Below are 69743 nucleotides of genomic sequence, written 5' to 3'. Positions count from 1 at the left end.
AACTTGAGAATGGGAGTCTTGCATACCTAACCCAATAGCTCCTCTCAAATAATGATGATGGTGATTTTGAGCTGATCCTTATGGAAGGCTAGGAACAGATTCATCTTTGATAATGTATCAACTAGTGTGGAAGAGATAATAGCATCGACTTTGAAGCTACAGTAAGAATTTCAACAAATTTTCACTTCCTAATTGATGAGTACTTTACCTTTTATTTCTCTTATTAAATTATTATATGATGTTATCTCTATAGTAAAGTGTTGGGAGTCTTTCATTTTTTTATTTGTCTCATATATGGATACATGTATGTTTCTTTCATTTCATGAATGAAATTACCTGACTTTGGAAAAAAATTGATATTTTAGCACTTTTACTTTTCATTTATGGGCTCAAATGAGTAAAATTCATAAAATTAAAGTTTTTAGAGACTAATTTAAAAATTGCCAAATTGAAGGAACTGGTTTGAAATATTTTTATAATTTACGCGAAATCGAATGTGCAATTTCATGAGTTAATTTTTTAAAATTTTGATAAAATTACTTTAAAAGACAATTAAAAATATTTAATTATTAAAAAAAATTAATAACAAATTATTAAAAAAAATTAATTTATATAACTAAAAAAATCAAATTTTATTTGTAAAGAAATAAATATATTCTTAAATTATTTTTTAAATTTTTAAATATATTTTTTAATCATCAATTAGATTCAAATTTAATTTCATTTATTTATCTATTTTTATTATATAAAAGTTGATACTAACTTCTTATACAATAAATCTAAGTTATGTGTTTCTCTTCTAATAATGCCAGATCAGTAATTTTAATAATTTGGCAAAACTTAAAAATCAACTAATCATCTTTTAGTAAAAATTTTTAGAAAAATTAAGAGAAAAAATTCTTATTTATTATTATTCATAAAAATATAAAGTACTAATTAAATACAATAAATATATATTAAAAATATCATAATAATAATAAGGGATAAGTATTGTTTTGGTTCCTAACGTTGAGGGTCAGAATCGAAACTGTCCCTCATGTAATTTTTGATTTAAAATCGTCCTTAATGTTACATTTTATTTTAAAATCGTCCTTTTTAATAAAATTTTTTTCTAAATGATAAAAATACCCTTTTTTTCAACATTTCATTCTTCTTGTTCTTCTTCTTCTGTGAAGAAGAACAAATTCTTCTTCCATTAACAAATTAAAAATACAGATTCAACAAAAAAAAAAAGAACAAACAACTCAAAATCAGAAATTCAAGAAATCCAAAAACAAATTCTTCTTCTTCCAGAAGAACACACAACTCAAAATCAAAAATTCAAGAAATCCAAAAACAAATCAACAATGAATCCAAAAACAAAAAAAAGTAACAGCAATTCAGAAATCAAAACAAGAACAAAACCAACAATAAAAATTAGGGATTATGATGAACAAATCCATTATTCCAATCCAGATTCAACAAATCAACATACAACAATGATAAAATCAGTAAATAACAAATTAAAATTAAATTAGAAGTAGAAGCATAAACACTCAAGCAGAAGCAGAAACAGAAAGTAGAAGACGAAACAGAAGATGCAGAAGCAGACGATGCAGAAGCAGAAAGTAGAAGATGAAACAGAAGATGCAGAAGATGCAGAAGTAGAAGAAGCAGAAACAGAGATCGAAGCAAGAAGCAGAAGCGGCGAGGATCAGCGGCAAGGCGGCGAGGAGTAGCGGCTGGGTAGATCGGCGGTGGCAGGAGTATGCATGAACTAACGGTGGCGACTCACTACACGGCTTGGTAGATCGGCAGCTCGAGCTCCCCTTCCCGGCGACGCACTCCACGGCGGCGGCAGATGCAGAGGCCGAAGTAGATCCACCGGTGGGCTGGGTAGATCGGCGGTGGCCTCCTCCCCTCCCTTCTTCCCGTTTCCTTTCCCCCCACCCCCAGACCCCCTCCCCAACAAACAAAAACGCGTTTCCTCTCCCCCTTCCCCCAAATTGCGTTCTTTTTTATTTTTTTTTTAATTTTATATTTTTATTAAAAGAATGGTAGTTTAGTAATAAAATAAATAATTTTATTAAAAATGACAATTTTAATACGAAAAAAATGTTAAAGATGATTTTAAATCCAAAATTACAATGGGGACGGTTTCGATTCTGACCCTCAACATTAAGGACCAAAACAATACTTATCCCTAATAATAACTATAAAAATTTCAGTTACAAATATTAAAATTCTACAACTTATACATGTTAATAGTATATCTATCTTACTCTTTTAAGTAATAAGTTTAAATTTGACACATTTTCTTACTAAATACATTTAAATAAATTTAAATTTAACACATTTTTTTACTAAATACATTTAAATATATCATGATTATAAAATTAATTCATAATTTTATATTATATTTTTTTTATTTTTTATTCTCATTTATTTTTTTAAACCAAAATAATTTTAAATTTGACACATTTTTTATTAAGTATTTTCAAATATATCATGATTATAAAATTAATATATTATATTTTTGGTGTTTCTCATTCTTATTAATTTTTTAATTTGTTTATTTTTTACAAGGCAAAAAATACCGTATAAGAAGACAAATAGAAGTAATAAATGAAGATATAATTTTTGTATAATTCTAATATAAAAGGTCTATATCTTTTTTAAAAATAAATAAATTCAAATTTTTAAACTAATAAATTATATTTTAATTTATATTAAATAAAAATAACAAATAAAAATGTAGTTTTATATAATTCTAATATAAAAAGTTGGTGTCCTTTTTAAAAATAAATAAATTCAAATTTTTAAACTAATAAATTATATTTATATTTATGTTACTTCTAGTTGAATAATTATGCAGAATTATATATAAATTATTAAATAAATATTCTGTAAAATAATTTTAAATAATTTAAATTTAACATTAATTTATATATTATCTAATCAATTTTTAAATAATATAACATTTATTAAAATATATTATATAATATAATTAATTTACCTTTTTGTGCGGATCTCACTCTAACTAGGTATAATTACTTTATCACTTACATTTTTTAAACTTCTCGCTGCTATTAGGATGATTTTCACCACCGCTTAGATCTAGCTTTTGGCGGATTATTGTAAAAGTAGAAATGAAATTTGTAGTTTTTTTCTTCTATTTTTATTTATTTATGGTTTTTTCTTTGGTTGATGATAGATTGATATTGCTGCATTTAAATGCTTTTGCTAGCTTTTAAATTCCTAATATAATATTACGAAGCTACTTGATTTTTCTTAGTTAATGAATTTATATTAGTAAAAAAATTTACATACTGAAAATTAAGTTGTGATAACGTGAACATGTAGTATGTTCGTTTGCATACTTGTACTTTATTCGGTAAGTCGGTTTACCAGACGGTTTAGATGTGAGGATGGCTCCTGCTTTGGTCTGAGTCCTAGAAACGGTTTGCGCTATCTGCCAAGTTCTTGAAGAGTTGAGGGGGGTGTCACCTGCAAGAATACTCCAACGCCCAAGTCAATGTAGAATGCATGTGGAAAGAGAGGAAAGTTATAATGGCGTATCTTTGGGGAGGGGTAGGACCCTCCCCATATATACCGTGTCAGAGGTGGGCCCCATGGTCAGAGACCCACCTTTCGTGAAGTTTCCCTCTGCTAGCTGCCGCCAGGTGAGCTGGCTTCTGCGGAACGCTCGGGTCAAGGTCCGGGTGCGGGGCGCCCCGCAGAGCGGTTGCCCGGATCCGAAGGTGCGGTGATACCGGCCAGCTTGGCTGGGCCGCAACAGTGCCCCCAACGCGCCAGTTGGGGCCGCGAGTGCTGCAAGTGGCGCATTCTGTTCCTCTTCACATGAGGTGTCGGTTGGTTGACTGATCGTGACAGGAGCGTGTTTTCTGGGCACGTGGGTTTGTTCGTGGCAGGGGTGCGCCGCTTCTCGCTTCGTTTCTCGCGCTAAGCATTAAATGCTCATAATGGGAAATTCAAAACCCCGCGCGCAATGACTGTTTTACCCCTGTCTTTCGCGCTTCTTCATGCGTGAGTTATCCCCTCAGTTTCCTTCATTCATCATTTGGTTTTCATTTTGCTACCATCGCATCCCCTCATCACTCTCCTTGTTGGTTCCAATTTGACGCTGCAGTCTCCCTTCCTCTCTCCAGCCTCTCTAATCCCTTCGACTCCTTCGTTCCAACGCAATTATCCAGGTATGTATCATTTTCCCTTCTTCAATTTGTTTAGTTTTGCTTTGTAATTGTGCCATTTCTGTGCGTGTGTGCTGTTCTTCTGGGCTGGATTGTGTAGTAGACACTGTTAGCGTTAGGTAGATGCATTAGGGGGGTTACCATTCCAGGGTGTTGGTCTTTTAGGCTTTGTCTTGCATAGGCTCAGGTTTAGCTAAACTGTTAGTTTTTGATAGGTAGATTGTAGCTTTCTGGTTATGGTGCCGATCTCCCGATCTCTTAGTCTAACCGGGTGGTGCCCCCACTGTAGGTATGGCCCAGCATCATGTTGCACGGGCACCCGCTGCGAGAGCAGCTTACGACCGGTACGCCTGGGTGACTTCGGATGTGAAGGATTCTCCCAACCAAATGGACCTAGAGGAGCTCAATGAGTTCCGGCAAGCCGAGTACCTGTGTGGTGGGACTGACGATGAGTCCCATTACGAGGTCTTTGTCCCCGCGCCACATGAGTGGATTTATCAAATAAACCTGCACACCCCCGAGTTGCCGACTGGATCTGGTTCTATAAGGGAATGTTTACTCAAGTGGGAGTTCGCATCCCCTTCTCTCCCTTTCAAATGGTGCTACTCAACCGGTGTGACGTGGCGTCGTCCCAGTTGCATCCGAACAGTTGGGCTTCGATCCGCTGCTTCGAGATGGTTTGTGAATACTTGGAGTTGCTGGTCTCTGTTGAGGTTTTCTTGTTTCTTTTTACTTTGACGAATCCCTCTAAGGAGGGGAAGGCGAAGAAAGGCTTTATGTCTTTTCGGTCTGCCTAGGGTCGGAGGATTTTTGGATTGTTTGAGGACTCCTACCATGGATTCAAAGATAGGTATTTCAAAGTTCGCCCTTTAGAGGGTCATCACCCATTTTGGTTGACGCTGGAGGGGGTGCGTCGCATCCCGACCTATTGGAGTTTCAGGGCGGGGGCGAACGCTTTTACTAAAGTCACATATAAAGGGCTATCTTCCGAGAATAAACGGGTTGACGACGTGTTGTTGGCAGTGTTTGGGAAGAATAACGTTAACCCCCATCTTCTCATGGGTGACCAAAATGTAGCTAGGAATTATATACGTGAGTTCCCCTTCTCTCCCTTTTTTTTTAATAGCTAACGAGCTTCCGTGCTCTTTACCAGTGTCGATGGCTGGCGAGCAAGTTGGCCTTGAAGCTTTATTTAACACCTTTCTCAATAATGACATCGAGGAGGAGACGGCTTCTGATCACCAAGCTGCAGATAATCAAGAGAATCTTCCTCAGGATACCGTAAGCGCCGAGGCTCAGTCCCAACCTTCTCATGGTGAGGTAACCGGGACAAGCGGTGGCCCGGAACCTCGGCCAGAGATCGAGGTCGAGAACCCGGATGTGTTAATAGTGGATAATCCCAGGAAAAGGAAACCGTCTTCCAGCCCGGAGGAAGCTCTTACCGTGATGGAGAAGAATTTTGATGCCGAAAACTTTATCGATTCCCAATTGCTCCCAGGCACAGAGGACTTCTTCCATGGTGGGGATCTTTCGGGGCAGGCGAGATGGATGTATCGCACGTTGCTCCGGGGAGCCGCTATAGCGAGGAAGGCGGAGTTTGCCCTGGCGAGAACGTATTCTTTGCAGAACAGACTTGAATCTTCTGTTGAAGCAAATAACAAGTACAAGGCCGAGGTGGAATTACTTCGGGAGCAATTGGCAACTGCTCAGGAGCAGCTGGCTACTGCTACGGAGAAGGTTAAGACTTCTGATGCCGCCGTTGCCTGGCTTACCGAGAGGGAGATGACGTTGGAGAGTCAGCTCAACTCCGCTCATGGCAAGGTAAAAGCGGTCGAAAAAGAGCATGATGAAGCCCTGGCCTCGGTGACTGCGGCTAAGGTTGAGGCGACCGAACTGATGAGGAAGTACAAAGAAACCGTCAAGCGAGGGAAGAGCGCCATCTTGATGACTGAGGAGGCCCTCAAGGCTCAGGTGAAGCTGTTGGTTCCCGACTTCGACACCTCAGCTGTTAGCGTCTTCAAAACCATCAAGGATGGAAAAATTGTCGACATCCCAAAGAAGTGATTTAGTCTTGCCTTTGTACTACCATTTTTGTAATATGTAGATTTTATATGCTTTTGGCTAGTTTGACTGCCGTTATGTGTAACAAGATAGTTGTGGTGAACTTGGTTGCCGTTTTTGGCACATATGTAATTAATGGCTTGTCTACCGTCATTTTCTCTTACCGTTTTATCGGTCGCTAAGCACGTCGTTTGGTAGTCGTAGGAGTCGCCTGATTGTTTTTTGATGCTTTGGGTTACCGGGGTGATCAATCCCAGTTTCCCGTTTTGATAAATTTCGAAAAAAAAATCAACGGCATATGATAAAGCCGAATAACGTAAATGCGAGGCAAAGATAGTATAGGCAATAATTAAAGGTAGCATAAACAAGCTTATAACCAAAGGTAGCATAAACAATTATCGCAAGTCTAATGATCCCGTATGCAGCAATGCAAATCTTATTGGTGTGGTTAAGCTGGTAGGACTCTTACTCACATAGCGTGCCTCGACTGCTAGGGGTAGAATCTCCTTAGGTTAGCCGCGTTCCATGTCCTGTGTATCTCTTTGCCATCCAGCCGTTCTAATTTATACGCGCCGCTACCGAGCACTTCTTTTACCCTATAAGGGCCTTCCCAGTTTGCCGCCAGTTTTTCTTGTCCTGTCGTCGGTGGCCCGACATCGTTGCGTCTTAAGACCAGGTCGTCCCATTCAAACTCTCTTTTGATCACCTTGGCGTTGTAGCGCAGGGTCATTCTTTGCTTTAGCGCCATTTCTGATAGATGGGCCATCTCCCTTGCTTCATCCACCAAGTCCTTTTCCACAACCTCTTCGACTCCCCCTAAGAGTAGTCGTGGGCTCGGCTCCCCGACTTCCACAGGTATTATTGCCTCTACCCCATACGTGAGTCGGAAAGGCGTTTCCCCAGTGGCCGATTGTTGGGTTGTGCGGTAAGACCAGAGGACCGAGGCCAGTTCATCCGCACATGCTCTCTTCTTCTGGTCGAGTCGCCTCTTGAGGCCCTGCAGGATGATCTTGTTTGCAGCCTCCACTTGTCCATTGGTCTGGGGGTGCTCTACTGACGAAAACTTTTGCTTTATCCCGTTGTCCGAGATGACAGCTTCTGGGATGCCGAATCTTGCTATTATCTGTCTCCATACAAACTTTCGACAATTCGCTGAGGATATGCTGGCCAACGGCTCTGCCTCTATCCATTTTGTATAGTAGTCAATCGCCACTATCAGATACTTGACTTGTCCTGGCCCGACCGGGAAGGGTCCTAATAGGTCAATTTCCCATTGTGAGAAAGGTCGGGAAGTCGTGAGAAAGCTAAGTTTGGTTGCTGGCGCTTTGTGGAAGTTGGAGTTTTCCTGGCATCTCTTGCACCTTCTCACGAACTCCTTAGAGTCCGCCATCAGGGAGGGCCAATAGTATCGGGCTCTGATGAGCTTCCTAGCTAGGGCCTTCCCTCCGATGTGGTGACCGCAGCATCCTTCATGGACTTCCCAGAGGACGTACTCCGTTTGGTCGGGGCGCATGCATTTCAGCAGTGGTTGGCTAAGTCCTTTTTTAAACAACTGGCCCTGTATGATTGCATACTTGGCCGCCTCTCGTCTTATTGTTTTGGCTGCCTGCTCGTCGCTGGGGAGCCTGGCCTTTTTCAGGAATTCGATGATTGGGTCCATTCAACAAGGTTCAGACTGGGTTAGTTGCAGCACCACTGCTGGTTCTTTCATCAAACCTTGAATGAGGGACCGGTTGCCAGTCCCTGGCTTTGTGCTTGCTAGCTTGGACAGGAGGTCTGCCCGTGTGTTCCTTTCTCTCGGAACGTGTTGGATCGTGACCTCCTCAAACTGCTTGCACAATTCTTTGACTTTCTCCAGGTACTTCTGTAACAGTGAGTCTCTGGCTTGGTAGGTCCCATTGATCTTAGAAGTAACGACCTGCGAGTCACTACACACTTCCAGTCTTGTGGCTCCGACTTCCCTTGCTAGAGTTAGGCCGCCCAGCAGGGCCTCATATTCCACTTGGTTGTTTGACACCGGAAAGTTGAATTTGACTGACTGCTCGTATATAACTCCAGTTGGGTTCTCTAGGATGATTCTTGCTCCTCCGAACGTTTGGTTAGATGCTCCGTCAACATAGAGCTTCCACCGTGTGCTCGGCGCCCCGTCTGGGTCCCCTGTTACTTCTACCAGGAAATCAACCATGGCTTGAGCCTTGATCGCGTGCTTGGGTTCATACTGTAAGTCATACTGGGAGAGTTCGACAGCCCAAGTCATCATTCTTCCTGCCAAGTCGGGTTTCTGGAGTACTTGTCGGATTGCCTGATCCGTCCTGACGATTACTTGGTGTCCTTGAAAGTACTGTCGCAGCCTGCGCGACGATGTCAGGAGCGCATATGCCACTTTCTCCAGCTTGCTATACCTTAGCTCTGCTCCTTGTAGTGCTTTACTCACAAAATATATTGGTTGTTGAGTCTTCCCCTCTTCTCGTACCAAGACCGCTGCCAAGGCCTCGTCGGTTACTGCCAAGTACAAGTATAGTGTTTCTCCCTTCTTAGGTCTTGCAAGGACGGGTGGTGCCAAGACTATTTCTTTGAATTGCTTGAAAGCTTCTTCACATGCCGGGGTCCACTCGAACGTGATCCCCTTCTTCATCAGGTTAAATAAAGGTAGAGCTTTGGCCGCCGACGCGCCGAGGAAATAGGATAGTGCTGTGAGTCTGCCCGCCAACCTTTGGACATCTTTCACGCTTCCCGGGCTCTTCATCTGAAGGATTGCATCGCATTTTTCCGGGTTGGCCTCCACTCCTTGTTTGGTTATCATAAACCCCAAGAACTTACCGGCTTCGACGGCGAAGGCACACTTCAGCGGATTGAGCCTCATTCCGTGCTGACGAAGAGACGCGAAGACGCTTTCCAGGTCACTTAAAAGGGTCTCGGGCTTGGCGGTCTTGACCAAGATATCGTCTACGTATACCTCTACCGTCTTGCCGATGAGGTCCCTGAAGACCTTGTTCATCAGCCTTTGGTATGTGGGCCCCGCGTTCTTCAGTCCAAACGGCATGACTTTGTAGCAATATGTCCCTCCCGGCGTTATGAATGTTGTTTTCTCTTCATCTGGCGGGTGCATCGGTATCTGATTATACCCAGAATATGCATCCATGAAGCTCAGATATCGGTAACCCGCCGCCGCATCGACAAGAGCATCGATGTTCGATAGGGGGAAGGAATCTTTGGGACATGCTTTGTTAAGGTCGGAGTAATCCACGCACATTCTCCATTTTCCGCTAGGATTTTTAACCAATACCACGTTTGCAAGACAAGTTGAGTAATCAAGTTCCCGAATGAAGCCCGCTTCCAGTAGGCTGGCCATCTGTTTGGCCACCTCTTCTGCCCTTTCTTGGGACATTTTTCTCCTCCTTTGGGCCGCTGGCTTTGCCTCCGGTCTCACGGCCAGCTGGTGTGACATGAATTGGGGGTCTATACCCGGCATGTCGGCCGGGGTCCAGGAAAACAAGTCGTCGTTGGCTCTGATCATCTCTATGAGGGGTTCTTTCAGGTCATGGGGCAAATTCCTGTTTACAAAGGTAAAATTCTCATCCGAATCGCCGACCTTGAACTTTTCAAGGTCTCCCTCTGGTTTCGGCCTGGGTTTGTCATCAACCCTGGCGTCTAGGTCGGCAAGAAAGACACCGGATGCTTCTTTAGATTTCTTTCTCAGGGAGAGGCTGGCGTTGTCGCATGCGACTGCCATTTCTAGGTCTCCCCTGATGGTCCCAATTGATCCATCATCAGCAACAAACTTCATTAGCAATAGCTTGGTGGAGATCACTGCCCCAAATTCGTTGATGGTCTTCCTCCCCAGGATGAGGTTGTAGGCCGTCGAGTCTTTTAAGACCACGAACTCCGCCATTAGTGACCTCTTTCCCCTGCCTTCGCCTATGGAGACCGAGAGGGAAATTACGCCGTTTGGCTTGATGAAGTTATCGCCTAGGCCTACCACGCCGTGCTGGTGACCTCTGAGGTTGGCGTCTCGTAGGCCCAGGGTGTCAAATACATTGCGAAACATGATATTGGAATCAGCTCCTGTGTCCACCAAGATCCGCTTTCTAGGCCGGTGCCCACCCTGGCCGTGATCACCATCGGCGGACTCTCCGCAACCTCATCGAACCATTGATCCTCGGGGCCGAAAGAGATCGAGGGTAACCTCCGAGAGGTCGGTAAGGGGCCGGAGGACATAGCTAGAACCTTGGCGTCCTTCTTACTAGCAGACTTCGACCTGGGAGGGACATCCCTTCCAATCACCACATTTACCACAGTGAGGGCATGCTCCGCGTTCTCGTCGGGTTCCTGTCTCTGCTTTACGGCGCGATTTTTGTCCTCGGATGGCCTGCTCTAGGGCGTCCTTCAGGTCGAATCAGTCTTGGTTCTTGTGGCCATATCCCTTGTGATAATCACAATAGAGGTTCTTGTTTCCTCCCGTCCTGTCCCTGAGTTGTCGGGGCTTCGACAAGATGCCCTTGTCGGCGATCTGCCGATAAACCTCGACGATTGGAGCCGCTAGGGGGGTATAGTTGGTGAACTTCCCAACATGGGGAAAGGGTTTGAAAGTCTTGGCCGTTACTCCGTCTCTGGAGTGTTCCTTAGACCTCTCTCCACCACCGGGTGGGCGGGCATTAGGGTATGCGGGCTGCCGTTTATTGGCTGCCACGACCTGACTTACCTCTTCATCATTAATGTATTCTCTGGCTACGTTCTGAATTTCCTGCATTGTCCAGATGGGCTTGGTGGTGAGGTGTTTTCTGAAATCCTCATTTAGCAAACCGTTGGTCAAGCACAAGCTGGCCACTGAATCTGTTAAGCCATCTATCTCGAGGCACTCATCATTGAATCTGTCCAGGTATTTTCTGGTCGGCTCGCCGTTTCGCTGCGTCACCCCTAGCAGGTTAATCGGGTGTTTTGCTTTGGCGATGCGCGTGGTGAACTGGGCCAAGAAAGAGCGACTGATGTCGGCAAACGTGGTTATGGAGCCCTGGGGGAGGGCGTTAAACCAACGAATCACTGGCCCAGCTAAAGTTACCGGGAAAGCCCGGCATCTTACTTCGTCGCCTACCCCTTCCAGGTTCATCCTGGCCTCGAAGGCCGTTAGATGTTCCTGGGGATCCTGGGTACTGTCGTACCTCATATCTGTCGGCTTGTCAAAGTGCTTTGGTAGTCGTACTCCGAGGATCGAGTGGTGGAAAGGGGTTGCCCCCATGACCACCGGTTGCCTTTCCCCGCCGTGTTCTCTGTTAGGCCGGCCTCTTCTCGTCCTTTCTCGGCGGTGCACTTGATGTGGTCGGCTTCTTCTTCTTCGTCCTATGTCGCTTTTCCAGTCTTCTTCTTCGGTGTCTCTCGTTTGCGATCGGTTGTAGACCAGCGGGTCTCGCCTTCTCCTTGGCACCTCTCTGCTCTCCTGGCTTTCTGATTCTGTCCGGGGGCTCGAGGTGCGCCTGGAGCGACTCCTCCGGAGACTCCTTTCTTCCCTTTGAGTGGATCGGGGAGGCTCCTGGCTAGGAGTGGGCTGACGACTTTCACAGTTGGCTACTTCTCGCTCTAAGTTCTGCACCCTGTGGCGCAGCTCTTGTATTATCCTGGCGCTGTTGCTACCTGTCCCTCCAAATGGTCGTCCCTCTGTGTTTCGCGGGGGAGATCTGATGCCTTCGCGAACGGGGACTCCGGCGGCTACCCCACTGCCTCAGGGATCTATCCCCTCCTCGCGGGTCCCGGCCCTGCCGTCGGCCACGCCAGAAACCAAAACAAAATCCATGTTGGGGGAATTTCCCACAGACGGCGCAAATATTCGGTAAGTCGGGTTACCTGACGGTTTAGATGTGAGGATGGGTCCTGCCTTGGTCTGAGTCCTGGGAACGATTTGCGCTATCTGCCGACCTCCCGAGCTCTTGATGAGTTGAGGGGGGTGCCACCTGCAAGGATACTCCGACGCCTAAGTCAGTGTGGAATGCAGGTGGAAAAGAGAGGAAAGTTATGATGACGTATCTTTGGGGAGGAGTAGAACCCTCCCCATATATACCGTGTCAGAGGTGGGCCTTCCATGGTCAGAGACCCACCTTCCGCGAAGTTTTTCTCTGCTAGTTGTCGCCAGGTGAGCTGACTTATGCAAAACGCTTGGATCAAGGTCCGGGTGCGGGACGCCCCGCAGAACGGTTGCCTGGATCCGAAGGTGCGGTGATACCGGCCAGCTGGACTGGACCGCAACATACTTAATCCGATACATGATTAAGACTCAAGTTTTTGGATAATGAGTTATAGTGTACTCTAAATTAACCAATCATCGTTTATTTCAGCATGTGCATGGCCAATTAATTTGTGACGGTAAGTTTTCTTTAAATGAAAAAAAGGGATGTCGATATAATGATTGTTTTTTGGTGTTATGCTCATTAAAAGTAGATTTTTCTCTTAGAAAGAGAGTCACTAATTTTAAACGTTATCAATTTCATTTTTTAAAAGAAGGTCAGTAATTTGTATTATATAAGAATTTGTTTATTTGGTATTTATTACGAATTCTTTAAGAAATTAAATTTTAATTAGTTAATATTAAAATTTAATATTTTTTAGAGTTTAATATTTAAAATTTAGACTATAATCTAAAATTTAGAATTTAAAATAAAAAAATAATTAATATTAACTTAAAAAATTAGAATTTAGTTATTTTGTGTAAAAAAAAATATGTTAAGATTATAAAATTTTTTATTAAAATACAAAAAAATAAGTTTTTAATATATTTGTTTTACATTTATTAAAAAATATTAAAAACTTCTACTAATAATTATAGATGTTAGCTAAATCCAAAAAATTAACTACCTAATTAGACTCTAAAACATAATGAGTGTTGTTTGGTTAACGTTTTGCTTTAAATGTCCAAGGCCAATGGATGAATGTTTTTTTCACCAGGAAATGCTATAATAAAGAGTAAAAATTTTTTTTTCTAATGAAAAAAATATCATGTAGAATATACACATTTTCATAAATATAATAAAAGTTTTCATTCTTCCTCCAACTCTATTTTTTTATCAAAAAAAAAAATTCATTTCTTCGTGACTAAAGTGTTTCTTTTTATTTCTTTGGACTTTGAAATCTAAAAGAAAATGCATAGTAATATTCCAAATTAATTTTCTAAAAATTTGTAGTTAGATAATTTAATTCTTAAAATTCTTAATCACCAAATTGTTTTGTAATTATTTATTTTATTAGATATGTCAATTCTTGTGTCAAATTTTGGTAAAAAATTAAACAAATTAGTTGTTATCGTTATTTAATAAAGATATAAAAGTATCTAAATTTCTTTAAAATTTTTATCTATTTATATAAATGAACAATCATGTGAAAATTGATTTTATGTAATGTTCAAACTTTTTTATGAAAATTCAAATTAGTACCAGAATATAGGATTAAATTTTATGTTTTAGTTATTTTAGGGCAAGTTACTTAAATAAATAGAATAGAGAAAATATTTACCCAAATGTGCAAAACTGGTTCTTGTTACCTGCATGTGCAAAAAGCCATTTTTATGTAATCCGTGGCAACCCACCACGGTTTCAAAACGTGCATAAACCGTGGCAGGTCCCAGCGGATTATGGCCAAAAGATATAGAGTACACCACGGTTTACTAAGGAGAGATGGCGTGCATAAACCGTGGAGAGTCACCACGGTTTATGAAGAAACTTGTTTGCACATAAAACCTTGTGGGTCACCATGGTTTATGTGTGGTAAATAATGGCCAGAAAACCTTGTTAATTTTATGTCCAAGAGACACAACTTATTTTTATTTTTTTTATTATTCTTGTTAATTTTTTATAATTATATTTTTTATTATTATATTTTTCATATCAAATTTTTTTAATGAAAAAATGAGAATAAATTAGATTTTCATAATTTGTTCTAGTTTATCACCAAACAGAATTACAAGAACACAAAATTTTGTGTCTCTGTCCATCAGTGTCTTGTCCTATCCTATTTTCAGTGTCTTATCCTATTTTGTTGTTGAAAACAAAGGCAGCCTAATAAATACACACTATATAGTACATTTTATAAAGAAAAAAAAATCATCTATTTCTATTGAATATTTATAATAAAATTTTTTCGTTCTCTTTATGTATTATTGACTAATATATACTATAAAATTTTTACATGTATTATCAATTATTTTTTCATTATGTTTATCCCTATTTTTCATTTTACACTATATTTAAATATTTATTATACTATAAAAAATATTAATAAACATAATAAATTAATTACTTATTAATAATTTTTAGAGTACTCATTAATATTCTTATAATATAATAAATATTTTTTATTTTAAATTTAACAAATACTAATGTATCAATATACACTTATATGTGAATTTATTAAATCTATATAAAAGATTTAATCAATAAGCATGTTAATGAATATTAATATACCAATATTAACAAGTAATTATTTTATTGTACTCATTAATATGTTATAGTGTAATGAATCTTTATTTTATAAATGAAAAAATAAAGATGAATATAATGAGAGAGGTCACCTTAAGTTTAAACGAACTTTTGAGTAGTTTTTATAAGTTTCCTAAGATTTTGAAAACTTCATAAAAATTCAAAATAAAAAATAAAAACACAGATTCCAAACATTAATGTTAGTGTAATTTATTTTTAAAAATATTTTTTTATTTTATAATAGAAAAAAAATCCAAAAATTTCATGGTGTTTATTATTGGAGTCTAATTTTTTTCTAATTTATTTTACATAAAAAATTTTAAATATTTTAAATTTATTAAATTTCATCATTTTAAATTAAATATTAATTTTTTATTTTTTAGTAAATAGACATCAATTTTTTAAGCACTATAAAAATCATTTTCTTAGTATTATCTGTTTTTTTTTTCTATTATACTCTTTCTATTATAAAAAGCTGTTGTTGATAAGACATAATTTAAGATTCTGCTCATAAATTTATTGTGCTAATAAATTCATTTTCTATTGGACATAAAATTAACAAGGTTTTTTGGCCATTATTTACCACACATAAACCGTGGTGACCCACAAGATTTTATGTGCAAACAAGTTTCTTCATAAACCGTGGTGACTCTCCACGGTTTATGCACGCCATCTCTCCTTAGTAAACCGTGGTGACCTACCACGGTTTACACTCTATATCTTTTGGCCATAATCCGCTGGGACCTGCCACGGTTTATGCACATTTTGAAACCGTGGTGGGTTGCCACGGATTACATAGAAATAGCTTTTTACACATACAGGTAACAAGAACCAGTTTTGCACATTTAAGTAAATATTTTCTCTATTCTATTTATTTAAGTAAATTGCCCGTTATTTTAAGTCAATATTCTTAGTCAACTGATATCAAAAGTTTTAGTAAATAAATCTATATAATAAAAAATAATATTACATGATTAATAAAAATTATGATTTTTAATCAATATTTAATTAATACAAATACTTTTATATTAAATTTTAAAATTTAAATTATAATAACATAAAAATAAATATTATTATAAAATATTATCTATTATTAATAGAAAAAAAGGTTGATTTAACATTTTTAGTTAAAGGAATAACATTTGTAGGACTAAATCTTATATGTATGGTCATTATTGATACGGTGATTATTATCCAGACATTATTTCCAACGACTTACATGCAGAGTGGGTGACATATTAAAGAAGACAAATTAAAATCAATTTGGGTTGGTCAAGTGGTCAGTTCACTTCCGCTTAAGCAAGTGTTGGAGGTTCGAATCCCACTTTATACATGTAGCAACCCATTGGCCAGCAATAGATTCTTAAATAGAACTCCGATCCACAGCGGATTAATCCTTGACATGTCAAGTTGGGGGATACCGTGGGAAAAGGAGAAAAGAAGACAAATTAAATTTTGCCACATAAAAGAAAGAAAGAAAGAAAGAAAGAAAGGAGGGAATCAAACTGTGTGTTGTTCTGTATGACTATGAACATGGAGGAGCCCCTATTGGCACCTAGAGAGAAAGAACTAGAGAGAAAAAGAAGAAGAGGAGTAACATGGAAAACCTTAATCCAAGAACTGAAGAGTATTTGCATCATAGCAGGTCCTATGGTAGCTGTTACAGCCTTCCAGTATCTTCTACAGATTGTATCTATCATGATGGTTGGTCACCTTGGCGAGCTTTATCTCTCTGCCACCGCCTTAGCTTTCTCCCTTTCCACCGTCACTGGTTTCAGCCTTCTTGTAAGTTCTAACCTCCTCCACCACCACCATGCATTCTTCTTCCTTTTTCACTAATTCCAATTATAGAGTTTTCATTTTGAAAAGAAGATAGAGTTGTCATTATGAATCTGAAACTTGTTCAATCTTCATTCTTCAATGCACATAAACTATAGGGTCATATCAATAAAGCATTAGTCTTTGTGAGGTCCATTTTGTACATGTCACTCTATACATTTTTCTAACAAATAATTAGTTAACACAGTAATCAAAACTGTTATAACTCCTCAACTGAGTTCATTCCTCCTTCAATGAATGAGGTATACTTTAGACCAGCAAAAACAAAGAGGAAAACTCTCATGAATACCAAATATGTATTGTTATATAATAACTTATCTAGGGAGCATGATTTGTAGTATGGTACTAGAGGAAAATATGTATCAGTAAAGCATTGAATCTCTGCAATTAGTTGATTGATCTGTTTAACAACTATGAACTATCCCTTCCATATGAACAGCTGGGGATGGCTAGTGGTCTGGAAACTACTTGTGGACAGGCTTATGGAGCTCAGCAATACCAAAGAATTGGAAAGCAAACATACACTGCCATCTTCTGTCTAATATTGGTGTCTGTTCCTCTGTCTTTCATTTGGATCAACATTGAACAGATACTAGTGTTCCTTGGTCAGGACCCTATGATTGCTCATGAAGCTGCAAAGTTCATGCTTTGGCTTGTTCCAGCACTTTTGGCATACTCAATTCTGCAGCCATTAGTTCGATACTTCCAAATGCAAAGCTTGCTTCTTCCTATGCTAATAACCTCTTGTGTAGTCTTTTGTGTCCACATACTTCTTTGTTGGGCATTGGTGTTCAAGACTCAACTCAAGAATGTTGGTGGTGCTTTATCATTTAGCATCTCAATCTGGTTGAATGTCATCATTCTTGGATTATACATGAGATACTCTTCAGCATGTGCCAAAACACGAGCTCCACTCTCCATGGACATATTCCAAGGAACTCGCGAGTTCTTTCGATTTGCAGTCCCTTCTGCAGTAATGATTTGGTGATATATATATATACACATCTCTCTTCAACTATAAACAGTTTCTTTTTTCCAAAAGATTTCTGTATTAATTCAGTGTGTTCATGTAGTCTTGAATGGTGGTCATTTGAGCTGATAATCTTGCTATCTGGGCTGTTACCAAATCCACAACTTGAAACTTCAGTACTATCAGTTTGGTATGTTAGTTACTTTTCTTTGATCTTTTTGTTGTGATTGCACTAATATTCTGTGACTTTCTTTCTGTGCAGTCTTAATACCATTTCAACTGTGTATTGTATCCCTTTTGGAATTGGTGCTGCAGCAAGGTTCAAATCATAATTCACAAAAGCATTCATTCTACAAAATTCAAATGCATGTGTCAATGGAATCATGATTATTAATTCCGTGTGTATGGTGATGATGACAGCACAAGGATTTCAAATGAATTAGGAGCTGGGAATCCAGAGGCTGCCCGGATTGTGGTGATGGCAGCAATGTGTCTTGCAATGATGGAGACAAGTGTAGTAAGTGCAACTCTTTTCAGCTGCCGCCACATCTTTGGATATGTTTTCAGCAGTGAGAAGGAAGTTGTTGATTATGTAACTGTCATGGCTCCTTTGGTCTGTCTCTCAGTCATATTTGACAGCATGCAAGGTTTTCTTTCAGGTGATTTAAATTTAATTAATAAATTATATTGTGCTGACTCTTAAAAGAATGAATATATGTATGAGACATGGTTCCTCATGATTTGTGTTTGGTCAATAGGGGTTGCTAGAGGTTGTGGATGGCAGCACTTAGGTGTTTATGTGAATCTTGGAGCATTCTACCTCTGTGGGATTCCGGCTGCTGCCACATTGGCATTTTGGGTGAAACTGAGAGGAATAGGACTTTGGGTTGGTATACAAACTGGATCTTTTCTTCAAGTTTCTCTACTTGCTATCATAACAAGTTGCATCAATTGGGAACAACAAGTATGTCCTCTACCCTCTTCAATTTATTTGTCTTCATAATGCATCAGTTGCATCATTTGATTCCCTTTAGGTAGCGTTTGTTTTGAGATATTGAGATAGAGATTGAGACTCAGTATCATGTTGTTGGTGGTTCATAGACTGGTACTAAAATTTCTGTCTCTGTCTCTAAAATTTCAGTATTTCAGTACCTTCAAAAAGTGAAGACACATGGGACTAAAATTTTTAGAAATGGAGACTGAAATTTTAATATTTTATACCTAAAATACCTTTATTTCAATTAATTAATTCAAATTTTATCCTTTGTACAAATTAAATTAGAGTTTCATTTTTATTTCAATTTCTACCTCTCATTTTGTACCAAACAGAATATTAAAATTTATTTCAATATCTATTTCTTAGTCTCTGTCTCTTAGTCTCAATCTTTCCGTCTCTATTTCTCTAAAGAACACTACCTTATAAAATTGTGTGGTCTTGATAATGCAGGCAATCAAAGCAAGAACGAGAATATTTGAGGGTCAATTTTCAGCAGACAGTAGTACATTGGTATGAGAAGCTAGCTAGTCATTTGTTGAATTTTGATGATGATTGATGAGTGTTAAGCCTTAAGAACATTTGACCAAGGAACATGTGTTCATTTGAGTGGGTTAATTTAGCATGCAACGTGGCACAATGACACATCATATTTATGGACGCCACGTGTCATCAAACAATCCCAAGGCCTTGTAACCGTTAACCCTCCAGAACTTGAAATCATATACAATAATATGCAGCTCTTCTTCAAATATATAGTTGTTTAAAATCACAAATTAGAAAACTATCCATAAACCTTGTCTCTATCAAACATATATAATCACGACTAAATAATAAAATTTTATAAATCTTGGTTTCAAACCATAATTTATAAATAAAATGAAAAAAATTGTCCCAAATATGATTTAAGTGTTTTTGTAAATTTGAATGAATCCAACTCCGAAAGGAAACATAAAGACAGACCAGTCACGATTCAAATATATATTAAAAATAAATTTTTGTAAAAGAAATTAACAACAGAGAAGTAAGGAGAAAACAACTGGCAGCCGTTAGCTGAAATAAAATAAATATCTATGAATACGGCTAATATATAAGGGAGAGAGTTGGAGTAGCATTTATTGTGGAAAAGATGGTTGAATTGCGTTTTAGGTGGTTTGGACATGTGAGAAGAAGACCGATAGAACATCCAGTCACAAGGGTAGATGAGATGGAAGATGGACAAGAGGTGAAAGGCAGAGGAAGACCTAAGAAGACCATCTATGAGGTAGTCAAATGAGATCTACAAGTAAACGGTCTCTCTGTAGACATAATACATGACAGAACTCAATAACATTGTTTGATTCGACCCCATTTAATGGGACAAGGCTTTATTGTTGTTGTTCGTAGAGTTATTAAAAGTAGGGTAAGAATCTGCAGAGGGAGTTGCAAGTAATTAATTACACATTAGTATATATATAATATAACGATGATAATAATATTTTATCTTGCAGCAGAGTCACGGTAGCTCAAAGTCATAGATTACTCTATAATTAAATCTACATCGTCTTTCCGTAATTCAAGTTTCATTTTTAAGTTTGAAAAAAAAAATCTGCATATCATATATATATATATATATATAAAGTAGTATGATGTATGAAGTTGATAGAAAGGCAGAAGAAAGAAGTGGAAAATTAAAGTGAGAGACAGTAACATCATATATGATATGATAATGGAAGAGAATCTTCTAGCGGCAAAAGAAAGATCATCATCATGGACATGGAAGAAAGGTTACAAAGAAGAAATGAAGAGGATATGTGAGATAGCAGGGCCCATGGTGGTAGTGATAGCTTCTCAGTATCTGTTGCAGGTGGTTTCAACCATGATGGTTGGTCACCTTGGCGAGCTTGCTCTCTCAAGCTCTTCTTTGGCCATATCCCTCTCTGGTGTCACCGGTTTCAGCCTCCTTGTAAGCCAAACCTACCTCCTCCTTCTTCTACTTTTCTTTTCTTTAATGAATCAATATCTTGGTATAATAGTTTAATCTAAGATCTCATGTACTACATTCATTTGTTCTGATTTAACATCTAATGTCTTCTTCATATGAGTAGTCCTTTTAAGAGAAAAGGGAAAAATTCTGCAAATTTATTTATTTTATTACACTATTGTTTTGTTTTGATGAGTGGTCACAGCATTATTATTAGGCGGGGCCTTTAGTGTTTGAACTCTTCTAACTGTTTTTGGTTGATTCTCATTCATTGTGGCATTAATCCACGCAATTCCCATATTGGTAATATGCAATTTTTGGACGTAAGAGACATGAATATATGATAGTTCTTCAGAATATCTTTTTAAATTCTATATAAGAAAAGTAAAATTCACTTGGCAGATATATCTTAGTAGTAAGAATAAATTACCAAAATTTGAGTGCTGACAATTCTAACTGTTACATATATGGACAGAGTTAGTTTACATGTTTCATGTTAGAATTGTCAGCACTCAAATCTTTCGTGCTTAGGTAAGTTATTCGCAGTAGTATTATGGATTATGGAATTGAATTCGAGAATGGGAACAGATGGGGATGGCGAGTGGACTGGAAACTATATGTGGACAGGCTTATGGAGCAGAACAATACCAAAGAATTGGAATGCAAACATACACTGCCATCTTTTCTCTCATATTGGTCTGTGTTCCCCTCTCTATTCTTTGGATCAACATTGAACAGATACTAGTCTTCCTAGGCCAGGACCCTCTCATTGCTCATGAAGTAGCCAAGTTCATCATATGGCTTATTCCAGCCCTTTTTGCATATGCAATTCTGCAGCCGTTAGTTCGATATTTCCAAATCCAAAGCTTGCTTCTTCCCATGCTTGTAAGTTCTTGTGTCACTCTATTCCTCCATATACCTCTTTGTTGGCTCTTGGTGTTCAAGGCTGGACTCAATAGTGCTGGTGGAGCAATAGCAGTTAGCATTTCAATTTGGTGCAATGTCATTTTTCTTGGATTATTCATGAGATACTCTCCATCGTGTGCAAAAACACGCGCTCCGATTTCTCTGGAGATGTTCCGAGGAGTTGGGGAGTTTTTTCGCTTTGCTGTCCCTTCTGCAGTAATGATTTGGTAATCTATATGATATCTTCTTGTTCAACTTATTATCAATTATTCAACTCAAACTGGTTTCAAATGTTCTGGTTTTTGTTTATGTCTGTGAATATAGCCTTGAATGGTGGTCATATGAGTTGCTTATCTTGCTGTCTGGGCTGTTACCAAACCCACAACTTGAGACTTCAGTTTTATCTGTTTGGTATGTTAGTTAAACCTTTTTGCTTTGTTCTTTTATCTTTGCCACAAATAGTTTATATTCATGAGTATTTACTAGTTTCACAACTTAAAATTGTGATTTTGATTCATTATTTTTTTCATTTTTCTGCAGTCTTAATACAATTTCAACTCTCTATACCATCCCTTTTGGAATTGGTGCTGCAGCAAGGTCTACATCTTAAACACATTCACTCTGCATCTTTCAAATGGCAATGACATACTAATTGATCATACTTGTTTCTTCTCAAATGAATTGTAGCACAAGAGTTTCAAATGAATTAGGAGCAGGGAAACCACTAGCTGCTCGTGTAGCCGTGCTGGCTGGAATGTCTCTTGCAGTAATTGAGACGAGTATAGTAAGCGCAACCCTCTTTTCGTGTCGCCACATTTATGGTTATGTTTTCAGCAACGAGGAGGAAGTTGTTGATTATGTCACTGTCATGGCTCCTCTGGTTTGTGTATCTGTTATACTAGATAGCCTACAAGGTGTTCTGGCAGGTAAATTTTTTACCTTCATGTCTATCCTTAAGTAAAGCTTTTACTTTTTGCACAAGACATTGATTTTATCCGAATTACTTTCGAATAGGGATTGCTAGAGGTTGTGGATGGCAGCACTTAGGAGTTTTTGTAAACCTAGGAGCTTTCTACCTCTGTGGGATTCCGGCTGCGGCTGCGTTGGCATTTTGGGTGAATCTGAAAGGAAAAGGACTTTGGATTGGTATACAAGTTGGTGCATTTGTTCAAACTGTTCTACTTGCTACCATAACAAGCTGCATAAATTGGGAACAACAGGTATGCTATGTAGCTTTGGAATCTATGCTTGATTTTGAGACATAAGTACATTGATTTATCTTTGTGGTTGTTACTATTTAGATTTTGGTTAATACAGCTTAATGCCTTTGTTAAAAGGTGATACTTCCGTGAAGACATTGTCTGAACGGTTTACAATACCATCTTTACATGAAGACGTTTTCATAGAAGTAGCCACCTCTAATTCTACTTTATGCAATTTGATTCAATTGTATGGTCTGAAACTCTTAAATATGATGCAGGCAATCAAGGCAAGGAAGAGAATATTTGATGGTCAATTTTCAGCAGATAATATACTGATATGAGAAGCTAGTTATTGATGAAATGAAGATCAATTATAAATCTTCATTAGTGAGTGACTTGGAACTGGAATTTCAAAAATATGTTTTCATGATAAAGAGTTGTATATGTATACACTATATTAGTTCATCACACCTCATGCATTTTTATGTAACCATGCTGAAGTGATCCCCAAATTATGGAAATGAATGGAGTCATACAAGACAAGGGCATGTGAGTGTGTGGTTTAGCTCAGATCCTATGTACTTAAATTGTTTTATTCGGAAAACAGTAAAACTTAGACGCCACAGAATCTCTCATAAAAAGGAGAAGATATCAAGATAAACAATATTAATGTTGTATTAGATAAAATAAAATAAATAAGCCAAGTTGATTGAAAATCACAAGTCCACAACTCATCAAATGATACTAAAGTATATATTTTATAATAATAAATCATAAGATGTATTTGTAATTTTTTTTTACTAAGAAATTTGTATATTACATGTGCCTAGTTCTCAATATCCGAGATACATATCTTAGATAGGTAGTGGAGTTAGCCGATTTGAATTCTTCTTATCTGTCTCATAGCAGCTACCAATCACAGAAACATTGTTATGTTTATTAATTTTTTTCATTTTCATGGACACCTGTGATCTAGCATGTGACAAAAAAAAAAAGTGTTATTTAAATAAAACAATGATCAAGTGAAACACTAACACCTTGATACATGCTATAGTGGTCAAAGCGACACGAATTAGTGGAACACTAAAGCTAGCTGTTCTTTAAAATCGTCACTGGACTTGCCTCACACGATTTCTATTATTTCTTTTGAAAAATCAACTACAAAAATTTTTAACAATTTTTCACTCTCTCTTTTTGAAATCTTTAACTCTTTGATAGCTGAGATGAGAGATTGGGCGATTGGTGGTTTTCGAAAGTCTATAACTAAGTATTCTTTTATTTTATAATTAATTAAAATTAAATATAATTTTTGTTACAAACCGATTTATTTATACATTACTCCAATCAGATTTATTTAACTCTAATTAAACTAGAATAGTATAATTATACTTGACGAATCTTTGACTTCGGATCCATCAAGAAGGACACATATCCACAAAATCTTTAATGCCAAAATACATCTAGTGGTCCAACCTTAAATTTTAGTAAAAGTCATTTTTCATTACTTCTCTGGAGTATCCTCCAAGTTTAGTCTATAAATGTATATATTCAAAAATTTCCTATAAAAGCAGCCAAAGCCTGTGTCTTTTAGGTATATCAGATATCAGTTTCAAGAACCTTCTTTCAAGACATGGAAGAGGGTCTCTTGTTGAAGCCAAAAGGAGAAGAAAAGGGTTCTTTAGGAACCATAACATGGAGTGTGTTGGCAAAAGAGATTAAGGGTGTTGGTTATTTAGCATTGCCTATGATAACTGTCAACTTATCAACCTATTTTCTTCAGATAATTTCAATTATGATGGTTGGTCATTTGGGAAAGCTTGCTCTCTCTAGCACAGCTATTGCTACCTCTCTTTGTGCTGTCTCTGGCTTCAGTGTTATTGTAACTATTCTTTCTCTTATCTCATATCATAGCCTTTAAGTTTTTGTTTCAGAATTAACTGTGTTTTTTGTTTTATCAAACAGTTTGGAATGTCATGTGCATTGGAAACTCTAGGTGGTCAAGCCTATGGAGCAAAGCAATATAGAAGATTTGGTGTTCAAATCTACACTTCTATTGTAGCTTTGAGTCTAGCTTGTATTCCTCTCTCTCTTTTATGGATCTGCTTGGGAAAAATAATGGTTTTGTGTGGCCAAGACCCTTTGATTTCACAAGAAGCTGGAAAATTTGCTGTGTGCCTTATTCCTGCTCTATTTGCTTATGCTTCACTTCACACCTTCATTCGCTACTTTTTGCTGCAGAGTTTGATCTTTCCTCTTATTATGAGTTCTTGTGTCACTTTTTGCTTTCACATAGCTTTTTGTTGGATACTTGTTTTTCAGTTCCAACTAGGTAACTTAGGAGCAGCATTTTCTCTTGGCATTTCATATTGGTTGAATGTGATTTTGCTTGGACTATATATGAAATTCTCTGCTAAGTGTGAAAAGACTCGTGCTCCAATCTCCATGGACCTATTCCATGGGCTTGGAGAATTCTTGTGCTATGCCGTTCCATCTGCTGGAATGATTTGGTTAGTTTCTTCCTCTAGAATCTGATCTTACTATATACACACATGCGTCTGTGTGCACGCTTATCAACCTTGATATGTTTTTATTGTGTTTGATGATTAATGCAGCCTTGAATGGTGGTCATTTGAGCTTCTCACTTTGCTTTCTGGGCTTTTACCAAATCCACAGCTTGAAGCTTCAGTTCTATCCATATGGTAAGTAGGACTTGGTCATTGAGACATAAGAGATATTTTTATGTTCTACAATCTCAAATTGAAATTGTTACTTATAGTTCAATATTCATATTCATATCCATTTCATTTCCATACTAGTTGTGCTAACGTGGTTTAAATGTTTAAATTTTTGTGGCTAGTTATTCAATCACCACAACAATCTACACAATGCCAGAAGCAATTGGCTCCGCAGCAAGGTTTTGCTTTTATCATCATATACATATTATTTTATACTAGTTACACATTTTTTTTCTTTTATTCATTGATTTTTTTCTGGTAATTCTTTCAGCACTAGAGTTTCAAATGCATTGGGAGCTGGAAATCCAGGAGAGGCACGAGTGGCAGTCGTAGCTGCCATGACTCTTGCAGGCTCACAGGCTCTTCTGGTGAGCTCAATCATTTTTGGGTGCCGAAATATTATAGGCTATGTTTTTAGCTATGAGCAAGATGTGTTGGATTATGTCACAGATATGGCTCCCTTAGTATGTGTCTCTATTATATTAGACACTTTACATGGTACTCTTTCAGGTTGGCACTTTTCTTTTTCTTCTTGGTATTATTATTCAATGCACAATAAATATCTTTTTATGAAATGTAATACTTGGTCATATTATAGGTATTGCTAGAGGATGTGGTTGGCAACAATTAGGAACATATGTGAACCTTGGAGCCTATTATGTTTTGGGAATTCCACTTGCTGCTATATTAGGTTTTTGGGTGCAGTTGAGAGGGAAAGGCTTGTGGATTGGAATAATGAGCGGTGCTTTTTGCCAAACAATTCTACTTTCTCTCATTACTAGTTGTACAAATTGGAAAAAACAGGTTTGTCCTCCATCTCCTAATCTTTAGGATGCTTTAGTTGATTGTCTTCTTTTCTATTATTTAGAATATTTGGTTGAGTAGTTTCATGGTATGATACCAGAATTTTATATACGAAAGGTCTATAATTCGATTATTGGTGATTCCCAAAGTGAAAAAATAGTATAAGATAAAAAAAAATAAAGGTTTAATTATTCTGTTGGTCCTTATAGTTCGCAAAATTTTCAATTAGGTTCCTATACTTTTTTTCTTTTTAATTAGGTCCTTACACCATTTTTTTTTCAATTAGGTCCCGCTTGATAGTAATTGGCTTAATTATACAGGGACCCGACTAAAAAAAAATTGGAGCAGACACTCAAATAAAAGGAAAAAAAGAGTGTAGGGACTCAATTGAAAAAAAATTTGGTGCAGGGATTCAATTAAAAAGAAAAAAAGTATAGGGACCTAATTAAAAATTTTGCGAAACTATAAGGACCATCAAAGTAATTAAACCAAAAATAAAAGAAGAAAAAAAAGTCTATGCAAAAACCAATCAAATCTAAAAGAGGCTCTTATTTAAAGAGGGGGAGGGGTAGATTAGATATAACTATTTATGTTATCTTCTCTTATTAGCTTTTGAGATGAGTGATTTTATAACAGAAACAAATGAGAGCAATTTTTAAAATAAAATAGTAGAGATCGCTCGTATTATTAACAAGTCATTCAAAGACTGATGTTTGATTTCATTAATTGTTGATAAAAATATTTTTAAGTTGTTACTTTATACTATAATTTTTTTTTTTGCATTGATATAGTTCAATACATCATTTTAATTTCTTTCATTAAGTAATGTTTCTTAATTTCAAAAAATGATGTCAAGCAAATAAATCTGATTATATTTATAAAGTTGCATCTAAAGTTATAAAATCTTTTATTGTCTTATATTGTAGGCAATAAAGGCAAGAGAAAGGGTATTTGAAGGAAGATTTTCGGTGGAACATATATTAGTGTGAGGGATTGGATTGAAACAAATAGAATAAAATTCTTGAAGCTACATCATTGTTCATTTGACACTTAATCAGTATTAAACATCAATATTAAATATTTGAGCTAATATTTAGTATGAAAATGTATTAGCATAATTATCATGTGTTTGTATTTAAAGTAGTTATTATTATTATTAGTTAAACTTTTAGTTTAATTATTGAGACATTCTATTCTTAAATAATTATAATAGATGTATATTAAAATTAATTATTAATCTAAAATATATATTAAAATATAAAATTTATATTAAAAATGTGTTAAATTATACATTAAAATATAAAATATATGTTAAAAATAAATTAAATTATATATATATATTTATACATAAATATATCATAGCTGATTTTGATATTTTTAATTATCAAAATTAAAATGATTTAAACGATTTTTAAAAAACGATTAAGAAAATATATCAAAACAACTCAATTTTTTAACAAATTAATTTTGATAAATTGAAACCAATTAGACTTATTAGTTTAGATGATCATTTAGTTTAGGTTGAGTCTAATATAGGATTAGATATCCGGCCTATTAAAAATATAAAAATTAGTTCTATTAAAATTTACGATTATACTATATGTATATTAAATTTAGTTATCAATATAAAATATAAATATATATTAAAAATAAATTAAATTATATTTATAATTAATATTTATATATAAATATATTGATGACTGATTTTGATGTACTAATAGTATTTTTTAAAACTTATTACTCTAATTTCAAATTTTGAGACAATAATTATGAGACTAAAAAAACTCAATATTTTAATAATTTCTTACACACATTGATTATTTACAAAACGGGCAAGCATTTGCATTCCCAAGTTCACAACGGCGCCGTCATTTCCGGTCCGGTGCAGTGAAGCCAGTGGCTGCGGCCTCAGAAGAAGAAGAGCGTAGATTAAAGATGCCGGTGAGAGCGGAGAAGGAGCATCTGAACGTAGTGCTTGGTTCACACCTCGCCAATATCCATGAAACCCTACAGGTGCCGTTCTCTCTCTCCTCCCCTCCCCTTTTCTCTTCGCTTCCGCATGAATGCATGATCCTCACCCTTCTCTCATGCGGTTGATAGGTTTTGGATCAAACGGCTTCGTCTGCTTTAGACAAAGTCAGCTGGGATGACGTCATCAAAATGGGTGATGAAGTTCAAAAACAAGCTACCACAGGTTCACTCTTGACTCTTCTATTGGCCTTTCCCAATTTTATGCCTTTTGAGTTGATTATTCCGAAAGTTCATTCCTTTTTTTGGGTTTCCCTGTTTTAGTTTCGTGATCTTCTACAAAGATTTTAGGCAATAAATAAAATGCATGATTTTCAATAAAATCGTTATCTTTTTTTCTTTAAATTATTTCTAGGTTAGGCTAGATGCCAATGCAGATAAATTTGATTACCTTTCAAAATAACCTGGGGTGGTTATCTGTTTCATTCTTTGCAAGTGAGATTGCAATAGTAAATCATTGGTAAGCTTTTCAGAGTTTATGTAACACCATATGTTTATCTTTTCTGCTGCAGTTGGGATGCTGTGGACTGGAGAGAAACCAGGGGCAAAAGCAATTGAGGAGAATATGACAACATACTTCAACACGCTTCAAGGTTTTCTGTTGCTCTCCCATGCCAGTACTGTTGGTGCAGGGCCTACACTGTCTTCCAGTGTTCATGCATCTGTAAAGCATGTTGTTGATTCCAGCTTCAGGTTGATGAAGGACACTGTCTCTTCATATGGTAAGCCTTCTCACCTTCTCCCTTATACACACCCAACATAATTCATAGAAAAGCATGACAAATAGATAATTTGTGATGTTACAACAAACCCCATATCCAAGACATAAAATTATCTTCAATTACTTTGAGAAATTTGGCGAATAATTGTCTATGTAACATAACGATATCATCTGAGATGTTGACATTACTGTAACAGATTCTGGGGAGCTCAACATACCTCTTGATGTATCATAATACTTGTGTTTTGCTGCTGTCTGGTCTCTTGACTACACAGCATAAACACTGCTATCCAAAATAATATTCCAATTTGGTATACTAAAAGTGAATTAAGATTGGTTTTGGCATTGGATAAGTAATATAGTTAAGGATACTCTCTCATGAAACGCTACTTTAGTACCTGACAGCTGTTAAGGTGACCAACAATATCATTGTCAACAAGGGCAAAGTATGTGGTGGAATGAACTCTCTATTTAGCTTTATGCTATTGTGTCTTTAACTATTATGCATTAAGCTCTACTGCAAATAATTTTATATTGACATTATCATCATCATCATCATCAATGACATGTGTATTAATTTAATTTTTTTATATATATGTCAGATTATCTTGTTTCAACTCACTCCCACTTACCACCTTGAATTATTTCTCAAATCTTTTGGTGCAAAGCTGAAAACCTTACTTTATCTTGTAATGAACACTTAACAGGATCTCATTCTAAAGACCAGAAACTATCAGTTCCTCAATTGGTCGGTGCCGTGTGGGAAGCATGTGATGCCCTTAAAAAGACTCCGGCAACAAATATTACAGCAATTGGGCGAGCAATGACGCAGGTAGCAGTTTCAGTGAAGGACGTTCTTCGCGAGATGAAAGAACTAAAGCCAGACTCATCTGCTGTTCCAGACAATACAGCAGTAGGTGAGAGTTGTGCAGAAGCAACAGAGGATGAACCGCATGATGATAATTTGAGTGAAGGTGATCTGGGGAATGATTTGTCACCCGAAGAGATGAAAGTGGCTGAGAAAGCAATTGCGGTTGTATCTGATACGCTTTCAGTCATAAAAGAACTTATTCGCTCAATCACAGGGTTGCTTAAACTGGAGAAACCAAATGACAGTGGCAGTTTTGTGGATTCATTGGAGAAATTGTTGAAGCAGTGTCAAGAACTTGGTCGGCAGATTGATGACATTGGAGCTTGCCTCTATCCGCCACAAGAGATATCTGCTATAAAGGCAGCCATGAATGAAATCAGCTGCATCATTGAGGTTTTGCAAGCAGAGTTAGGAGGGCTTAAAGGTTCATCAGATGCATTTGTGGAGGTATGCAATGCTTTGAAGAGTTCATTGACACAGCTTGCCTCCGAAATAAGTAGTTCTAGTACTGCTGATATAGAAGCCAAAATCGAAAATATTACATTAAGCAATTAGTAGAGCTGATGTGTGTGCCGCTGCTTTTTCTTTTTTAGAGGTCTTTTTGGGAGGGTGAGGAACATATATATGTGCCACAATTTGATTATAAATGACACTTTTGTGAGGTATATATATACTTCTGTTTCTTGTCAACACCAGGTTTGAGCTTTTGATGATTATGGAATGCTATCATTGATAATATTTCTTCTGAATTATTAGGAAAAGAATTAGAGCTGGAGTTCAAAATTCAGATTTTTTATTTAATCTCAAAGCAATAGGAATTATTCAGTTGTGTTTTTATCTTCAAATTGATACTATCAGAAGGTTGAAATTAAATATCTAACAGTAGCGGCGATGAAAATGTTGCTGTATTATGTTAAACGGAGGCTTCATTAATTGAGGCATGTCAATGACACAATTGATCTTGAAAATAGTCGATATTTTGAACCATTTTAAAGATGTGAGATTGAGAATTTGAGACTAAAAAACAAGCCAACAGAACCATTAACATTCAAAGGCGTAGGATAATATAAAAATGGATGATTGATTAACACGTTAGGATTATATTTTAGGAAAAGATGGGTTTATAGAATTATGACACGTACAATTCTATAGATATAAATCCCTTTATTATAAATGTTAAATTAAAACTAGACACAAAGATTCAAAGTTCACTAGTCTTTAATAATTACATAGTGCTATATCACCTAGTGTATCAAAATTATCTATCTTTAAATTGTTACTAATGTGATCGATATTTTCCAAATTAAACTGTTAATCATGTGCCGTAATACATATATAATGTTGGGTAAAAGTCAATTCATATATAAATCGTCAAAACTTGATGTAATTTTGGGACAAATAGTTACATATCCATATCGGACAAAAATTTAAATAAAACATAAATATAGGAAGGGTAATGCTATGGTACAAATTAAAAATATACACTAGATTGCTTCGTGAATGTACACTAACATTTGTTCAGGCAGACAAAAAATATTCTTGCACATACTAATTACTAAGATATGTGGGACAAAGATCACCGTCCTGTAAGCTTGACAGCCCATGCACCACCTAGGTAAAGACCCAACAAAGGTGCAGCTAGAAGAACTTGAGTGAGTGGATCAGTGGAGGGTGTAACAACAGCAGCTGCCACCACTGCTCCAACCACAACATATCTCCAAACTGATAGCATCTGGTCTCCGGACACCAACCCAAGTTGTCCCAATAGGAATTGTATAACAGGTACCTGCAATATGGCTTCAGTTAGTTTCCACTAAAGTTTGGGAGGGGGAGAAAGGAGATTGCATTTAAACAACTCTATTCAGATATAATTACACAGTGAGCAATACTAGAGAACGATCAGAATTTATTGTTTTTGCCCATCAATTAACCATCAATGTTTAGAAGTATGGGCTAGAATATGTTTGTTGAATTACTACACTAAAGGAATTGAGTTGATAGCTAAAAATGGTCAAAAACAAAAAATTCTAATGGCCCTCTAGCATTTCTCTTACACAATACTTCTTGACTCCTTGTTTCCTGAACTATAATCTATGAAAAAATTATCGAAATGAATGATAAGATAAAGACTACAAATTTGGTGTAGACAAGCCCTATCTTATTATTAGCATACATCAACCATGTTTTGCATAACCCCAAAATGACCTGAAGCAGACATATTTATATGTATGATTTCTCTTTCCTATTATGATGTACATTTGCTTTTTGTTGGAGGGACACACAATATAGCACTCGACCCAATTCCCTAATATGGGTGTCACTCAGCAAGGAGGTGCTATTCCAATCACCATAAATGCATAAAGAAATTATGTAGAAAATATAGGGGCCTAGGGGAAGAAATACCTGGAAAGATAAGCCTGTGCTGAACATAAGGACAAGGACAAACTCAAAGTATTGATCAATAGACCATAACGACTCAACAGCACCTTCAGCGTAATTAACAAAGAAGTTTAAGGCTGCAGGTGTTAGAACTAAATAGGAGAAGGTTATTCCGGCATAGAAAAGAACTGACGAGCCCAATACAATTGGCCGTAGAAACTTTCTTTCAGCTTTTGTGAGACCTGGAAGTATGAAGGCTATAATCTCATACAGTATTACGGGACTTCCCAAGAGGAGGCCACAGTATCCAGACACCTGTAAGACAAAATTGCCAAAAATCAACTCAAGGAAGGTTGTTTCTTATATATTTTTTTTACATGACAGATTTTGATGTCAAATAGATGGGCGTGAAGATTGGGGAAGTTCATGCACAACAAAACATGAAATGCACATATTTCTCACCGCATTGTAGTTAAGTGGGTAGGAAACAGATTTAGGCCAGATAAAGACAGTCAGTTATCCAAAAATCATGTTTCTTGTTCTTATAAACCACTATTTATTTGGGTATTCAGTATCGTCTCATATGAATTCGAGTTCAAGCTGAGTCTTAGTGACAAAAACAATTAGTCAAAGAACAAGCATAAATTATAATATGGCATAAGCTTTATTTGATAACTAGTTATAATGGCCATATGAAAAAATATTGAGATTGCCTTGCACATTTGTGGTAATGAGCTCGCAGTACAGCAATAGTTTGATTTTGCATGAAATGATATCAGACGAAGATATTATCCCCAAAGACTAAGGAATCTTACCTTTAAAGTTGTAAAGAAAAATTCTCCAGGACCTAGCTGAAGAAATCTTACACCCTGTGTCTTCACAGGAGATTCTAGAAGCACTATCAGATCTTTCGAAAATGCAAAGCATCCGAGAATGCTTCCTCCAACAGCTAGAACTGATACAAAGATTCTCTGTCGCAGCTCTTCAAGATGATCAAATATGCTCATTTCTTTATCATCGGGAAGAAGCTCTTTACTAGGATAAAGGAAATCATAGATAGCACTTCCTTCGCCATCTTGCTTAAAATTATCTGGAGCATCTCCATTTGTACCAGGAAGCAGATCCGTATTTTCTAGCATACAAAAGTGACAAAATCTTAACCATATATTCAACAGTTGAAGAAACTTATGAGCATTATCATTGCTCAACATTTCAAAGAAATAAAGGACAATAAGTAAGCAAAATTTTACCATGTCAGAGTTCAATGATTTGTGGACTTCAATGGATAAAATGAACAAACTTAAAGAGCAACAACCATAGGATAAATATAAGAAGCTCAATGATAAGTAAAAGACACCTATAACTAAAACATTGGTAATACTCCAAATTGATATATGATCAGAGCTCAAAGCCTATAAGAGAAACAATCACCACAAAGAAAAGACAAAAAGACTCGACAATCAATTTAGGTGTAGTTACCGGTGGGTCTTTCTTCAGTGGCAGAGCCAACAGCAGCTGAAGTAGTATTGGCGAGGTCTTGCTGCTGGACTCTGAAGTCGTCATCGACGGCGAAGCAAGGAAACCTACCTAACCTCCCCTGCTTCCTCCGAGAGAGAGGGAAGCTCAAGCTGATAGTTTTAGAAAAGTTGGAAACCCGCACAGAGGAGGATGAGGAAGACGACGAGGATGAAGACGACGTGAGGTGGAATCGTGAACGGAGGTCGACGTGGGAAGCGATGTTCATCGGAACGGTTCCCATGGCTTCGGCGTATCGAACGGTTGGTTCCTGTTCCACAAGATTGATATTTTTTCACTTCCGCTTACTCAAACGTCACGTTTTTTCTTTGGTTCGTTTTTTTTTTTTTGGTTGCTTCTTTGGTTCGTTATTTCTTACGCTAATATTGGGCTTGGGCCTTATTGTTGGGCCAATAACATTGGGCCTGTTCTACAAATATATAGCTTCCCGCTCCCGCAACAGTAGAGGAGAACATATTTTTCCCGCCAAATAATCGATCGGGAATGGAGATGAAGGGGGAGAATCACAAAGAGAAGGCGTTGAATCTGCTTCGAAGCAGAGTCTGTGACCCCAAATTCGCGTTCAAGGCACTCTATGATTCTCCAGAGAGCAACTATAGCAAGCTTAAATTCATGATTTCTAGTTCCGTTACTGAGGCTTGCAACAATTCCATTCTCCTTCTCGGTCCTCGCGGCTCCGGCAAGATTTCCGTTTGTTTTCTCTCTAACTAACTACTCTCTTCTTACTCTTCGCTTAACGGTTTCTTCAATTTCGTCGTAACTGTATCCTCTATGTTAGGTGTTGGAGCTTGTCATTCGGGATTTGCTGGATGAATATCCCGAGTCAATTTCAGTGGTATTATTTGCTTTCTCTTTCTCTCTTTCTTTTTCTTCTTGTTTTCTATTTTTGAGTTATTCGTTTCCTTGATTGTTACAGATCAGGTTAAGTGGACTTCTACATAGCGATGACATTTCAGCATTCAAGGTTTGCAATTCTCAAATAATCTGGCTACACTTATTGAACCAGCTCAAACGTAGGATAATCATCAACCCTGAGCTAGCTTAGAGTTTTTTTTTTTTTTTTTTCAATTTTATTTGATGAACTTTCACAATATCATTTTCAAATGTCTGTTATGAACTTGTGAATCTACAATTGAGTTGGAATCAGTAGGTTTATGAGGCACTGCTTCCTGTTATAATGTTTCATTTGTTGTCATAATTTATGATTAATCAGGAAATAGCTAGGCAGTTATGTATGGAGCATCAGTTACTATTCTCAAAATCGGTAATAAGACTTAACTTCGCAAGATTTGTCCTATGCTTTTACAACTAGGCTATATGTTAATTATTTTGAGTTTCACTTTTTGCAGGCATCGTTTGATGACAACTCCCAATTTATGGTAGCAATGCTAAAGTGAGTAAACTTTTCTCTTGGTAAAATTTTGAAGAAATAATATTACATTCTAAAGCTTGTATAAATCGTTGTTTTCTAGGGAATGTGGATTAGCACATAAAACAGTCATTTTTGTTTTGGATGAGTTTGACCTCTTTGCTCAGGTAAGGCTATATCTGCTTTCCTACATACATTATTTATCAAAGCTTGTAGCGCAGACTTTGGGTTACAATTTTAGTTATGATCAATTGACGACTTTCTTGGTTTAGCTTTTGCCCTCACATTTGCCATAACTCTATCCTGATTCTCTGCAGGGCAAACAGCGGTTACTTTATAGCCTCTTGGATGCAATGCAATCAGTAACATCACAGGCTGTTGTAGTTGGCATTAGCTGTCGGCTGGTGTGTGCTTAATAATTATCTCTCCTTTACTTATGAAATTTCAAGTAGTTATCACTTATAAATTCATCACGTCTGAATTTCTTTACCTGGTTGATTAAGAAAACTAAAAGGCTTTGTTTAAAATGTTGTCAATTTGTGATTTTAAAATTATTATTATTATTGTATTGGGAATTTTGCAATATTTTGAGAAAACAAAATCCTCTTCATAAAGTTCTCATATAGATCATCGTAAAACAAACCAAGATGATCCACCTTGCAGGATGCTGATCAGCTGTTGGAGAAAAGAGTACGATCTCGATTTTCACATAGAAAGCTGTTGTTTACTCCGCCTTCAATGGAAGACTCACAGAGGTAGATAAACTGTAATTTCCTCTGGATTGGCTCCTGCTTGATATGATGTCGAAAAAACTGTTTCTTGACTTCTTGGTATGCAGCTTGCTGGTGCACATGCTTACAATACCAGTAGATTCAAGCTTTCCCCGTGATTATGCTATTGAATTTAATAGAAAGGTCCAAGTATCCTTTTTTTGCTGCTGCTATCATTTTCAATCTGTTCAGTGTATGTTTCTGTCAGTTAATTCATGTCTATAATAACGTTTCTTATGTTGAGAATACTTACTTTTGTGTTTTCTTCACATTTATGTACCTCGTAAAGAATTCCTTGACAAACTACAGAATATTGTAGAAGACAAAAGGTTCAAAGAAACCTTCAGTAACTATCTAAATTTTGACTCCTCTGTTAAGCATTTGCTAAAGTTCCTGTAAGTGACTTGTTTACCATTCTGTTAGCTCTTGTATGTCAAATAGGCCATTGTCATAGACTTGTGAGTTAAATGATCCAGATTCTGTGCTATCTCTCAAATGGATTTGAAGACTGGGTTTCTGTCCCTTGAGAACTTCAAAACCGCATTTTCAAGTATTAATAGGCAACCAAAACTGGAATGTCTAAGAAGTACGCCATTTTTTCATATTTTTACTTTATGACTGTCGACACATTCAAATTCTGTTTTATAAAAATACTCTCTTTCTTTCTTTTTCTTTTTTTATGTATTGGTTTATTTCTTCTTGGTCCAGCAGATTCCTCCATTTTAGAACTTTACATTTTGGTTTGCATGAAGAGGTTGGAAGTTAAAGAGAAAAGCTTCTGCAACTTCAATTCTGTTATGAAAGGTAAACTTTTGTGGTGTTATTTCACTTTCCCATTTTTGGCGTCCCTTAACGTGTCTACCTTATTCTGCAGAGTATAAAAGTATACATGATTCCTTCCAGACTTCTGATTACTATGATCGAAATGTCTGCTTAAGGGTAGGTGTATAAAATTTTAATGATTTATCTATTTGAGCCAAACATGTAATTAATATATATAATAAATATAACGCATGATGATATGGTTGTATTTCCTGTAGCTTATGTGATTTGTCCCCAACCTGAAGCTCATCTTTTAACACTTTTGTAGGCATTTGAACACCTTATAAATCGGGAATTAATATGCTTCGCAGACAATAGAGGGCATAGTTTGTCCGTTGAATATCGTCCTGTCAAGCTTTTAATCTCATCTGCTGAACTGAATCAGGGACTAAGAGCATATCATTCATGCCCCGTAAGCCACAATCTTCATTCTATTTATGTGCCACATTGAGAAATGAGAATCGCATGGATTATCATTGACATCACTTGATTGCGTATAGGGTCATTATCATTTTCTGTTTCACTCTATACGTTCTTAGCTTGTTTCATTGTTACGCGCCACATATGTGGAGGTAGGTGATGGGAGCATAATTCGTTGTATCTTTTGGCAGGCTATTCTTCAAAAGCTAATGGATCGTGAAGGCTAGAACACTCCAAGGGATACTTCTGTTGGTTGATTCGAGTTACAAATGTGTGGTATGGGTGTCCAAATTGTGCCTGCGAAATCAGTTAATTGATCAAAACAAACACATAGAAGGCTTTTATTTTTATTGTTCCTAATTTAGTTTGTACACACTAGTTAGAATCACAAACGCAATAGATTATTGTTACAATGATAGTACATAATTATTTTCCCGTTACTAACCATGCAATTTTAGTAAGTTGCTGCATAATTTCTCATTATGTTATCCTCCAGAGTGATTATGACAGTTAACATTTACTGCATGGTTACAGGCTAAGAAAACTTTATGAAGTATGAAAGTGACATAACAGGAGGAAAAAAAAGTTACTAATTAGAAAAAGATTGATAAAATACATAAGACAACTCATTTGGTGACCACTGGAACAGGATGATAAAAGATAAACCACTAGTAACAAAGTAATAGAAGTTTTCATCCTGCTTTTTCTCAATGTTTATTAGGAGCGACAAGCACTAATATTTAACTTGAAATCATGACAACAGTTAAAGAACAAACAAAAGAATCTACATCTTCATGCTTTGTGAGGGTTCTTTATAACTCTTAGTGTATCTATAACGGTTAATCCGAATTAAATTCTAGTTGATTTCCAAATATACTCTAGTGACATTTTGACATTTTATAGACAACAATGAATGCAGCCAAAGAAGCTGAATAGATCGTAAAGAGATTATGAATTACGACAAACTAGTTTTAAACTTTTGCAATGTCTTAAGCTACCGTTATTTGTCTTAATGTTGGTCCCGTTTATCAAATTCTTGGTTTTGTTGTGCTGATAACTAACCTCCATCGATCACGTACTAGTATATTCCTTTTCTTGGCTTGTGCTGAAAAAGTTATAGCAGATCAGTTAATCTTTGTTTATTGGTGTCGATGAAATACTAAATTATGCATTGATCAAAGTGAAAGAACTCTAAACTTTCTCTAATAGCTCTCATAATTTCCGACATCCCTTGCAAACTACAGAAAACATAGTAATTCCAAGAAGATTCGGATTCCTCCACGCTAAAGTTTTAAAGGATTCATGTATTTTTTTTTATTGGAAAAACTTCCACCACTAAAACTTTTTCTTCTCGAAGTTACTCGCACATAAGACTGGTAGCAATTACTAACAGGAAACCAAAGCAACAGTGTCTGTCACTCTGTCTCGGCAAATAAGGATATAGCATACTTTAATATTCACATTTCCATAATGTTTATCATAATTCAATTATAACGAGATCATTTTATTTTCTTCTACCAACTTATAGATATTGTGGGATTTTTTCTTATGTTAAGAGACAATATATATTTAGAAAAAGACATCAAAACAAAAATTTAAAATTATCTATAAGCTTTTTAAAATAATTTCTTTATTTAAAAAATAAATCAACAAAATAACATCCCAAATCTGATTATTAAGCAATCACAAAATACATATGTACCAACAGATATCCATAGCTAAAGCAATTCTGAAAGTTTGTGACGACAAATTAGCAGAGCTAGTGAATTACCTAAGGAAAAAATGTCAAAATCAAAATTTCAGAATCCTACAAAATTCTCAAACATAAACTAAAACGCCCATGTAAGTGTCCTCTTTAGTTGATTCGATCTTTCCTAGGTAGTTGCCTTTTCCACTTAGATAACTAAAAAGGGTAGTTGAGCAGCAAATACCAAAGGTCCTCTCCTTGTTATATGAGACCAAACATATCACAATGCTTATGTCTTCCAACTCCTATATAGTTTGTTCCGCCTAAAGTAACCTATAAAGACCATGTCTTTTTTAGAATCCCAGGGACCCTTTATTTTACTAACTAAAACTAGAAGAGAATTTCATTCAAACATAAAATTTGACTAAGTTTGTGATTTAGCATTTCAGGTCGGAAAAAAAAGGGACAAAAAATCCAAAAGAAAAAAGAAGAGTAGGAAGAAACACAAGAATGAATATTACTACTATTACTACTATTGTCTCATATCCAGCATCTGCATATGTTGTGAGGTGTTGTTCCAAACATGAAAGGCATAGTAAGCAACAACCAAACAACATCGTGATTAATGGGACTACTCTAAGGTCTTCGGCAGTTAAGGTTGTTGAGTCAGTTGTCGCCTCAACCACTCTTGATCACTCTGTTGTTACTGTTAATGGGAACAATAATGGACAGCGCCAGAATATCCCAACAAAGAAGCAGCTTGTTGATCCTCATAGGCAAGGTCTCATGGTTGAAGGTGGAGTTGGTTATAGACAAACTATTGTTATTAGATCCTATGAAGTTGGACCTGACAAAACTGCAACACTTGAGAGCATCCTCAACCTTCTTCAGGTAATTATTAATTGGATAAAAGATCCTCACTTTAGAGGAGCTTGATCCTTATTGAGTTTACTAGTCAATGTATTAAGTTTTACGATTCGAGTTTACCTAATCTAATCTGCACAAGTATATGCGAACTCTCGAGTTTGATAACCTTGAGTACTATTCATTTTTTATATGTAGGAGACTGCATTAAACCATGTGTGGATGTCTGGACTTCTTGGTGATGGGTTTGGTGCAACTCATGGAATGATAAGGAATGATCTCATTTGGGTTGTCTCAAGAATGCAAGTTCTCATTGATTATTATCCAATTTGGTAAGCACAAGAAATTATATTTGCATCACTCTTTGGTACTTTACCAAATGTCACATTCCTGCAAACCTTTTACCTTCTTTTATTTCTTATCGATCACTTTTAATGTCAGAAGTGGAAGTAGACATCTAAAGGTGGTGCATATAACTTTTGTAACCACATGAAGCAACTTACATTTCTTGCAATAAATTTTATACAGGAAGAGAGAGATAAAAAGTAAAAATTTTCAAACTTAAACTTTCCTTGGACAATTAGTACTTGACAAAATTTCTTAGTTTTTTATGGTTCTCCTAGAAGTTTTCTCCATATTCAAAAACTTTTGTCCTATTCCCCTTTTAACTTTTAGTAGCCGAAATTACAGATATGCAACTATATTATAACAAATCAACAACTTCATTAGAATATCCTGTTTCTAACATTGTTACTGCACATAATCTCAGAAAGTTTGCTGAAAGAATCAAAGAAAACTTAATAAGTCTATTCATACTAGTTTTGCAAACCATAAGAACAAGTGATGAAATTCTTTAACTTGGTGGCAGGGGAGAGGTAGTTGAAATTGACACATGGGTTGGAGCATCCGGCAAGAATGGAATGCGGCGCGATTGGCTGATCAAAAGTCAGGCAACCGGCCACATTTTTGCTCGTGCAACAAGGTATGCATTTCTAGAACAAACACACTTCTGAAAATATGGAATTTTCTTTTTGATGTTGTGATTGAGTTTAGCACTGTATGCACTCAGCACATGGGTGATGATGAACCGAAAAACGAGACGCCTCTCTAAGATGCCTGAAGAGGTGAGGGATGAACTTGTACCTTGGTTTATTGAGAAGCAAGCAATAGAGGAAGAAGCTCCAGAAAAGATTGTCAAATTGAACAAGCAAGCAAAATACATGAACTCTGACTTGAAGGTATAAATATTAAATATACATACAAGTTTATGGCATTTTTATGCATTAGCAAAAATCCTACAATTCAGTAATGAATTTCTTTGTTCCTGTCTGTTTTGCAGCCCAAAAGAAGTGATTTGGACATGAACCAGCATGTTAATAATGTGAAGTATGTACGATGGATGTTAGAGGTAACAAAATTTATAGACACATTTGTTCTATTTGGTAACTCTCTTAGGATACAATAAATGTTAAAGACAAAAAAAAAAGTTGTTTTTAAAATAGTATTTATCTCATTTTTTAAACAAGTATGTATCTCTTAATATCTCTAAACTTTAACCATGAAATACTTTCACAGACTATTCCAGACCATGTTCTAGAGGGTCACCAATTATCAGGCATCACACTAGAATACAGAAGGGAATGTGGGAGTGCAGATATAGTTGAATCATTATGTGAACCTGAAGAAGATGAGATGGTTAGTAATTTAATGGAACAACACTACAACACAAGTTTACTCAATGGCTTGTCTTTGGCATCATCATCAGCAGCAGCAGAGATTATAAATGGTGGTGGAGTCCTCACTTGCATTGATCAAATTCAAAGGCCAATAAGGTATACACACCTTCTACAAACCAAAGGAGAGAAACAAAATGATGAAATTGTCAGAGGCAGGACTTCATGGAAGAGGAAGCTCCCTACCATGCATCTTCCACCTAATACTCTATGTGGCATGTAGTAGCCATTGGGAACTTACCATAAATTATAGTTTGGCATGCTTACCAAGAAAGCTTGGAAACTTTGTGAAAACTGTGAAGTCATTATATGCATTTTGCTGACTTGTATTTTAAGGGTATTTATTAAGAAAAGTAAAAATATAAAAAAAAATTTATTAGAAATATAAACTTTTAAATGGTTTTATTTCTTAATGAATACCCTTAAAATACTTGTATGCTAAATTCTAGTGTTATTTGTACTTTGTAAGTGTAAATTGTTTATGTACATTATAGATACATAGAGATTTTGACTCCATCCAACATTGCCATAAGCTGATGAGTCTTTCTCTTTTTATAATGTCCAACAATAATCTCCACTTTTATATAAATAACATTATTGATTTAATAAGTAGTTAATATGATTGTATTTTAGTTCTAATCAGCACAGTCCCATACAACCATTAACTTCCTATTAACAGCATAATTAGCCCTAATACTTATGTTCTCTGCTATGCTTTTGTTTGAGTTAAATTTTAAAGTTGTCTCTTATGTTGGTATTGTGTACTAAAATCGTTCCTATTATTCTAATTGCATTAAGTACATCTTTGATATTGGCAAAAATGCACCACAACAATGTTCTGACGTGGCTTGATGACGTGGACCGTTAGTGATATATGTCACTTCATGATTTGGTTACGTGTAATGATATGATGATGGGTCGATCAATGACACATGATATGCTGATGTTGACGGTTGTGTCACGTGTCACAATCCTATTTGGCCACATGTTTGCTTGTGCCACGTATCGCAATATTATTCTTCCACGTGTCATCCGTTACGTCATTATTGTAGATGCATTGATCTGTCACTTTACACTAAGTGACTCATTTTAGTCGCTAAAGTTTAATGTCGTGCACCAAATTAGTCCATTTGCTAGTGTTTTTTACTCATTTTTTTATAAATTCAAAATTCTCAATATCTTTAAATGTACAAATTTTAATTCTATTTTTTCACATGTTTGAATATAAATATTTTTTTATAAATATTTTAAGATTTTAATTTTAATCATACAAAATTTTTTTTGTAATAATTTAATATTGATAAGTACACGATGGAGACTAACTTCTCATGCAATTAGAGAAAAAAAAAGTCAAAAAATCGCACTTACTTTAAATAAGATTATCAACTCAGATGATTAAATCATTATTTCTCTCTATAAATGTCCTAACAAATTCGGATATTTCTCAACTCAATTCAGTTTAAACTCTTATTAACTTACAGAACATGTTGGAGTTGTGAAAGTACTTCAAGCACCTTTATTGGTTATTGCCATCTTTGACCTCGTTGGTTTAATCTATTTACACAACCAATTTTGCACAACCAATTTCAAGTATGTATCATAACAATAATTTGGTTATTTAATAAAAAAATTATATGATTGATTAAAAAATATATTTTTTAAACAAAAAGATGTGTATTAGGATTAGTTTGAGACTTGACTCGCTTTTCTTTTCTCTTTTTTTTCTTTCCCTTTTCTTTTAATTCTCTTAAACATAATCGTTAATGACTGGTTCAACACAAAACACTCGATGCAAACAGACGGAACGCCAACTACTTAACTTCCATGGACATATATTATTGAGTCTCGTATAACAGTTTCAACTTTCAAGTACATCACAAAAAGTTGGAAGTAATATTTAAATTCATGTTTTAATCTTAGTTTCAACTTTTACTCGTGACCCACTTGATTATTAGAGCAACATATTACAATTGGAAATGCTGAAAATATTCACGAAATGAGATCACATCCGGATGTTAAAAATGTCACACTAAATCAAATGCACACAAATGGCTCCATTCAAAATTTCATTCAAATGAGTGATTACAAGTTTAAGAATAATGATTCATTCCAAGGAACAGAGATTGGCCAATTCACTAATATGGTGGAAACCTATTCATAAGCCTCATAAGCACTATATTCATTCCTCTATCATATCAAATGAACCCTAATATTTGCTGCCCCAAGAAACTATGACCTACTAACCTAGGAGAATAATCACTTAGACATTTACAATTATGAGGTAGATAAATAGTATTTACACCATTTATGGAAATGGATACCCATAAAAATCAAGAAGGAATCAAAGAATAGTGCACAAGCAAAAAATACCAGGAAAAGAATAAAAAGAAAAACTCTATCGCCTCTTCTTCCCTAGAATTAGGTGGGGATGCCAAGACCACAATAGTAGAAATGTAACAATGGCCACACCTACAGATGACCAGAATATTACCAGCCATATCGGCATCGGTTTCGGGTACAAACCTGGCAAAACACAACGAAGGCATAGACGAAATCAACAATCGAAATATCGTATACAAGACATAACACATATAAAATATGCAGATGAGAAGAGACCTACCATGTCCAAACTTGATACAAATCAAAAGCTCAACAATGCAAATAGCAAGAGAGAGCCAACAATATGCTCCAACCTTTTTGACTGGTTTCCTAAAAGATTCGGAATGACGAATAAAGCCGACAAAGTAAAATGTTAGAAACAATAGATGTTAACGTCGGTTGAGATTCAACATGCATAAACTACGCAAACAGAAAAATGTAATTACATTGGGCCGGGAGAACAAGAGAGATGGAGAATGAACCTGTCTTGAAGGTATGTATTGTATTCACGAATTGTTGGAATTGCAAGCAGCCACCATAAAATCAACCTATATATAACTACAGAATTTCGAGGAGGTATCCAGAGACAAAACTTCAAAAAGAATGTGTTGAGCTCTACTGTCAAAAATACAATACAAAGACTAAGCACTTGAATAAATCGCCAAGGACCAAGCAACGGATGCCACTCGTCTTTATCCCAGTGCGCTGGTGTGAACTGGCCCAATGTTCGTTTCACCTGATGCAAATTTCATGTTTAGAAAAAGAGAACAAAACAAAGATCACATTCAGTCCCCTACACAATTATAACAAATTCAATGTGGACAAAAAATCCAAAATTCTGTCGAGAACTTCCATTGGTAGTCTTGTTTCTTTTTCTTTTCATTTTAAAGTTGAAGTGATTATGCTAATATCACAAAATAAATACTGATTTTTGACACAGCAGGAAATTAAGAGTATTTGTCCAAATCACTGAGACATCAATCTACAGAAAGCAAAGATTCAAAAATTATGTGGTATACAAGCAATCAAAATAAACACATACCTTTCCTATAATATTAGGCTGGCGGCTCAGACCAACCCACTTGTATGTTTTCCCATCAAAGTACCTCACAGTATGCATTCCAGCCCAAATACCTGTATGTTAATCCAAGTAATGCGTTACAATCGGATCTGAGAATTCAATGTCAGATTGCATTAACGAACAAAACTCTGCAAGAATAGTAAATCCTCCATTTGGTTCAATGAAGATATTAAAAGATATCCACCAAGGTTACTGTCTCAAGCTTCCAGCATTTGAGGGGCTGACCCTGTTTGTGAATCAAGAATGTGTTGAGAACATATCAAAGTACAATTCAATTACTATATGCAACGTTTCAGATGTGGTGATATAGCCACCATGATCGTTCTTCAATTAACAAATCAAAAGCTGCAATTTTTGCAAAAATGATTTAAAAGAAAGGAATTCAGAGAACCCTTACCGAACCAATTGCAGATGAATATGTCAAGAATAATACTATCCCACCAGCACTCGTTGAAATTCGGTAACATGTGACGAAAAGTAAGCTGATAACACAAACACAAAATAGTTTATAAACAATAAAAGATAATATAAAATAGATATGAAGAAAAAAAAGTATTAAGGGCTTAATCCACAATGAAATGAAATTTCGATGAATTCTTATTATCAAGGGCTAACCTCCATCATCTCAAAACCAATCGATAACACCCAAAGAAGAGGCTGATTACGAATCAATATAGCCTTTCCCCACCAGCCAATAATATGAGCTAGAACAAACTCATCAAAAAGTGTTTCCTAGAAAATGGACCACAATACATAAGATCCAAATTCAATTTGTAGAATGATATTGAGAATAAATGGGGAAAAAGGACAGGAAAAAAGTAACCGTACATAAAGATTCTTAAACTTATTTGCAGGGTTCTCAGGTAGGTATATGCGGCAATCAGCCCCATAAGATCTTTCCGGAAGTTCTGCAAAAATCATATAAAATCATTACAAATTCTGAACATAAAGGTATCACAGGCTGGATCCACAACCAACAAACAGAGTTGATACAACAAGCTCAACCGAGAGTTAAAGGCTAGACAGAAGGGAGCAGATTGAATTACCAATGCCAAGATCAGGATGAAGAAACTTCATAAACTGCCGAGCATTGTCACGCGTCTGTAAATAACAAATCAAGGCCGCACATGTTAGTCCAGCGCACATTGATTCAGTTTAGAGAGATCAAAAGGTGGCAGGAATCATGTACATAAGACAGAAAGTCGGTGCAATCTAAAAGATGCAAGTTTCAAAAAATAAAAATGCAAAGAAGCAACACAAAATAGCATTTTTAAATTTCTCATTAGTAGAAAAGCTAATTTTAAACTCGATATGCATGCATCATACATATTGACATTTTTCACCAAGAGCATTTCCAAAACAAAACATAACAGCAAACCTGAAAAAGCAAAAATGTGAGAGCAACCAGGTAAACAACAGCCATCCCATGCACCAAGCGCCAAATAGCAGGATGTGGCCTAATAAGAACCCTGAACAAAAGAGGACAAAAAAACAGTTTATACAGAGATACTCTCGAGGATTGATGAAACTACTAGTTTTGCTGAGCTAAGTGCTCCTCTACCATCATTCATATTCAACAGGAGCCAGTATAAATTCATAGTGTCACAGGCTGCAACTTAGTAGAAACATTTAGGTATGATTATTTTAAAGATTTGTAATGGACGAATTCTATTAAACTACATTACCAATTAGAACTTTCAGTAACTTCCTTTGCCATAAAATTAAAGAAAGTTATTCACACTGTGCTTTAGTTAAACGACCCCCAAACCATCAAATCTTGAATGAGACCTTGCCTATATCAGATTACTTGGGATATTAACTTATATTCCTAATGGTGATAAAAACTAATATCTAGACCAGTTGAATCATTTTCTGCATAATAAATATAAAATTCTCCCAAACATAGTTTCTAATTAAATGGGAAAAAAATATTAAATGATAAATTCAGGAATTAAAGTCTCAAACACCCTCAAACCCAGAAGCTAAAAATTCAGATATTCAATCCCCAAACCCCAAGGTAAAGGCAAAAAATAATCATATCATGGAGGAAATCCACATGAAAGACCTCAAAACAATCTCTTAAGATCAAGACTTAAAACGCACTAAATACACCAGACTACTATATTTAACATGATAAAGGAATTACCTTTGCAAACTAATGTATACATCCAATCCATTAACAATATAAATACATGAAAAGAAAAAAAACTACACAAAATAAGTTCACATTGATTACTCACGTCGAAGGAGCTTGAAGCAGGCAATAAGCAAGAAAAACAGCAATCATTGCCCATATACCCCTACAGAGAAAACAATTTTGTGATCATTTAGCATTGTACAAAGAAGTAAAAAATTTAACAAAGCAGCATGATCATCAAATGTCAAATACTAAACCTTTTAACGGAAGTGACAATATCACCAGATGCATCTCTTTCTGGATCAAGTGCCCCACTTGCCCAACTGACATATACAACCAATAATATTTCAGAAAAACAAGAACTTTTCCAAGTAATAAATACAGAACTTTACTCATTAGCAATAACATAAGCAGAAGAGTCCTCACATAAGAAAGCAAGCACCAACAAGTAACAATGTGATTGTCCGAGGCTTGTATGCCCAAGCTGTCCATGGATCAAGCTCTTCATCAGCATCAAGCATATGGGAATTTCCATTTTCTTTAACATGATGATCGTGTTTCTTTACTCTTCTATGACCGTTGGATTCCATAATCAGTGTCCAGAGAAATTACTCTCTTAACTGGAATCTAAGTCAAAGAAGTAATAACATCTATAGATGCAAGATGCTTTGACAAATAGCCCGAGTTCTCTAAATCTTTTAAAGACCACACCTGAAATTACACAAAAACAACAGATGAGTAACAATATCTTAAAAGCTGACCCCACATTTCAGTTTCTGTGATGGAAAAGAAATCTCAAATCTCAAACTTTAATATATGAGATAACACATGGAACACTAGCAAGACTCTTGCTAATGACAGGTAATTGGTGTTCAGTGAAGCATCACCAGCACTCGCTGACATGAGAAATACATATATACACACTTTGAAAATAACAACAGGTGCGTACAGATTTTAAACTAAATCCACATATATCATTATGCATTTATGCAGTAGTAAGTTCTATTATATACATGCATGATAAATGCAAGCTCTAAGTGGAATAAACACGAGAACTCCATCTACTACTAGTACTACCTGAAGAGAGCCTAAAAAGGATATTTTTCACAGAATTATCTATAGCATCTATAATCTATAATAATATATTTTGTTAAAAAAAAAAATCATATTGAATCACCAAAAAAAAAAAAAAGAAGAAAAAACAACTTAGGGTTCAAAATAAAAAAGAAACTAGAGACTGCAGACTGGAACATTTCTAAGCTGAAAACATATCAATTCAAACCCCATATTTGTAACCTGTAGTATGTGTAGACAATTTAATTTCAAACATCTATTGAGAAACCAATAACAAAGAAGAAAAAGAAGAAGCAAATAATAGAACTCCACAATATTGTGCATGTCTGAATATTATTCCTAAAAATGAAAAAAATTTAAAAGAAAATTGAAAAAACAGCAGAGCAGTACTACCCAATACAGACGACAGCCACATGCATATCAGAAAGAAGCACACTGATTAGTATCAAATTCCATTCAAAGATAACCATCTAGACCAGGAACTTTGGCAAACAGTTAAACCAAGAATATATTAAAAAAAACCTCCTAATTAATAGAAACGTTTCTTTCACCGCATTTAATTAAGACCAGAGGAAATATTTAAAATTTTCAATCCATGCCATCTGTCGATGACAGTTATGGCACCATCATGGATCTAAATCTGGCATCTGTGGTCAGTAACAAAAGAAACCCCATTGCAACAGTACATAATTCAACACTGTTCAGTTCAGGTGCATGTAAACAAAATAGATACCGATTTGGACCCTGAATCAAAGCTCAATGGTTAAGTAAGGTGAACCCAAAAATACAAAAAATAGAACCTTGCAAACAAAATTTTGATAAATTCGGACGAAGCAGAAATGGAAAAGGAAATTAAGAAAAATAGGAATGACGTACACTGAATATGAGGAGCTAGTAGAGTAGATTCGAAAACTGAACAATCCAAAAAGAAAACGCATAACTTATTTGCATTCACAGCGTGTGTATTTATGAGAGAGAGAGAGAGAGAGAGTAGTGATGTTATTATTCTACAGTTATGATTTGCGACGAAAAAAAAAAGTGACGACGCGCAATAACAGAGAGAAAAAGCGAGTTGGAAAAGCATGTGAAAATTGTATATATCGCGTTGTTTGTTTCAGAAGATGGAATACTTACGTATTTGGAGAGAGAGAGAGAGAGTGTGTGTGTTTTGGTGAGTTGTGACGGTGAGATGAGGCAGACAAAGGACCCCCTGGCCGTACGATTTGAGAAAGGAGAAGATCGCAGCCGTCGGATCAATTAGAGAGAGAAGAAGAGGAAGTTTGAGTTTGAATTTATAAGGAATGAATCGAAATCAGAGAGAAGGAGGAGGTTCGGGTTTTCGGTAATGAAGAAATGATGGAAATTTGAGTATTTATAGATTTGATTGAAGGAAAGGGGGTGTAGAGTGTGGTGTGGTGGTTGGTGTTGTGGTTTGGGGTCGCAGGAAGCAGGAGGGTCTGCAACAGCGGCGAAAAGTGGAGAGAGAGAGAGAAAGAATGAAGAGAGAGAAAGGAAGTACGACGGTCAAAGATAGATTTGAAGATGTTTTAGATACGCACGATGGTCTCTCATCAATCATCCATGACCATCACCACCATCATCATATCAACCTTCTCCATTTTTCTTTTTTAAATTAGCAGTGAGATTCGAATTCACAACTTTTTTTTTTAATTTAATATGAAAAGAGTATTCTAATGAGTAATAATTCAAATGACATAATTTTTATATATTCAATTAATATATATTTTAGGAGTGAGATTTGAATTCGTAATTTTTTTTTAAATAAGTAAGAAGAAAATGTTATTTAAATTATTAAAAATATTATTTTATTAAAATTAGTCACTAAAATTAAATAATTTATTTTTTTAATATATATTTATATTTTAATATATATTTTATACTAATGACTGATTTTAATAATTTATTTTAGTATACACAGAGTATAATGTTAAGCTATAATTCGTTAGCCTCAATTTTTTTTGTTACGAAGTCAATTTTTAGAAAAAAAAAATCAGATAATAAAATAATATATAAATAAATATTAATTAAAAAATTATGTATAATTATTTTTATATAAAATTAATAAATAAAAATTATTAAATTATAATTTAACTAAATATATTTAATTATTTAACCATTTTTTGTTATCGATTTCAAATGAAAATAGTTGTATGTGAGTTTTTATTTAAAGCTTAATTAAAAAATAAACTTTAACTATTTATTCATTGATACAATTATTTTTTGAAGCCAAAATAGTAAAAGTCCTTTTAAAAGATTTAAAAGGAAAAATATAAAAAATATATTATTAAAGTGATAAATAGTTTTATATTTGACAACTGACTTGTATATTTAATTCAAATAATTTCAGAATATTTGAACTTTTTTTAATACGTGTATCAAAGAAACGAAATTTAATTTTTATATTTTTTTATTTAATTTTCAAACAAATACTCAATTATTCACAAAAATAACTGCACAAATCTATTTAACATAATATTATCGAATTATAAAGAAAGAGACATTATATTTCTAATCATACTTGTAAATGTCTGTAACAAAATCTGATATTTATGTTTTTTTTAATATATATAATATTTGATTATTTTTGTCATTTTTAAAAAAATTAAAAGTATTTTTGTCATTTTAATCTTTTATAGATATTTTTATTAACGTTTAAATCTTATGAGATTTCTTTTGATGATTTAGTATTTTAAGAAAAAATTAACTTATTATTATTTAAAAAAAATTGATTCTCATTTTCTTTTCTTTTTTTGAAGTTTACTAGTAAACTAACTATTTTATTGATTTAATTTATTAAGGTTAACTTTAATTAACGTGTGAAATATAAATTTTAATGGTTAATGATCGTAGTTTCAAGCATTTTTAGTGTTAATAAATCAATGAATTTATGCTTTTATTATTTATAAACGAAAAAATAAATAAATGGCCGTTCAATAAAATTATAGGACACGTTTTTTAAATTTAATAAGTATTTTTAAAAATATAATTCACCTATTTATAGGATACATTTTAAACTTCTAACCATTCACAGCGATCATGAAATATGAATGTGTGTTATTACTTTGCTTGACAATAATGCCCCTGTGTAAAGTCTTTAATTCATTATTGCACCATATGATAAAACTAACATTTATTAAATTTAATGTTGAACGAACTAAGGTTTATTCTGATTCCACGCATTTATGCCGTGGGACACTCTAGTAAATAGCAACCTCCTCCTTCTCTATATTTAATATTAAAAATAGTGTGTATATATATATATATATATATATATACACCCACAAAGATAATACATTTAATTTTTGAAATTAATTATTTTAAATTAATAAAAAAAGTTGAAAATAACTTAATTTAATTTAAGTGCTAAGAGTATTTAATATATTAAATGACACTTCAACGTGTCGCATGACATACGACACATGATATTGAAAACAAAAATGTTTAGTAACAAAAAAAAATCAGCTAAAAACAGTTATAACTTATCTTATTTAATATTTATTAATTGTTATGATAATTAATTAATGTTAAATAAAATAAATTCTGGCTGTTTTTTTTGTTTACCTAGCATTATCTTTTTTCTATAAGATATATTATAAAAAGAGATTATTTTTGCATTGTTAAGTAATTTTTTATTTATGATTCTTTTAAGATGGTAAATGCAAAGGATGATAATGCAAAAAATATTTTAATACACGAACAGTGAGTAAAAGTTAAGGTACTAAAATTTGATAAGTCAACTAGTGCTATATATATATATATATATATATATATATATATATATATATATATATATATATATATATATGTAAAGAATTATTTACTAATATATCATGTCTAAAATGAGGCATTCTTTATTTTTTATGGCATAATTTTTTTGTACTCTAAAAAAATCTATGCCATTAATTTTTATATATAGAATAAAAAGGTAAAAAAATAAATGACAAATATATATACAGTTGAGGAAAAAAAATTTATTTATACTAAATAATAAAAAATATTTTTTTAATAATTAATTTTTACCAACTATGGCTTGTCTATTTTCAATGGTTATCAAATATTTCCGATAGAAAAATATTGAATGTGAAATAACAATACAAGCATACACGGATTATTACAAAGTTTAATAACTAGATTTTGACCCTTGAATTCATTAATTTATTGTGATTATGAAATTTCATATTATACATTCCATTTTTCCAAAGCAATTTGAGTAATGACAAAGGAATTATAGTACAATCAGATAAAAATTTAGAAGTAATTTGAGGCTTGAGCTGACGTTATTTGTTTCTTAACATTATCCGATGTGAGTTGGAAAATATCCTTGTCCATTGAGGGTTTTATATAAGAATATTCCATTTTTAATTTTTATGAGAATAATCAAACAATAATACATTGTGGGGTAAGGTCCAATTGCATGCTACAATGGCATACGTACAATATCGGAACAAAAATTTATTTAAAGTCAATAGACAATAACTACTAATTCCATTTGCATCTTTAATTTCTTTGTACCTGTATGTCCACCTCAACAAAAACCCTTTATGAATTTATACAACTATTAATTAAAAAAAGTATTATTTATTTTGCATAATTTTGTATTTCATAAACATCTCATTTAACTTTGATCATTGATGTGGGAGGTCATTTGATTGAAACAAATTCTCTATATTAAAAGTTAGGGTAAAGTATATTTTTTGTCTATAAAGTTTGACAAAAATTTTAAAAATACCCCTAAGTTTTATTTTGTTTCAATTTTGTCCCAAAAATTTTCGATTTGCATCAAATATATCCCTAACGGCTAATTTTTTAAAAAATTTAAGACCAATTCAACAACAATTTCATAAGAACAACCCTCAATACAAACAAATCAAGCATAATTTTTATGCATTATTGTTAGATTGGTCTTAAATTTTTTTGAAAATTTAGCCGTATAGGGTATATTTGATGTAAATCGAAAACTTTTGAGACAAAATTGAAACAAAATAAAACTTAAGGATATTTTTAAAACTTTTAGCAAACTTTAGGAACAAAAAGTATACTTTACCCTAAAAGTTATCTATTTTTTTTTTCTACTAGATTAACTCCTCTTATAATTACTAGCTAGTTAGGATCTCCAACTTTGTTATGTTTTATTTATTTTTATCCTTAGCTCATTAACACGTTCTCTTTAACAGAATACCTTCTAGCTAGAAAAAAAAATTCTATATTATTGAATCACCAATAATGCTATTAAAAACTTCTATATTATTAAAAAAATGTACTTAAATAATTAGTGAATATTATCTCAATACTTTCAATATGGAAGGTTCCGGGTAAATTATTAAATTATCTCGAATATTCTAGTGCTAAGTAAAACGTTTAAATGATAAAAACAAAATGGTCCTTCATTTCCAAATTTGGCATGCTCCTCTTTTTCAATGTCTTATGTTTTCTTTTGTTAAAATTCGCCATTAACAGAGAATCCTAGAAAAATAGTATTTTAAATTTTTACTATATTTTTATTCTGTAATAACATTTTTTCATTCTCTATAAATATAAAAATATTATTTTCCGAAAATACTATCATAGTTCACAGTTCTTTTTATTTTTATTTTTTTTTAAGCACAAGTGAAAAAGTAAAAGAGAAAAAAAATAATTACGGATTACGGAATATGAAAAAGCTTGAATAAGTGAATTAACTATTTGATTAATTCAAATTTATTTGATTACTATAAGGTTAGTGTGGTTGAAATCAATGTTCTTATTAAATTGGTATAAGACTAATTTAGTTAAAATTTATTTAAAATATAATTAAATTATTTATATTATTCTTTTTAGTATTTTAAATTTAAAAAAAAAAAGTTATTTAATTTTATAATATAATATAAAATTTTTATAACAGAAAAATTATATAACTATTAATATATTTTATTCTATTAACTTAAACTTGTGGAAAAAATAATTTCATGATAAAATTAGACTCATATAATTAACACTGTAAACCAAAATCACGTTTGATACGCTACCGTATGCATGCCCAAAGAGATTAATCTTCTCATCATATAATACTTACAAGGACGTAACCTTGGAAAAGAAATAAAAATAAAAATAAAAATAGCGATGTTATTATATATATATGTTGGACAAATCCAAACATAAGTACATGAAGCACCTTTGCCTTTGTTTAATTTGTAGATGACAGTAAAAGGAGAGTGGGTGGACATTGATGTGTATAAATCTGGAATTAAAATACTCGTACTCCTTAGCTTCAATTAAAGGACATAAGAAAATCTGTTGTTTCAAAATGTACCATAACTCCATAACCTATGATGCACTTATATTAATTCGAATATAGGATATATAACACGACACGAAATATATAGATATATAAATAAATTTTAAATTTTTATAATATATATATATATATAATATAATATAATATAAAATATTTTTTAGATAAATTATAATAATATTTTAATATTTTATTAATATTAGAATATAAATTAATTTTGTAACTATTCTTAATGTTTTTTTATGATTATATAAAATATTTAAAATATTTTTGTTCTAATAATTAATAATATATACTATTTCTAAATTTATTTTAAGATACATATTAAGAATAAAATTGGATATATTGACACATGATGGTATTTAGGTGTGTCCAAACGTGTTTATAAAATTTTTTTATTTTTTATTAAAACACGATTAGATACAAAAAACACGCATGTTGAACAAATATCGATGAATAATATCGTATCCAAAATATATCTGATACACAGACATAACAAATCAACAAATGTTCGTACTTCATAGACTATAACCCTTTTCCAATATCGAGTAAGGAGTGTTTGCGAGTCGAAAATACTATTTATCCAACAATAATTCAGCTTTTAAACGTTCTTTAAATTTAGGTTTAATTACTCTATTGGTTCTTATAGTTTCGTAAATTTTTTAATTAGTTTTTATATTTTTTTTTTTAATTGGGTCCCTACACCAAATTTTTTTCAATTGAGTCATATATTTTTTTCTGCACCAATTTATTTTTTATAGTTGAATCTCTATACAATTAAGCCAATTACTACTAAAAGGGACCTAATTAAAAAAAAAATTGGTGCAGGAGTCCAATTAAAAAAAAGTATAAGAACCTAATTAAAAATTTCGCAAAATTATAAGGACTAACAGAATAATTAAACTTTAAGTTTAATTGTTCTATTATATTAATTTTTTAATCAATTAATTAATTATATTTCTTATTTTAAAAGAATCATATCACTATCAATTTTATCATTATTATAACTATTTCATTAAGGAGAACTTCAAAAAACCAAAAGAAGTAGCATTTTTTATTTTAAAATAATTTAAATAATTAACCTGCATGATTTATCAATTTTTTCAACTCTCTTCGCATGTGAAACTAACGGAATTATAAAAAGAGTAAATTAAAGAAAAACTAAACAAAAGTAATTAAACAAAATCTCATAGTTTGCGGTACAAATAAATAACTACTACAGATGATCAAGGTTAAAGATGTTGATAGAGGAGTTACGGAAAAGACCGCAGAAGATGCCGGCGACGAAGATCAAGTTGGAGGCAGCCACGTTTAAGCTGCAATGAGGGAAGACGACGACGATTCTGATATCAAAAAGGGTAAGTTCTTTTAGGTAGTGCTTGGTAGAGAGACAGAGACTGAAAGACTGAGGCTGAGGGTTAGAGATTAAGAGAAATAGATCGAAATAAATTTCAGTATTTTGTTTGGTGTAAAGTGAGAGACAGAAATTGAAAAAAGAATAAAACTCTAATTTAATTTGCACAAATAATAAAATTGGAATTAATTAATTGAAATAGGGTATTTTAGGTATAAAATATTATTAAAATTTCAGTATTCGTCTCTAAAAATTTCAGTCCCCTATGTCCCTACTTTTTGGAGGTACTGAAATACTGAAATTTTAAGAATAGATACAGAAATTTTAGTACCAGTCTCTGAACCAACAAACATGATACTGTGTCTCAGTCTCCCAGTCTCTATCCCAATACCTCAGAACAAACGCTACCTTAAAAAAAATTATTCTCTATCTTCATTATATTCCAATAAATTTAGTGTAATTTTATATATACATTTTGAAATGTGACTTTATTTTTAGATGTATTTATAATTTATTTTGTTGTGTATAATTATATTATTTTAAATGTTTTATAAATATTTGATGTAGTATTTTAAATGTGTTTACAATACATCTAAAATAACAAATAACAAAATTAATTTATCAACTAAATAATATTATATCTTCTCTTCTGCATCCAATTATATTTTAGTTCTATAAACTTGTATTTGGACATTATTTTTTTTCTTTTTTTCGCGTGATTCTTTTTTGTGGTAGTTTTTTTTTATTATTTTATATATATTCATAACACATCTAAAATAATAAGATAACACATAAAATATTTTTAATACACATCTAAAATTTATTTAAATTTGTATTTATATTTTTTAACATAAATGATCATTTAACACATCCAAAATAATAAAATAATACACAAAATAATTTTAAATACACATTCAAAATTCTTTCAAATCCGTGTTTGAATTTTTTTTAATATAAATCATTTTATAACACAACTAAAATTACAAAATTGCATACTAAATAATTTTTTAATATATCTGAAGCTCATTTAAAAATAATTGTGTTCATTATTTTTGTTACTTAGAACCGAAAAAATTATATATACCAATCTTAAAATCGAAAATATTGATTTTAATAATATTATTTTAATTTTAATTTAGTTAGTGTTTAATTTTAGTTTGTTATTTTTGTTTTGTTAAATTTAAATATTCTAACTTTAAAGAGATATCATTTTAAATTTAAAATATATGAAAAAAGATTTAAAACATATATAATATATAAAAATAATTATTATAATAAATAATAACTGAATAAAAAATAAGTTATGATGAATATCTAATTACACTGTTTTCGAGCGTAATTAACCACCTTTTACAAGGTTACAGTGAAATTGACCTTTGATAATTTTTTGCCAAAGTAGGGATGGAAAAGTGGATACATTAGTATTTTTCTTAAAGGAGAAAAAAGATAAGGTGGCGGTAGGAAGTAGTAGAAAGACCTATATATACCACACGTCCTAATCAACCATCAACTAATGATATCAGTACTACAGTTATCCTGTATGTACCCGAAAATATGGCCTAATGTCAGTTATCTTTTTGTTAAATAAAAGTGCCTTCCTATGTCATTTTCTTTTTCTTTCTTATATGTGATTATATATATTAATTATATTAATAATAAGAGATAAGCTAAGTGTGGTAATAAATAGGGTAATTTAAATAAATAAATGGTTCAAAATTTAAAATTATACAGATGTTTTAAATTAATTTTTATTATATGTCTGTCTTAAATATTTTTATACAAAACTGAATTACTTGAATTTGATTTAGTATATTTAGTAGTAAATCGAATTAATCGATTTATTGTTAGAGAAGCTTGTAATATATAAATCGAAATAATCTAATTGAATCAATTCTACTTAAATTACATATTGTATAAATATAATTGGTCATTTTTATACTGTATAACTATCTGTTATTTTTTATTTTGAAAAAATTAAGTTTTAACTCTTATACCACTTTGGAGGGTTATACTTTATAATAATTTTTTTAACATCAAAAGTCCTGGTAATGATTCTTTAGATATTAATGAGTCAAAAGAATGATTTTTAACGGATTTTTAGAAATTGTTTTGTGGTTTCGGTTTGAATTTATAAGTTTGTAAAAATGTAGATTTTTTGGAATTTGAACTAAAATACAAATTTTGAACTTCTATTCTTATTCATTTTAATTTTTTTACTATTTTATTTGAATCCAAATGAAGATATTTTCTTATTGACATTTATGTTAATATATAATAGATACAATTAACTTAAGAGTAAGAAATGTCATAAAACTGTATAAATAGTAAATCTAATTAATTCGATTTACATATTACATCCTCTTCTAACACAATAAATCAAATTAAATTGATTCGATTTATTACTCATCATGCTAAATCAAATTAATTTAATTTAAATAAAAATATTTAAGTGCGTGTGACAAAAATTAATTTAAAATATTTGTATAATTTCAAACTTCAAATTATTTTAATTATGTAAATTACCTTAATAAATAAGTTTATTAAAGTGATAAAGGCCTCCTATTTTACCCCAAAAAAAAGTGCACTCAAAGAATTGCATAAGACACTTTTAAAAATATTTTTATAAATAAAAAAATTATTTTCTAAATTTGAATCCAAAATCAGTAACTAAGATATTAAAGTATGTATCATTTTGAATAATAAAATATTTGTTAAAATGGATTAAAAAGAAAAAGTAAATAAGCCATCAAACTATTTTTAAAAAATAAAATAAAAAGCACTCACTAGGGATAAATAATGTTTACTAATACATGCACTTGGGCACATACAACAACAATAAGAAGAAGAAGAAGACGTGTATATATGGTGATGATGATTAAATTAAGAAAAAATAATTGAGAATAAAAGCATGATTAGACGCGTGTAAGATGGAGTGATATATAGAGGATGAAGAGAAAGAATTTGACTTTGTTGGATATGAGTTATATGAGTTGTGGGTATGGGGCAAGCTAAGTACGTAGGGATAGTAAGAGAAGGGGTTAGTTCACGTGCAATGGCTGGTTGAGGCATGTGACACAGACATGCTTTTGGTGTTTGTGTGTGCCCGATTTTGCAGTTTCCCCCCTCATCATTCATGTACGATCCCTTTTTGTGGGCTCTCTTACTTTCTATTTTTCATCATGATCGTGACATCCATCCACCAATTAACACCCCCTAATAATAATCATAATTTCTTTTCTTTATTTTTATTTTAATTTAACTAACATTTCACTTGGTAAATTTGGTTTTCGTATTAGCTTTGGATTTTATGGTTATCACTTTCTTATTTAATCAAGTTACAATGGCAATTGTTTGCGAAACTATTTATAAATTTGATTAATTAATATTATTATTAATATTAATAAATAGTTATTAATTGTTTAATATTATTTGATTGAAGAGATATAATTTTTTAAAAATTGTGTATATTTAAAATATTGTGTTTATTGGTTAAAGAGATATAATTTTTTAAGAATTGTGTATATTTAAAATATTATATCTATTGATAATAAAAAAGATGCAACTATTTATATACGTAACTAATCATAATTGCTACGTGTAATATGTATAAATAAGTTTTTGTCCACTATTTCGAATAGACAAATACTAAGTGTACATTTTAATCAACCATTAAGAGATTTTCTTTGTTCAAGAGAGTTGAGAATTTTTTACTATTGTTAATTAAGAAATTTCTAGGTTTCATTGTATCCTAGGAGAGTATTGTCATCAACCCTATAGCAACTAAGTGTGGGAATAAATATCTCTCTAAAAAAAACGATCTAATCGTACCTTAAAAATTAAAACTATTACACAAATATAAGATTTTGTTATTTTCTCATACTAATATATCCAACATTTCTTGTTAGAATTGTAATCGATTTATTTATATTAACTACTAAAATAAAATATATATTAAAATATAAAATATCCAATAAAATTTAGTTAAACTGATTTAGTATGCAAATAATATTTTTAAATAAAATATAGTCTCGCTCCCACTAAATTTTTGGATACAAATCAGCACAAATAGATTTATTATTGATTTTGGATCAGCGACTTGTAGTGACAGGGATTACTATGACAGTTTTATCACCTAGCCTTTAGGGTGAATTTAAATAATTGCTGAATCACTTTAACAAATTTTTAGGGTATCTTTTTTTAACTCTCCATTGTTTCTCAACGAGGATATAATAACATCTAAATTGAAAACATGATCTATAATAATTTTGGAGTTTTGCTAGAATGGTTTTTACGACTCTCATGTAATTTTTTCTCTTATAACAGCAATTCGGACTTTGCTATTCAAGAAATGGAACTTGACGCATAATCACGCGTTAAATGGTACCCAAATCTCTTATTTAATTGTTTATGATTCATTTTCTAATATGATTTTTCTTCATTTATCTGTTGATATTAAAAAAAAATTCTAAAATAATTTATGTGTAGTTATATTTTCTAGACTTCCACCTCGTTGATTATTAAAAAAGAAAAATTAAATTATGATAAAATTTATATTTGAATTGAACTAGTTTTTCATTCAAAACTTCTTTATATTATTAGAGTTTTCTATGGCTAATTTTCGAAATTAAGACCATAAGATTCTTTTTCTGAATTGTTCCTCCCCAAGATATATATACTTGGCAAGAGAGTTTAATTTTGACCATACAGTCATCTATCAAATTTAGTGACTTTAAAAAAAAAAACACCTTCAGTGTCCCTTACAATAATAATCTTTACAAATTCATCTATATAAATCTGGCAAGAATATTGATTATTTCATCACTTTATCGCCATGCATTAAGCTTGTACCAATATAAGATAATTTTGGAATAGAGACCGATTTTAGCGACTAATAAAATTGATGACTAATAATGACTGATTTTGAGATTGATATATTTTTTCTATGATAACAAAAAGTTGATCGTTAAATCGGTCGCTAAATGAATTTAGCAACCACTAATGAAGTAACTCATGTTGATCGCTAAATTGGTCACTAAATTATAAATTAATAAACGATTTAGTGACCAACTTCGAAGTTATTTTAATTGATTGCTATAAATTTGTTATTATTTTTTAATTTTACGATCAAAGTATTAGCGACCACTCAAATCTGTTGGTAAAGCGGTCACTAGCGATTTAGGGACTAATTTTAATAATTTTCTAGCAATAATTTCTTGTAGTGTATGTTTTAATTAATAAAGCATAATTTATATGTAATTTTGTTGACAATTCTATCGTCAATGAGATTAATATTTTACAAAAAAGACAGTCTTAAGAACCAATATTGTACAACTAACATTACAGTCAATATTTAACATAACATAAAAAAAAATCATCTACAACTCTTTAAAAAAATAGCATTCGAAACACAACTAAACGAAATATTTAAAATTAATAAAACTCTACAAAAGCTCGTATATATTTAATGAATTTTATGATGAACTTATTTGATACTTTATTATATATATATATTAATTGAATTTGTCTATTTATAATATATTAGTTTTCTAGAATTATTCTTTATATAATTTAATTAACGCTCCTATATCTTTACTTTGTACGACAACATTTATTAAGATATAAGTATTTAAATTTAAATATAATATCTAAGTAGATTTGTTTAATTTTAAGATTAAGTTTTTATATGTTGTTCATCATCCTATTATTTAATCAATTAGAATTACAACTATTTAAAATATAATTATTTTATTCAGAACAAAAATGTATGTAATTAAAATTGAAAAGTAAAAGAGCATAAGCATCGAACCAACCGTACCGGGAATTTAATAATTAAACATGAGGCATGAGTGTGTTTGTGTGTGTCGTCTTTTTTGATTAAGTTCCAGCTTCATACAGTTAGTTGCCTCTGCTGTTTAACTCAAATAATTAGGTAATCTGACAGCGAAACATATGAATAGCTAATAATAATTAATGGCATCCGTAGTAGCCAACTAGACATGCATATAGGTGGGGAGGAATATTGACTAATAAACTGTCAGATACGACCCTTTTATTTATTTATATATTAGAGGTATAAAGATATATAGATGTTGGTGTCATTTCAATTTTGGTGTCTCCTCTCCAAGGGTTTCAATGGCACAAAAATGTGCCATTAATTAATTAGCTTCCTGCTTTAATTTTAATTTGTGCCTTTCTTTTAATTTGTGTGTGCTGAATTCTGCATGTTATATTTTAATTACGATAAAGTAATAAATAAATATTTTAAAATTTATATTTTGGACAGATTATTCTTTTAAAAAAAATATTAACAAAGTTTTTTAAAATAACAAATATAGATAATTAATTTAAATTAAATTTTTTTATTTTAATTATAGAACTAATTTTAAGATAGTGTGTCTATATACACTATTTTAGAAAATTTTATTAGTATTTTTTTCTTTAAATACTAATTTATCTAAAGTGTAAATTTTTAAAAATTTATTTATTATTTTACTCTATATATTATTTTTTCAATCCACATATACAAGATTTTGGGAATTATTTAGATATATCAATGCATTTCAGGATCTAATTTTAAAAAAAATAATTTTCTATCTTTTGGGAGGAAAAAAAGAATTGGACAAAGAGTATGCAAAGTTTTTGTTTATCTATACCTTTGAATTTATATTTTATGTTGACTATGAAATTAAAATGCAACCTTAGCCTTTTCAATTCTTAATTAGGATAGTATTTGTCTAGTATTTAAGACATGTAAAATGACAATTTTTTTTTCTTTTTTGAAAAAGAAAATTTCTATATTTGTATGTATATATATATTTTCAAAACATGAAGACAATGCAACAAAATTAGAACAATGAGATAAGAATTTCTTATCCACATTATACTAAGCACACCTCTATACATTTTCCTTTATATCCTTATTTTTGTCTATTTTTTATCCCATTATTTATATATATTTTGTGTCTAAAGAATAACTTTCAAAAATTATTTAAAAGATTTTTTTTATATACAAAAGTAATAAGTAACTTATCATGTCAATATTTAACTGATTACATCAACATTAAATAGAGCAAATTAGGGCTAGAAGTTAAAGTAGATAACTGAGCACGAACACTTTTTTAATCTCTTAACTATTGCATTATATATATATATTTGAATGATGCTCTTTAAAAAGTTATTCTTTGAGTAAAATTTTAAAATTTTACTTATTGTGATACATTTTGCCTTAAAAAAAGTAAAAAATATTTTGTCACCAACAAAATTATATGTTAGTATGTATGTTATCATATACATGTAATTGTTAGTGTTGCAAGTGTGAGGAGTGTTGAAGTTAGTCCCACATCAAAGAAAGCAAGGAAGAGTGAGGAGTTTATAAGATGAGAAACTCATTAACTTGACCCCTTAAGGCTTTGAGTTGGATGTTGTGTCTTCTCATCTTATGTTCTCTTGCTTGATTCAGTAATATGTATAAGTAAATTATTTTTTAACATATACACCATTAAACCTATCATATATTTTTTAATTTTTCAGCCAAGCTTTTACTTCATCAAAGATTCAAAGTCAAATAAAAAAAAATTACTCATTAAAAAATCTACCATGAATGTACAAAATATTTTCGAAGTTGTGAGTTGTGATTATAGAAAATTTTTTAAATGTACTTAAAATACTAATATTTTAAGAATTTTAACAGTTGATTTTAATTAATATATTATATATTTTTTATAATTAAAATTAACGATTAAATTAAAATTATTAAAATATTAGTATTTCAGGTATACTTAAAATTCTTCCGTGACTATGTATATATATGGTTGATTGTTTTGTTGGTTGGTATATAGTGTTTTTGGGTTGGCGTATACCGTATAAATAAAAATCAAGGCATGATGCAAGAATGGTATAGTACAATAACTGTTGCTAACATTGATGTGAATGTGACCCATAAAGCATCTCAAATATCAAATTTGAGAGAGGGAATATGTGAACCCAAAGAGACCAATTAGTTGGGACTCACACATTAATATTGTATGGTCACCTTTCAAATGTTAGTGCTTGTTTTATCCCCAAATATCACTCTTAATTTTCTGCTTTATTTTCGTTTTCTAGACATATCACTGCTGCGCATGCACTTTATTAATAGACAACATTTGTATTAAGCTTTTTGTATGCATTTCACTTCATTTTCAAATAATGCAAACAACCTATATACTTAAAGAAGATTTTCAAGTGTACCGTCATACCAGTGTATCAGTGATTTTTAACCGTTGATCTTAATTATATATATTATATATATTTTTTATAATTAAGATCAACAGTTAAAAATCACTGAAATATCGGTACGACGGTATACTTGAAAAATTTTCCATACTTAATAGTTTTCTCTTCTTATAAGATTTTCTCCATTAACAATAATCCAATACATACACCATGGCAATTTAATCTTTACTTTTTTTAATGAATAATTAAAAATATTTACAACTAATCCAAGCAAAAAAAAAAAATCTCTCTCCTAGTAAGTCCTGTTAAAAAATATTTAACATCTACTTATATATATAATTATCACTTTCCTTTAATTAATTTCATTAAATAATTTATTTATTAGTATTTTGATTATAAACAAAAAATAATTTAATTTTAGTGCACTAAAACCATTATACAATCGTCTAATTACATTTATTTTTTTAGATAACTATTTATACGATTAATATAAAATATAATTATTTTTAATGTGGTATTATATAATTAAATATAATATAAAATTATTTTACACTCATGGTTGATTAAAATTAAATTGAGAGACAAATTTGATTTATGAAAATGTTAGTTAATATAAATTTGATGATGTCTACGTGGGCAGTGCGTAATAATTATAATGTTTGCACCAAAAAGTTTAAAAATGTAAATCCAACGCTATTCCAGCCCCCCAAAATAGATAATCTATTTAATCTTATCAATAAAATAAGAAATTAAATTAAATGCGACATCTTTCTTATTCCATTTTTTAATTAAAAAGATTAAATACTTTAGTCAACTTTGATACTGTACTAACCAGCCACATGCAACCGAATTAATGAGAGTAGTCTATATAACATATATATTTTAATCAGTCTAATATTTTTTTTATGAACAAAATAATTTAAATAGAATGAATAATGGCATATAATTATTTTTATGTAAATTTAATAATTAAAAATTATTAAATAATTTTTAATTATTAATTTTATATTAAGACAATTGTACTAGTATTTCCACCTTTAAATAGACCAAGTTTTTTACAAAATACGTTTTAGAAGTAATAGGATTTGCGTTATTTTCAAATTAGAAAAAGTGTAACATAGTAATAATACTAATTTTTTTTATAACAATTAACAAACTGTTAAAGATATATGTAAATATTTGTCAAAAAGTTACCGTACTCAAATAATTATTTTCGATAGTAGTCGTGAAAATTGGTCTTCTTTTTTTTTTTTTTAATAACTGAGAGCGAGTAATTAATAATAATCCACGTATCAACAGGAGAGATTTGAAGTTTGAACTAGAAGCTTTGATAAAGAAAGGGGTGTTAATGCTGACATGATTGATTAATATTTAATATTTTGCTTAGCTTGGAAAATAAAAAATGAGAGAGATATAAAGATTGATTTGATATATTCCACACTCTAGGAGAAAAAGGTTATATTAAATTGCATCTAAACCTTAGTCAAAAAACAATCAACAAACGGCACGCAAATAGGCTTTTTTTTTTTTTTTTTTGAGTATCTACTTTTTTGTAATGTGTATGTATTTGTTTTATACTTATAGAAAAAATAAGATTAAATTATACCGTTAGTCTTTACACTTTTAGTGAAATTACAAATTGATTTTTATACTTTAAAAGTTTGTAATTAGATCCCTAAAAAAAATTAAAATTTACAATTTAGTCTCCGTCGGTCAAAAAGTGTTGACTTAACAGAATATTCTCATAATATGATCAGAATATTCTGTTAAAATAAAGAATATACTGAGAATTTTCTATTAAATCAAACACTTTTTGAACGACGAGTACTAAATTACAAATTTTAATTATCTTTAGGGACTCAATTACAAACTTTTAAAGTATAGAGACCAATTTATAATTTCACTAAAAGTGTAGGACCAACTGTGTAATTTAATCAAAAAATAATTCCGTGTAAAGATATATAATAATTAAATAATTTAATATATTTAATATAATATATATTAATATTTTAATTATGATCTTTATATTATGCGAGTGATTTGCATTTGAATAGTGAGGATTTGTTTATTTATATGTTATCCTTGTCTTTAGTTTAATTTAGCATGATGAGGCATGTGGCATTTGATTTTTGCATTGTTTGTTGAGGGAACATGATGAAAAGAATAAGCACAAATCAATATCATTGTCTTTCAATTTGGACACGAAATTAAACTAAATAAGAGATGGATATAAAACTACGTCACACGTACACTTTCTAGTCCCAACATCAAAAAACAGCGTCTGCTTCACGTAATTACCATTCAACTTTTCTTAATTCGGTGTATATTGGTCCTTGCAATAACCCATTTTCTTCTTTACAAAAAAGGCCCAAGAAATAAAATTTCCTCATATATATGTATATATTATATTGTATATTATTATGCATTGTTTCATCTCGTGGAACACATGAACGAAACCATGTTCTTAGGTTTATTGTTTTTTGTTGTTTTATTTGCGGTGAAAATTCAGGGGTAGTCGATTTCACGTGAAGTTGATAGTCGAAAGCCGTTAGATGAAAATTTAGTCAAATCAGTCAAATCATCTAACAGTTCTCAATTATCAACTTCACGTTAAGTCAACTGCACATAAGTTTCTACCTTTATTTGTCATGTGTAAGGAAATTAAAAAAAAAAAAATACAATTTGCATACACCTCTTTTTTCAAAATTCAATCTCACACTTAAAAATTCTCTATTCTTTGATTTCTCTACCAATAAGAAATAAATTAACTATATATTTCATTTCAATAATACGTTAAAATTAAATAAATGCATATATTATTATATTACATGTATTTAATTTAATTAGGGGAATTCCCGAGACAAATTCACTTAGAAGATTTGTGGGGACACGTGTCTTAATATAATTTAAAAAATTTTTGAGTGGTACATAATATTAATGTTTATTTATTCTCACTAAATAATTAAATTTGGCTTTATTATATTAAATTATTATAAAATTAGTTAAAACTTGAAAGAATATTTATTTATTAGTGTTTTTTTCTTTTAACGTTGGCTTTAGTTTAATTATGAACGTCATAAAGAGTTGGTTTAATTTGTAATAAGAGAGACGTTTACTTATATTGAAAATGAAAAGATTATTTACATTTTTTTTAATTTAAATAAAAATTTTAAAAGAATAGAATTTTAAATTGTATATTATTATTTAAATTATTATTTTAGTATTTTAATTCGTTAGTTAGATAAATTAAAGATAAATTATATCTTACAATAACAAAATATAATTTATAAAATTTATTGCCATGTTATGTTTATACTTTGCCAATTATGCTATATATACACAAAAAATTAGGTGCTAAATTAGTTATTCGTATTCATGTTAAAATATAAAATAATTATTAAAAATGAAACAAAAAGAACACTTATATTTATACATAAATACATTATGTCTAATTTTATAGTGATTTAATTTTTGATGTACACATAATATTTTTAGGGTTAACCACCAAAAATGCTCTCGAATTATTCAAATACTGACAAAAATACATCCAAATTTTACTATCTATAAAAATACCTTCAAATAATTTAAAAATACAACAACAATACCTAACAGTAAATATATATTTTCAAAAAATGCCCTAGAAATTGAATTTTGATGTAATTTTTTATAAGCATAATAAAAAAATGAGATATTATTATTTTTAAAATTTAGTAATTTTTTAAAGTATATATTTTTTTTATAATTTGTAATTTTTTAAAAGTATTATTAGTTGTTAACAAAAAATTATAAAAAAAATATATACTCAACGAAAAATCACCAAATTTTAAGGATAATAATATCTCATTTTTTTAATCATGTTTGCAAAAAATTGTATCAAAATTCAATCTCTAATGTATTTTTTGAGAAATACATATTTAATGTTAGATAATCTTGTAAAAAACTAACATTAAATATGTATTTCTCAAAAAACACATTAGATATTGAATTTTGATGCGATTTTTTACAAGCATGATTAAAAAATGAGATAATATTATTCTTAAAATTTGGTGATTTTTTGTTAAGTATATATTATTTTGTGATTTTTTAAAAGTATTATTGGTTGTTAACAAAAAAATATTATAAAAAAATATATACTTAACGAAAAATTATCAATTTTTATATATAATAATATCTTATTCTTATACTCATATTTGCAAAAAATTGCATCAAAGTTCAATCTCTAAGGTATTTTTTGAAAATATATATTTGCTGTTGGATATTGTTATTGTGTTTTTTAATTATTTAAAGGCATTTTTGTCGATAGTAAAATTTGGGTGCATTTTTGTCTGCGTTTAAATAATTCGGAGACATTTTTTGTGGTTAACCCTATTTTTTATACTTTATTTTTACTATCAAAATTTTTTAGATCCTATATGATTTCTATAATTATATAGTAATTACACAATTTTAATAACACTTAAAAAGTAATGTTAAAAATAAAATTACACTTTTTAAATGTTGATAGTGTCACTTAATAATTGTTACCAAAATTATATAACCATTATACTCACTGTACAATTACATTACGCCCAAAAAAAATATTATATATATAGACTGTCAAATCCACTAAATATGAATAAATTTAATTAATTTAAAATTAAAATTTTAAAATTAAAATTAAATTGTTTTAATCTATTATTTACGTAATTAAAAAGAAAACGTTGTTTTTCTACCATTTCTCTTCATTTTAATGGCTGCGTTTATATACAAAGACAGAACATTGAGACAGGGACACTGAGACACAAAATCGTATTTGATAGAAGAGACATGGACAGAGATAATGTGTCCAGAGACACTAAATTAGTGTATTTTGTGTTCATCCTAACAGGAAGAATACAGAAACACTAACAAGAGACACAACTTGTTTTTTATTTTTTCTTTCATTATTCTTGTTAATTTTTTTAATTATATTTTTTATTATTATATTTTTTTATCTCAAAATTTTTGAATGAAAAAAAATGAGAATAAATTGAATTTTCATAATTTATTTTAGTTTATCACCAAACAGAATATAAAAACACAAAATTTTATATTTTTTTATATCAATATCTTATCCTGTCCTATTTTCAGTGTCTTATGCTATCCTATTCTTAGAAACAAACTCAGCCAATGTGATCACGTGTGAATACAAATTAATTAAACGTGAAAAGCCCACTGCAGAAGTTAAGATCTCACATTCTGACCTTACTATGCCCCGCTAAGATTATGTTTTAATTTGACTCTGTGATTTGGTAGGAAATTTGGTCACCATATCCGATCTTAAACACCACTTTAACACGCATGCATGATCTTTTTCGGTCAAATAAACTCAAGAATTAATTACCCTTTCATACTTACGATAGTCGTAAAGCATATATATATATATCTAAGAATATATATAATAATATATGCATCCTAGCTAGCTCGCTAGTCAAAAAAGATGTATCTTTATAATCATTGGATGCATCTCAAATGGGTATAAAATAAAATTGTTTAAAAGGATTCAACATCACTTTTCGAATTTAATTTGTCTCTTAAACAAGATCACGATAAAAATATATGCGTCAGCACACTTTATAAATCATATGAAATAAATGTGGTATAACTAAAGCAAGAACTTCATCATTCGAAAGTGGTAACTATTTTGTGGTGGGAGCTACCTAACCCTAATGCAATGCAAATCCTAATTAAATTCCTTCTAGCTCCGATTCTCACAGTTAATTACTGTATGCTTTAATTACTCTGTTGGTCTTTATAGTTTCACAAAATTTTCAATTAGGTCCTTATATTTTTTTCTTTTTAATTGAGTCTTTGCACCAATTTTTTTTTTTAATTAGGTCCCTACACTTTTTTTTCTTTTATTTAGGTCCT

The 69743-nt window shown here is 32.3% G+C and overlaps 8 protein-coding genes across 14 annotated transcripts; 6 read left to right on the top strand and 2 right to left on the bottom strand.

Annotated features, from left to right (window-relative positions):
* Positions 1 to 16108: 16108 nt before the first annotated feature.
* Positions 16109 to 19265, top strand: LOC112775687 (protein DETOXIFICATION 12). Its single transcript, XM_025819504.2, has 7 exons — positions 16109 to 16495; positions 16989 to 17533; positions 17623 to 17709; positions 17782 to 17838; positions 17940 to 18178; positions 18278 to 18483; positions 18967 to 19265. The coding sequence occupies exons 1-7, from the start codon at positions 16232 to 16234 to the stop codon at positions 19030 to 19032; spliced, it is 1464 nt and encodes a 487-aa protein (XP_025675289.1). The 5' UTR covers positions 16109 to 16231; the 3' UTR covers positions 19033 to 19265.
* A 368-nt stretch (positions 19266 to 19633) lies between these two features.
* LOC112775688 (protein DETOXIFICATION 12) lies at positions 19634 to 23154 on the top strand. The gene is made up of 7 exons (XM_025819506.3): positions 19634 to 20458; positions 21065 to 21609; positions 21707 to 21793; positions 21923 to 21979; positions 22070 to 22308; positions 22397 to 22602; positions 22863 to 23154. Exons 1-7 carry the CDS (start codon positions 20216 to 20218, stop codon positions 22923 to 22925), a joined length of 1440 nt encoding a protein of 479 aa, XP_025675291.1. The 5' UTR covers positions 19634 to 20215; the 3' UTR covers positions 22926 to 23154.
* Positions 23155 to 23713: 559 nt separating this feature from the next.
* LOC112775331 (protein DETOXIFICATION 14) lies at positions 23714 to 30433 on the top strand. Of its 2 annotated transcripts, XR_011877482.1 has the most exons (11): positions 23714 to 24463; positions 24547 to 25091; positions 25197 to 25283; positions 25442 to 25498; positions 25591 to 25829; positions 25918 to 26123; positions 27050 to 27108; positions 28012 to 28136; positions 28224 to 28317; positions 28664 to 28873; positions 29580 to 30433. XR_011877482.1 is itself a non-coding variant. In XM_025818901.3 (7 exons), exons 1-7 carry the CDS (start codon positions 24215 to 24217, stop codon positions 27110 to 27112), a joined length of 1446 nt encoding a protein of 481 aa, XP_025674686.1. In that variant the 5' UTR covers positions 23714 to 24214; the 3' UTR covers positions 27113 to 27241. The 2 variants fall into 2 exon arrangements, 1 of the variants encoding a protein (XP_025674686.1); XM_025818901.3 differs by lacking the exons at positions 28012 to 28136; positions 28224 to 28317; positions 28664 to 28873; positions 29580 to 30433 and having other exon boundaries at positions 27050 to 27241.
* LOC112775332 (uncharacterized) lies at positions 28018 to 30433 on the top strand. The gene is made up of 4 exons (XM_072227458.1): positions 28018 to 28136; positions 28224 to 28317; positions 28664 to 28873; positions 29580 to 30433. The coding sequence occupies exons 1-4, from the start codon at positions 28059 to 28061 to the stop codon at positions 30296 to 30298; spliced, it is 1101 nt and encodes a 366-aa protein (XP_072083559.1). The 5' UTR covers positions 28018 to 28058; the 3' UTR covers positions 30299 to 30433.
* Positions 30434 to 31084: 651 nt separating this feature from the next.
* On the bottom strand, positions 31085 to 34000 carry LOC112775330 (sec-independent protein translocase protein TATC, chloroplastic). The gene is made up of 4 exons (XM_025818899.2): positions 33602 to 34000; positions 32938 to 33254; positions 32147 to 32437; positions 31085 to 31529 (listed from the first exon to the last, which is right to left on the bottom strand). The coding sequence occupies exons 1-4, from the start codon at positions 33879 to 33881 to the stop codon at positions 31320 to 31322; spliced, it is 1098 nt and encodes a 365-aa protein (XP_025674684.1). The 5' UTR covers positions 33882 to 34000; the 3' UTR covers positions 31085 to 31319.
* Positions 34001 to 34007: 7 nt separating this feature from the next.
* On the top strand, positions 34008 to 37479 carry LOC112775329 (origin of replication complex subunit 4). Its single transcript, XM_025818898.3, has 15 exons — positions 34008 to 34348; positions 34437 to 34493; positions 34575 to 34622; positions 34872 to 34922; positions 35008 to 35051; positions 35131 to 35194; positions 35345 to 35431; positions 35691 to 35782; positions 35866 to 35947; positions 36107 to 36192; positions 36274 to 36383; positions 36509 to 36601; positions 36672 to 36736; positions 36888 to 37031; positions 37231 to 37479. The coding sequence occupies exons 1-15, from the start codon at positions 34142 to 34144 to the stop codon at positions 37264 to 37266; spliced, it is 1266 nt and encodes a 421-aa protein (XP_025674683.1). The 5' UTR covers positions 34008 to 34141; the 3' UTR covers positions 37267 to 37479.
* A 1409-nt stretch (positions 37480 to 38888) lies between these two features.
* Positions 38889 to 41663, top strand: LOC112775328 (palmitoyl-acyl carrier protein thioesterase, chloroplastic-like). The gene is made up of 6 exons (XM_025818897.3): positions 38889 to 39617; positions 39789 to 39922; positions 40459 to 40572; positions 40660 to 40828; positions 40930 to 40998; positions 41166 to 41663. The coding sequence occupies exons 1-6, from the start codon at positions 39237 to 39239 to the stop codon at positions 41544 to 41546; spliced, it is 1248 nt and encodes a 415-aa protein (XP_025674682.1). The 5' UTR covers positions 38889 to 39236; the 3' UTR covers positions 41547 to 41663.
* Positions 41664 to 43362: 1699 nt separating this feature from the next.
* Positions 43363 to 49596, bottom strand: LOC112775326 (CDP-diacylglycerol--serine O-phosphatidyltransferase 1). Of its 6 annotated transcripts, none has more exons than XM_025818895.3 (14): positions 49129 to 49516; positions 48871 to 48906; positions 47347 to 47631; positions 47178 to 47243; positions 47024 to 47083; positions 46162 to 46252; positions 45830 to 45884; positions 45612 to 45691; positions 45399 to 45515; positions 45181 to 45265; positions 44745 to 44836; positions 44149 to 44438; positions 43944 to 44032; positions 43363 to 43846 (listed from the first exon to the last, which is right to left on the bottom strand). In XM_025818895.3, the coding sequence occupies exons 3-14, from the start codon at positions 47508 to 47510 to the stop codon at positions 43719 to 43721; spliced, it is 1317 nt and encodes a 438-aa protein (XP_025674680.1). In that variant the 5' UTR covers positions 47511 to 47631; positions 48871 to 48906; positions 49129 to 49516; the 3' UTR covers positions 43363 to 43718. The 6 variants fall into 6 exon arrangements, with proteins under 6 accessions (XP_025674680.1, XP_072083557.1, XP_025674681.1 ...); XM_072227456.1 differs by having other exon boundaries at positions 44185 to 44438; XM_025818896.3 differs by lacking the exon at positions 48871 to 48906 and having other exon boundaries at positions 44185 to 44438; positions 49129 to 49596.
* Positions 49597 to 69743: the final 20147 nt, after the last annotated feature.

Source organism: Arachis hypogaea, chromosome 19 (assembly GCF_003086295.3).
Source record: "Arachis hypogaea cultivar Tifrunner chromosome 19, arahy.Tifrunner.gnm2.J5K5, whole genome shotgun sequence".
In the NCBI taxonomy this organism is placed as follows: domain Eukaryota; kingdom Viridiplantae; phylum Streptophyta; class Magnoliopsida; order Fabales; family Fabaceae; genus Arachis; species Arachis hypogaea.
The sequence above is the reverse complement of the archived record's forward strand: the minus strand, read 5'-3'. Positions and strand labels throughout refer to the sequence as shown.

What these genes read in the sequence shown, in the direction of transcription:
- LOC112775331 (XM_025818901.3), top strand. Translation starts at nt 24,215, where the DNA reads ATGGAAGAGGGTCTCTTGTTGAAGCCAAAAGGAGAAGAAAAGGGTTCT. An exon ending in GCAATTGGCTCCGCAGCAAG is followed by an intron (nt 25,499 to 25,590) that starts GTTTTGCTTTTA and finishes TAATTCTTTCAG; the next exon opens with CACTAGAGTTTCAAATGCAT. An exon ending in TTTACATGGTACTCTTTCAG is followed by an intron (nt 25,830 to 25,917) that starts GTTGGCACTTTT and finishes GTCATATTATAG; the next exon opens with GTATTGCTAGAGGATGTGGT.
- LOC112775332 (XM_072227458.1), top strand. Translation starts at nt 28,059, where the DNA reads ATGCCGGTGAGAGCGGAGAAGGAGCATCTGAACGTAGTGCTTGGTTCA. An exon ending in ATATCCATGAAACCCTACAG is followed by an intron (nt 28,137 to 28,223) that starts GTGCCGTTCTCT and finishes TGCGGTTGATAG; the next exon opens with GTTTTGGATCAAACGGCTTC. An exon ending in TCAAAAACAAGCTACCACAG is followed by an intron (nt 28,318 to 28,663) that starts GTTCACTCTTGA and finishes TTTCTGCTGCAG; the next exon opens with TTGGGATGCTGTGGACTGGA.
- LOC112775329 (XM_025818898.3), top strand. Translation starts at nt 34,142, where the DNA reads ATGGAGATGAAGGGGGAGAATCACAAAGAGAAGGCGTTGAATCTGCTT. An exon ending in TTTATGGTAGCAATGCTAAA is followed by an intron (nt 35,052 to 35,130) that starts GTGAGTAAACTT and finishes GTTGTTTTCTAG; the next exon opens with GGAATGTGGATTAGCACATA. An exon ending in AGTTTGACCTCTTTGCTCAG is followed by an intron (nt 35,195 to 35,344) that starts GTAAGGCTATAT and finishes GATTCTCTGCAG; the next exon opens with GGCAAACAGCGGTTACTTTA.
- LOC112775687 (XM_025819504.2), top strand. Translation starts at nt 16,232, where the DNA reads ATGACTATGAACATGGAGGAGCCCCTATTGGCACCTAGAGAGAAAGAA. An exon ending in TCACTGGTTTCAGCCTTCTT is followed by an intron (nt 16,496 to 16,988) that starts GTAAGTTCTAAC and finishes CCATATGAACAG; the next exon opens with CTGGGGATGGCTAGTGGTCT. An exon ending in CCTTCTGCAGTAATGATTTG is followed by an intron (nt 17,534 to 17,622) that starts GTGATATATATA and finishes GTGTTCATGTAG; the next exon opens with TCTTGAATGGTGGTCATTTG.
- LOC112775326 (XM_025818894.3), bottom strand. Translation starts at nt 47,510, where the DNA reads ATGGAATCCAACGGTCATAGAAGAGTAAAGAAACACGATCATCATGTT. An exon ending in GTTGGTGCTTGCTTTCTTAT is followed by an intron (nt 47,244 to 47,346) that starts GTGAGGACTCTT and finishes TGTATATGTCAG; the next exon opens with TTGGGCAAGTGGGGCACTTG. An exon ending in TTGGTTTTGAGATGATGGAG is followed by an intron (nt 45,266 to 45,398) that starts GTTAGCCCTTGA and finishes TTGTGTTATCAG; the next exon opens with CTTACTTTTCGTCACATGTT.
- LOC112775328 (XM_025818897.3), top strand. Translation starts at nt 39,237, where the DNA reads ATGAATATTACTACTATTACTACTATTGTCTCATATCCAGCATCTGCA. An exon ending in ATTTTTGCTCGTGCAACAAG is followed by an intron (nt 40,573 to 40,659) that starts GTATGCATTTCT and finishes GTATGCACTCAG; the next exon opens with CACATGGGTGATGATGAACC. An exon ending in ATGTACGATGGATGTTAGAG is followed by an intron (nt 40,999 to 41,165) that starts GTAACAAAATTT and finishes ATACTTTCACAG; the next exon opens with ACTATTCCAGACCATGTTCT.
- LOC112775330 (XM_025818899.2), bottom strand. Translation starts at nt 33,881, where the DNA reads ATGGGAACCGTTCCGATGAACATCGCTTCCCACGTCGACCTCCGTTCA. An exon ending in TTTTCTTTACAACTTTAAAG is followed by an intron (nt 32,438 to 32,937) that starts GTAAGATTCCTT and finishes TTTGTCTTACAG; the next exon opens with GTGTCTGGATACTGTGGCCT. An exon ending in GCACAGGCTTATCTTTCCAG is followed by an intron (nt 31,530 to 32,146) that starts GTATTTCTTCCC and finishes GCCATATTGCAG; the next exon opens with GTACCTGTTATACAATTCCT.
- LOC112775688 (XM_025819506.3), top strand. Translation starts at nt 20,216, where the DNA reads ATGATAATGGAAGAGAATCTTCTAGCGGCAAAAGAAAGATCATCATCA. An exon ending in TCACCGGTTTCAGCCTCCTT is followed by an intron (nt 20,459 to 21,064) that starts GTAAGCCAAACC and finishes GAATGGGAACAG; the next exon opens with ATGGGGATGGCGAGTGGACT. An exon ending in GCATAAATTGGGAACAACAG is followed by an intron (nt 22,603 to 22,862) that starts GTATGCTATGTA and finishes AATATGATGCAG; the next exon opens with GCAATCAAGGCAAGGAAGAG.